General features: G+C 36.7%; 3 protein-coding genes across 4 annotated transcripts; 1 reads left to right on the forward strand and 2 right to left on the reverse strand.

Annotated features, from left to right (window-relative positions):
- Positions 1–11863: 11863 nt before the first annotated feature.
- LOC142538643 (uncharacterized) lies at positions 11864–13640 on the reverse strand. Its single transcript, XM_075643955.1, has 3 exons — positions 13553–13640; positions 13342–13472; positions 11864–13266 (listed from the first exon to the last, which is right to left on the reverse strand). Exon 3 carries the CDS (start codon positions 13133–13135, stop codon positions 11864–11866), a length of 1272 nt encoding a protein of 423 aa, XP_075500070.1. The 5' UTR covers positions 13136–13266; positions 13342–13472; positions 13553–13640.
- On the reverse strand, positions 13156–14513 carry LOC142538644 (uncharacterized). The gene is made up of 3 exons (XM_075643956.1): positions 13553–14513; positions 13342–13472; positions 13156–13266 (listed from the first exon to the last, which is right to left on the reverse strand). Exons 1-3 carry the CDS (start codon positions 14511–14513, stop codon positions 13156–13158), a joined length of 1203 nt encoding a protein of 400 aa, XP_075500071.1.
- A 38235-nt stretch (positions 14514–52748) lies between these two features.
- On the forward strand, positions 52749–58311 carry LOC142539113 (casein kinase 1-like protein HD16). 2 transcript variants are annotated; one of them, XM_075644397.1, is made up of 16 exons: positions 52749–53373; positions 54056–54187; positions 54282–54355; positions 54438–54507; positions 54631–54686; positions 54789–54860; positions 55587–55681; positions 55769–55835; positions 55957–56086; positions 56187–56405; positions 56525–56649; positions 56764–56938; positions 57341–57431; positions 57503–57660; positions 57743–57931; positions 58041–58311. In XM_075644397.1, exons 1-16 carry the CDS (start codon positions 53236–53238, stop codon positions 58098–58100), a joined length of 1851 nt encoding a protein of 616 aa, XP_075500512.1. In that variant the 5' UTR covers positions 52749–53235; the 3' UTR covers positions 58101–58311. The 2 variants fall into 2 exon arrangements, with proteins under 2 accessions (XP_075500512.1, XP_075500513.1); XM_075644398.1 differs by lacking the exon at positions 58041–58311 and having other exon boundaries at positions 57736–57926.
- The last annotated feature ends 13778 nt before the right edge of the window (positions 58312–72089 follow it).

A 72089-nucleotide genomic window follows, 5' to 3' on the forward strand; every position in this document is an offset into this window, starting at 1 on the left:
TTTTCGTGGGTCTTTGAGGGATGGAAACTGTTGTTTAGGGGCTGGAGTTGTAGGTTTAAGTTGAATTTCAAGTTGGGAAAATTTTGGTTATGTTTCGAGTCGGTTTGGGCTAAAATCGGGACCCCTGTCCAAATTTTAAAACGAATCGGTTAAGTTTGGTATTGGGCTCGAGTTTATGTCTAAGAATGATTTTAAATATGTCTTGGAATGTTTTAAGGAGTTTGGTAAGCTTCGTGTCAATTTTAGAGTTCCAGGAGTAAAACGGTATATTTTGGGTTTCTAAGGCAAAATGGTCATTTTGCACCCGATGTGATATTTTGGTCCTTGCAGTGCCCTGAGTACATTTTATCATGTTTTAAATGTTTACGCATCACGTTTATGATTTTTATGAAATTATGATAAATACGGTGCATGCTTGGTTTTAAAGAAAAAGCTATTTATATGCATGTTTTTATTAAGTGGTGAATATGATGATGTTTTTGAAGGATGAGAATTGGTTGTGACTGACGATGTATATGTATACGATGACATGAGATATGATGAGCTGAGGCCAAGGCTCAGTGGCCGGGTAATGTTGTCGCTGATGTCCCTAGCCGGGTACCGTGGTTATACGTAGATGGATCCATCGATAGAGCTGATACGATAGAGCTGACACGAAAGTCACAACTAATGAATTGAATTCAATTAAAAGAAAATGTATACATATATGATGACACGGGATGACATGATTTGACACGATATGATTTGACACGACACGTTTATGTTATGCTTTTAAGTTCATGAAAGATATGTTGAGTAGGGTATTTTTCGTTGTTGTGTGCCTTGTATATGTACTTGTTATTCCTGGTACAGCTATGTTGAGTCTTTAGACTCAGTAGGCATGTGTGATGCAGGTGAGCCTGAGGATGAGGGGACTGGAGGTGCCGAACTCTGAGTAGGCAGACCTAGTGCAGTGACACGACCCGAGAACTGCATGTTTTCCGTATTTTGATTATGAGATTTGAGAGAAGATGAATATTTTCATACGTTGAAGATTTTACGATTTTTACTCGTTTATCTTTACGTTTGATCTTTGATGATTTTGGTTATTTTAAACTGCGCTATTTTTATTGTCAAATAATTGAGCTTATTTTAAATGTTATTTTTAGAATGTGAGCTTTAAAAAATTCCGCTTTTTTAAATTAGTATACGTTACAGTTGGTATTAGAGTCAAGGTCCTGTATAGGGTTGTGCCACCGCCAGCTTCTACCGCTCAATTTTCAAACCTCAGGTCTGTAAGCTTTTGTGATTTAAATGCTTTAAATGATTTACTGTTATCACCTGCATGTTAACATGATTTACGCTTTACGATGATTTAGTGTTCATGTTTAACTGCTTTTACGATTTAAGGATTTATTGTTTTAAAAATTAGATTAAATGCATGATGGGTTATGTTTTAAATTGGATTGTATCCAGATATGTCTCCCAGACGTGCTCCCAGTACATATAGGCAGGATGAGATTCCTGGAGGAGGCAGAGGACCTCCACCACCACCGCCAGGAGACCCAGCTACCCGAGTACTTGAGGAGATAACTAAATTGATGGAGCAGGCCCAGCTGGGCCAGCAGGTACCCCATCAGCATACTGATGTTTATGAGCAGTTCCGTCGGCTTAACCCGAAGGAGTTCGGGGGTACCACCGATCCATTCGTGGCAGAGGGATGGATTAGATCTCTGGAGTTAAACTTCGAGTACCTACAGATGAGGATGGTGACCGGGCCAGGTGCGCCATCTATATGCTGAGGGATGACGCGTCCCTGTGGTGGGAGGGAGCTGGACATGCACTGGATGTGGCAACTCTCACGGGGGCGATGTTCTTCGGGAAGTATTTCTCAGCTGACGTCAGGGGCCGCCTGACGAGGGAGTTCACATGTCTCCAACAAGGGGACTTATCTGTGGCGGAGTTTATCTACAAGTTTGACAGGGGCTGCCATTTTGTGCCCATGATAGCGGGAGATGCTGCCCAGAAGCTGAAGCATTTCCTAGATGGACTGAGACCCACTCTTCGGTGGGACGTCATGTTGATGAGGCCGGAAGGTTATGATTAGTCCACTGCCTGCGCTTTTCAGGCAGAACAGGCACTGCGAGACATAGACTTTTGAGATGCATAGGAAGCGGCAGCAGACTTAGTCCAGTTCCCAGCCGCAGAAAAAGCAGTTTACTGGGCCATCGAGGAACCTGGGACAGCAGAAGCCCCAAGGGCAGTTTAGGATGCCACAGCAGCAGCAGCAGAGACCTCCTCAGGCGCCAGGGGTGCCTAAGCCAGATGACAGGCAGCCATGGCCTCAGTGCAGGAGGTTCCATTTCGACGAGTGCAGGTGGGGAACCTTTAAATGCTTTGTTTGCGGACAGGAGGGCCATAAAGCAGCGGATTTCCCTAAGAACAAGGGCTCCACTACTGGCCGAGCTTATGTGATGAATGCCGAGGGGGCTGAGGCAGATCCAGACTCGACATTGATTACTGGTAACCTTTTTGTTTAAGATTTTAATTGTCGCATCATTGCATGGATTTTATGCTTGTATGATGATTTATTTTTGGGATTGATAACTTAGAAGGAATTAGGATACATGCTCTACCTAGTTGGGACAAGAATGTAATTGTTTGATTGGAAACTAATTGTATTGTATCAACCAATGATTTTTGGGGGCAAGTTGCAATTTTAAAAATTTGAGGGGTAATTTGCAATTTCCGATCTTTCTGAGGATTAAATTCATATTTTTGCGGAATGATGTTTGGGTTAGTTCAGTGATTTTTTGAGGATTTTGGGTTAATTGCTGATAAGAAATTTCTTAAGTTCAACACTATTATAATTGATGGTATGTTTTGTCGTAGGGAGGATATATATTGCAGGTGTAGCCACGCATGCTTTGCTAGACTCAGGGGCTATGCATTCATTTATATCCGAGTCCTTCGTCAAGCCACTAGGAATCATACCAGTAGCAATGGATTCAAGGTTTAGAGTATCGATCCCATCCGCGGATCAGATGTTCACTTCCCAGATAGTGAAGAGATTGGAGCTTCGGTTACAAAAGTATGAGGTGCACGCAAATTTGATAGTGCTACCACTACCAGAGTTTGATATCATCTTGGGCATGGACTGGCTATCTTCTCATGGAGCAGTCATAGATTTTCGACAGAAGTCAGTGTCTATCAGACCGCCCAGTGGGAAGCCATTTGTTTTTGAGTCAGCTAGACATCAGCAGATGTCGCACTTCATTTCTTGCTTGTGTTCGAGGAAGCTTATGAGGAGAGGCTGCCAGGCGTTTTTGACCAGCATCGTGTCAGTGTCTGAGCCTGTCGAACAGAGGCTAGAGGACGTTGATGTGGTCAGGGAGTTCTCTGGTGTTTTTTCTAACGATGTTTCGGGCATCCCACCAGACAGAGAGGTGGATTTTTTTAATGAGCTTATGCCAGGGACAATGTCGATATCTAAAGCACCCTACTTGTTAGCACCTACAGAGATGAAGGAGCTCAAAGATCAGATTCAGGATCTGTTAGATAAGGGTTTCATTCGCCCTAGTTTTTCTCCTTGGGGCGCACCAGTTCTTTTTATTAAGAAAAAGGATGGCAGCATGTGACTGTGCATTGATTACAGGGAGCTGAACAGAGTCACAGTTAAGAATAAGTATCCGTTGCCGAGGATTGAGGACTTGTGCGATCAGCTTCAGGGAGCATCTATGTTCTCAAAGATAGACCTTTGATCCAGTTATTACCAGCTGAAATTGAGGGAGTCAGATGTGCATAAGACAGCTTTCCCGGACGCGTTACAAGCACTATGAATTCAAGGTGATTCCCTTTGGCCTGACGAACGCGCTAGCAATTTTCATGGATCTCATGAATCGCGTGTTTCAGCCATTTTTGGATAAGTTCGTCATAGTTTTCTTTGAAGATATCTTGATCTATTCGAAGAACAGGGAGTAGCACAGTCAGCATCTGAAGACAGTGTTACAGACTCTACAGGATAGGCGACTGTATGCTAAGTTCAGCAAATGTGAGTTCTGGCTTGACAGGGTGGCATTCTTGGGCCACATTGTATCTCATGACGGCATAGAGGTTGATCCCAGCAAGGTAGAGGCAGTCAGAGATTGGCCAGTTCCTAAGAGCATGACAGAGATCCGTAATTTCTTGGGATTGGCATGTTACTACAGGAAATTTATCCAGGGCTTCTCTTCTATTGAGGTGTCTATGACCGTCTTGATGAAGAAGAATGCCAAGTTTATCTGGGGATCTGAGTGCCAGGAGAGCTTTGACAGACTGATGTAGGATTTGAACACTGCACCAGTTCTAGCTGTGCCATCAGGGCAAGAAGAGTTTGTGGTTTATACAGATGCATCGAAGCTTGGTTTGGGTGCGGTTCTGATGCAGCAGGAAAGAGTGATAGCCTACGCATCCAGACAGCTGAAGGTCAATGAGAAGAATTATCTTACTCATGACCTCGAGCTAGCAGCAGTGGTATTTGCCCTGAAGATCTGAAGACATTATCTGTATGGGGAGAAGTGTAGGATATTTACCGACCATAAGAGCCTGAAGTACTTCTTCACACAAAAGGGACTGAATATGCGACAGAGGAGGTGGCTTGAGCTGGTGAATGATTATGATTACAACATTAGCTACCATCCTGGTAAGGCTAATGTGGTTGCAGACGCTCTGAGCAGGAAGCACGTAGTGATTTCTCATCTATCAGTTCAGAGACCGCTACAGGTTGAGATTCAGATATTTGAACTTGCAGTTAATGCCAGGGGCGAGGCCCTGAATCTTGCTACTCTGACAATATTGCCGACTCTGAGAGACAGAATCCGGACAGGGCAGACTTATGATGAGCAGTTACAGAAGTGGAGACAGAGGGACGAGGCTAAGGGCCAGAGACTGTATACAGTTGTGGACGGCATAGTCAGAAAGAGGGAACGCCTATAGGTTCCTGACATTGATTCCCCTAGAGTAGATATCTTGAGCGACGCCCACAGCACCCCGTACTCCATCCATCCAAGGAGTACAAAGATGTATAATGATCTACAGACTCTGTAATGGTGGCCGGGCATGAAGCGAGATATCCTGCGTTTCGTCTCTGAGTGTTTGAATTGTCAGCTGGTCAAAGTAGAGCATTAGAGATCGGCAGGGAAGCGGAGACCACTCCCTTTTCAAGAGTGGAAATTGGAGAACATTACTATTGATTTTGTGACAGGGATTCCGAGGACTACTAGAGGATTCAATGCCATATGGGTGATTGTTGATCGACTCAATAAATCAGCTCATATCTTACTGATCAGGAAGATTTTCACCATGACTCCGTACGCAGAGTTCTACATCAGAGAGATAGTCAGACTGCATAGGATTCCAATGTCCATTGTGACAAATAGGGATCCGAGGTTCACGTCTGTATTCTGGAAGAGGATTCACCAGGCGTTAGGTACTAAGTTATTGTTCAGTACTGCTTCCATCCTCAGACAGACGGGTAGTCAGAGAGGGTGATTCGGATTCGGGATGACCTGCTTCGAGCCTGCATGATCGAATTCTAGGGCAGCTAGGAGCCGAAGTTACCTCTTGTGGAGTTCACATACAACAAAATTTATCAGGCATCCATAGGTATGGCTCCATACGAGGCACTGTACGGGAGAAAGTGTAGGTCACCAGTTTATTGAGATGAGGTGGGAGAGCGAGCAAAGTTGGGTCCGGATATTGTTAGACAGACAGCATATCTAGTGGCCAGGATTCGGGACAGGATGAGGACTGCACAGAGCCGTCAGAAGAGTTATGCATATCAGAGGAAGCGAGATCTTGAGTTCGCAGTAGGGGATCATGTTTTCGTGAAGGTCGCAGTGATGAAAGGTGTGATGAGATTCGGGAAGAAGGGCAAGCTCAGCCCTAGATTCATCGGACCATTCGAGATCCTAGATAGAGTTGGGACACTTGCATACAGATTTGCATTACCGCCAAATCTAGCGGGAATTCATAACGTGTTTCACGTCTCCATGCTGCGAAAGTATATGTTGAATCCTTCGCATGTGATTAACTATGAGCCACATCATCTGACACCGCACCTGTCATTCGAGGAGAAAGCCACTCAGATATTGGACAGACAGGAGAAGAAGCTCCGGAACAAGGTGATCCAGATGGTCAAGGTCAAGTGGCTGAATCATTATGAGGAGGAGGCCACATGGGAGACCGAGACCGAGATGAGGAGTCGCTACCCGGAGTTATTCGGTACGTTTTAATTTCGAGGAAAAAATTTTATTTAAGTAGGGGAGAGTTGAAGGTCCATGAATTTAATTCACATAACCTGAATGCATGCAATCTAGGATTTTATTTAATTATTTTTATGAATTTTATGCATAATTATTGCATGGTAGAATTTATTTCATGAAATTTTAAAAGTTCATGCATTAGGATTTCTAGATGCTTTTCGTGCTCCAACGAGGAATGGATACCGGGGAAGTATCATAAAAATTATTTTTATTACATGACAAATTTTTATTAATAAATATAAGACGTTTTAAATGTATTTTTTAAGAAACATGCTTTGTTAGGTATTTTTACCCGCCAGAGTATATTTTTCAGCGGTACACAAATTTTATCGAAACGGGAGACTTTTTGAGGGTTCGGCAAATATTTTCAAGAACTTACCAAAAAAATTATTTTTTGGGAGTGTTTTTGGACTTAATGGACCTACTTTTAAGCTTATTGGGCTTAAAACTTTTGTTAAACCTTTAAATGATAATTATTGGCCCATTAGAGTTTATTCTATTATTTAATTAACACCTAAGCTTCCATTTAACCTAAACCTAAATCATTTCAGCTGACACCTCCCCCTCCCCAAACATACTCTCTCATATTCAGCAACATTTCTTCAGCAAATTTTCGGAAAACACTTGTTCTTAGAACAAAAATTCTCCGGCGCTTCCGCGTTGCTCATCTCTTCAATCTTCTCGCATAAAAGATCAGCAGTGTGGGGACCCGGACACTAACTCAATCTTTTCAATCATCTTTGGGATTAAGTGGATCAATTACATAAACTGGGTCGCAATTTTTTTTTATGTTGAACACTTTATTAACAAGGGTACAATTTTTACAACTAGTTAGGTCCCATCATATTTAAATTACAAGATCAAGTGCAATATCTACAACATGATCATATGTACAAGTCTTGTACAAAAGAAAATCTTAACAATCTAATGTTCATCCACTACATATCAAGTGTTGAAAATCAGTGCTACATCTAGGCCCGTATCTCCACTCTAATCTCGATCTATCACCTTCTTCTCGACCCTGATCCTGTCCCGCCTGTTGTCATGCACACATACAAATACAACAACAGCCGGATTAACTCCGGTGAGAAACATAATTCCCAGTATAAACAATGTATACGTGCATTTCATATAAACATATACAAAAGTATATAACATTTATAACACAATATGTATCCTAATCTACGAAAACATAAATCAATACAAAGCTGTAAATCAAACTATTTAACTCTTACTCTTTGACTCGACTCTTATCTAGGGATCCAGGTTTGGATAAGAACGTAACAAGTCTCCCACCTACTCTTCCCTGCTAGGTGGTGGTACATTCTTATTCCCATACTTTGGCCCACTATGTCGAATCTCTACAATAGGAGTCGATCTTCTGTTAAGCACAATGAAATAAACCAAATGTCCAGTGACTTGGCACCTCTGCTAAAGACTCAAATGCATGCTTTGCTATAACTCAATAGACTAAGCATATCAATCTCAAGAATTGAAAACACATCAAAGCAATAACAATATAGTATGTGGTTTTGGGAAACTCAAGCTATCTCTTACTCGAGTTATCTCTCCCGGTTTAACATTGATTTATACATTTCTTTTCGTAGTTCTTGGTTGATAATATCAATTTGGCTTTGTTCGTTCTTCGAAGCCTTCAATACTAAATCTGGAATGACATTTCGAGAGGCACAATATCAACTTTCAATTCAAAACAAGACTCGATTGATCAATACTCAATCTAGTTACGTTTCGACGGCATAACGGCGCAATCTCGAGATACCCGCAATACAAACAATAAACGGCCAATCTCAACAACTCATAATCAATCAACAAACACAATTCCAATACAAAATCTGTACAACCCCATTCGAATATAACTGAAAAATGATAACAATTACATAGGTTGTCTGTTCCTCAATCCGATTTTGGTTATACGATTACCACAATGTTAGGAACACATAATATAAATCAAAGTATGATTCCCCCAACAACAAATTTTTGAACCATGCTGAAAAGTAATAAAACTTACATCCTTTTGAAGCCTTCGACGAGAGAAGCACGGAAATAAACTCGGATCGAAAATCAGATGGTCGGATCTCGCAAAATCACAATTCTAGAATTTGCAAAGCTTGGGGATTCATGGAGGTTTCTCGGTTTCCTTCCTCTGAAATTTTGAAGGGAAATGAATTGAAATCTTTGTTTATACATTTCCCCATGCATGGCAAGACAAGTGGCAATTTTTCATACATTAGTGCTCGTGCATATACGCGCCCGGCCTTCGTGCATATGCGCGAGACCTACTGTCTCGGCACATGACAAATCCATCTGCTCGCGCATATGCGCGCCTCGTCTCTCTGTCTCGGCACTTATGAATGTCACCAGCTCGCGCATATGCGCGACTCTCTGTCTCGGCACTTATGAATGTCACCAGCTCGCGCATATGCGCGAGACTTACTGTCTCGGCATAAGCTTCTCGCGCATATGCGCGCCTCATCTTAGCGCATGTGCGCGAGGTTTGCTGTACTTCACTTTCACAATACTCATGTTTTCACAAAATCTTGTCTCGGAGTGGTCCTTCTATAATCATATTAATTCATCAATTAATAATCTCGGATTAAAAGGATAAAATTTTCGGGCATTACAATTCTCCCCATCTGAGACATGATTTCGTACCCGAAATCGCAGGCAATCAAATCACATACAACAAGAATATATATCAGAAGCTAAATAAGAAACTCACATTAATGAAATAACTCTGGAAATTTCTGTCTCATGTCTGATTCAGTTTCCCAAGTAGTTTCTTCAATACCATGACTATTCTACTGAACTTTCACAAGCGGAATAGACTTCGTCCTGAGCTGTTTTTCTTTACGATCTAGAATCTGGATCGATTTTTCTAAATAACTCAGAGTTTCATCAAGTTCTGCCTCGTCTGGCTGAAGAACATGAGAAGCATCAGGAAGATATTTTCGCAGCATAGATACATGAAAGACGTCATGTATTCCAGAGATAGAAGGAGGAATAGCGAGTCGATAGGCACGAGTACCTATTTTCTCAAGAATCTCATATGGCCCAATATAGCGTGGAGACAACTTTCCTCTTTTGCCAAATCTGACAACGCCTCTCAAAGGAAAATTCTTCAGAAATACTCTGTCTCCTTGTTCAAACTCTAACGGTCGACGTCGAATATCTGCATATTTGGCCTGTCTATCCTGAGCTGTCTTCATTCTCTGCTGAATCAGCTTTACTTTCTCCTTCATATCTCGAATCATATCAGGCCCAAGTTCAGGTACCTCATATACCTCATCCCAATAGAGAGGGGATCTACACTTCTTGCCGTACAACGCTTCAAACAGAGCCATCTCAATACTCGTCTGACAGCTATTGTTGTAAGAAAATTCACAAAGTGGCAAAGAATCTTGCCAACTAGTGCCAAAGTCTAGCACTACAGCTCTAAGCATATCCTCCAACGTCTGGATAGTCCTCTCTGATTGTCCGTCTGTCTGAGGATGATATGCAATACTCAGATGTAATTTCGTACCTAGAGCTTGTTGCAAACTGTGCCAAAAGTGCGAAGTAAATCGAGGATCACGATCTGATACAATGGACTTTGGCACGCCATGCAATCTGACCACTTCTTTGACATAAATCTCTGCCATCTGGTCGTATATGTACGTCATTCTGTAAGGAATAAAACATGCTGATTTGGTTAATCTGTCAATAACAACCCAAATTGCATCACAACCTCGGGAGGATCGTGGTAGCTTCGTAACAAAATCCATGGAAATGTGATCCCATTTCCATTCTGGAATAGATAAGCTATGCAACAGACATCCTGGTTTCTTCTTTTCTGCTTTCACCTGTTGGCAATTTAAACATCTAGACACAAAATCTGCAATGTCTGATTTCATTTGTTTCCAACAAAACTGCTTCTTCAGATCATTGTACATTTTTATGCCACCAGGATGAATACTGAAACGACTACAGTGTGCCTCTGTCAAAATTTGGTGTCTCAAGTCTGAAACATCTGGCACAACAAGACGATTATTCACATATAATACATCATCACGAACCTGATATTCTGATCGATGCCCTGCTCTGACCATCGCAATCGAATTCTGAACATTCTGATCAACTTTCTGTTTTTCTTTGATTCTTAAAATCAACTCTAGTTCAACTTGAATGGCATAAAGTTTCAGAGATTGACAATCTGTGTCAAATACTAATCCAGAAAGACAGCAATCTTCAATCAAATTCGAGACACCAATCGTCGATAAGGATAAAGAACATACCTTTCGACTCAGTACGTCAGCTGCTGCATTTGACTTCCTCGGATAATATTTGATTTTACAATCAAAATCTTTCAATAAATCGAGGCATCTTCGTTGTCTCATATTCAATTCTGACTGTGAAAATAAATATTTCAAACTCTTGTGATCAGAATAAATTTCAAACTTCTCACCATATAGATAGTGTCGCCAAATCTTCAATGCAAATACGATGGCAGTCAATTCAAGATCATGAATCGGATAGCGAGTCTCATGTGTTTACAATTGTCTCGAGGCATAAGCAATAACATGTCCTCGCTGCATCAAAACACAACCTAATCCTCTGTGAAAAGCATCACAATAAACAACAAAATCACCAGTACCTGACGGGATAGTCAACACAGAAGCGCTGGTTAATCTCTTCTTCAACTCCAGAAAACTAGATTCACACGCCTCTGACCAAACAAACGGGGCATTCTTCTGAGTCAACTGAGTAATCGGCTTAGCAATGTTGGATAAATCTTTAATTAATCGACGATAATAGCCATGGTTCGCTGTCGCGGTCACGAAGATCGGAACGGATGCTACCGTTCAAGTTACAATGAAATTTCGCGGAACGGTCGCGGAATGGGTATTTAAAAAAAATATTATAAATATATAAAAATTTAAAATTTTTGGAAAATATTTAGAAATAAAAAAATTAAAATAAATATAATTTAAATAGAATATTTGATGTAAATAAGAAATTTAAATATTTTTAAAATTTTATTAACAATTTATTGAACACAATTTATATCGACATTATATTTAAAATATTTCCAATCATATCAAAAATTAAATATACTATTAAAAATTATTTGTATTTAATTAATTAAAACATTAAAATATTTTCGATTGGATATATATAAGTTCGCACAAATTTGAATCAATTTAGAGTGATGGACTAATAATAACCATCAAATCTTATATAAAGTGATGTTACAAATTATTTAACATCAATTAAAATAGAAAAATTTTATAATTAACTTAGTTTTTTTCACACTTTGTAATGAAAATTTCTCAATAGAAATAGTTGACTTGCGGTCTCTTCTTTATTAGTCTTTCATTGATGGATGCAGCGGGAAGAAGACTCAAGATTCACCATCTCACATCAACCGAGTTGCTTTACTTTCCAATGTTCCTAGTGAAATTAATGTTAAGCTTATTAAATTACTCATATCATATGATAATAAAATAACAATGAGAAATGAAATATAAGTTGATGAAAAAAAACATTTATATAGAAAGGTACCTGTAAATGTTATATCATCGAGACTAATACCATGAGGAATGACGTGGAGGAACAAAATCATTAATGTATTCTTCTTCGGGATTCAGTTGAGAAAATTGATCTCCACCATATGGTTGCTGATATAAACCAGTGTTAAATTGTCCTTGTGGATATGCATTGAATAGTGGATTTGAAACTGAATGTATATGGTGTAATGAGGGAGAATTTAATAATGTATCATCACGACGATGGTAGTCTCCAAATTCTTGATGTCCAAAAGAATTACTGGCCTCACTTGAACATATAGAACCATGACCTTCATGTCTAATACCAGTGGCTGCTGGTGCTTGAGGATTATGATATCTATTTCGGCAACTATTAGAAAATCTCTCAAATTGATTATTCCTAGAACCATGAGAATACCCAAAGTCTGGTTCATTATATCCAATGGCACCACGACCAAAATCTTGAGAGCTCCAATGGTAATTTCTCGAATCATCTCCAAACTGAAATTGATGGTGACCCCCCAAGCCCAAATTTTTTATTTCCTCTTCCACACGCATATATGAATCTGAAGATCCACTAAAATGTTCATCATCTTCAGCACTCGAGAACCCTGTCAAACTTGCTAAAAAGCGACGTTGTTCTTCTATCCCAGGACGATACCCATGATCAGTGTCTTTTGTTGCATAATAATTCTCTTTCCCCCGTGCCCATGACATGCCAGCATCATATTGATCATCTTGACATGCTTGATCAGCGTCTCCATGTTTTTTGCCACTTTCCCGATTGTTCCCATCACCACTCTCATCATTGTCGTCACTTTTATCGTCATTGTCAGTTTCATCACTTTCATTTAATATGTTTCCTTTTCCTTTTGATAATCTTGAGGTGCCCTCATTGTTTTTGTTCTTGTTTCTCTCTTGGGCATTTGATATTTCATGACCTTGATCTAACCATTCTATTTCATCGTCTTGCAACACAGAGGGTTCATTATCTCTAGTCCATTCATTTAAAATATCATCATCTTTGAATATGTGATCAAGATCTATAGGACTATAGTAATCATCATCTCCACTTTTTTGCATCAAATTTCTTACTCTTAACCGCATATTGTAATGGACATATACCAATTTATGCAATTTTTCAATCGCCAAACGATTGTGAAGCTTAATATGTATTAAAGACCATGTGCTCCAATTTCTCTCACAACCAGAAGATGAACATGTTTGACTAAGAACTTTAATTGCAAGTTTTCTTAGGTGGGGAGCTTCTTCACCATACTCATTCCACCATTCAGCTGAGAAATGAAACATATGATATATATTGTATAACTTTAATATCTATGAAAAAACATAAAGAAATTCAAACCTGGAACACTTTTTTTAACCGCCATTTTTGCAAGTGGAGATCCAAACTCTCCAATTTGTTCAGTAAACAATTTAATCTGTGAAACATGTTTGATAAAAACTATAGTATACTGGATATAAAATATGTTAAGCAAAATTTATAAATATCATACCTCATTAATCATTGCAGCTTGTGTATTTAAATCGGGCTCTAGTCTTTTGATTACTGTCTTCAATCCTCGTCTTACTTCATCAGTGTAAACACATGTTCCAGAATATTGGAGCATTGGATTGAGAAAATATGCTAAAGACACACAAATTTAAAATTATAAAACGATAACCACAACAATGGATTTATTTTTTGTAAATATAATCTAATTTTACCTGCAGCATGTAGGTGTTGGTGTAATTGATTATACCAATGCTCATCAATCACATCCCAGTACAATTGCCAGTCTTTCACACTTTCTTTTATAGATAATTTAGCTCTATCCATTGCTTCATATATAATCGATAGCGTTGGCTTATTGTCTTGATCAACCAACTTAAAAACTTTGACGGGAGGTTCCATTGCTGTGCATATATCACGATCCGACTTCCAAAATTTTGTGTCCAAAATGATCGCTGTAATTTTTTCGACAATTTTTCTTCTCTTGCTTGTATTGTTGTATTCACGCCACTCAACTGAAGTGCACAATCTCTTCAAATCTTGACAATACCGGACGAGACTTTCTAAAGAAATAAATTCAGTAGCAAAGCGAGTGATTCCAGGTCCCAACAATTCACGATCATTTGTGTAGATTTTCATTAAGTTCACGATTTTGTCACTATTGTATATAAAACTTGTTATTTGCTTTGCTTTATCAATGCACCTCTTTACCTTTGCCATCTTACCAATATCTTCAAGCATAAGATCAATGCAGTGTGCAGCACAACGTGACCAAAACATGTGAAGTCTTTCAATCATCAATTTCTGTCCAGCAGCTTTGTTTGCACTTTCACTATCTGTAACCACATGTACAACATTTTCTTCTCCAATATCGTCAAAAACATTATTCAGAAGAGATAATATAAAATCGGCTGTCTTTCTTTTGTTTGTGCAATCCACTGAACTATGAAATATCATGTTGTGATCGCAGTATATCATAAAATTAATGATAGGATGCTTGTTGCGTGTGCTCCAACCATCACACATTATTGTACATCCATATTTTGGCCATTTGGATTTTAATGTGTTCAAATATATAGTGATATATTCGACCTCCTCTTCCAGGAAAACACCACCTATTTGACATCCCGAAGGACCTTGTACTCCAGGTCCAACATTTGCGATGGTATTAATCATTGCTTGGTAGTATGGACCACTATCTGCTGCATGAAATGGAATTGCATTGTATATAAACTATTTTGAAATAGCCTTCCCAACATCTTTGACCTTTTCAGGAGCAAACCAATTTTTTATACTTTTTCGTTTTGATGAAAACATGTAAGAATCAATCCCTTTCGATGGTAACTGAGCTCCCTCTCGTACGCTAAAGCTACGAGTCATCTGTTTTCTTAAATTGGGATTTGCACTTGGTGATGATGAACTACCACCAACATTTCCTGAAATTAAATAATATAATCTAATCAGAATTTTCATATTACTCCATTAAGATTAAGTTTTTAAAATGATACATTAATTTTGAACCATATCGGATATGCATCAACTATAAAAATAAAATATTTATTTACCTAAACCATATCGGTTTTGCATATCTTCCTCAAATGCTCTTGTTCTACGACTTTTTTCATTGCTTTTCGCAGTGCCCTATTTTCCATATCTTCTAAAGTTTCTTCATAGGTATTATCAAATTTATCATCATCTCCACTGTCACTGCAATTATTGAGTCCATGTATGCTCTGTTGAATTGCATTAATAGCAATTTCTTTCTTTTTTTGATTAAATTTCTCTCGTTCTTAGTATCTTGAAGATGTTTCCGGAACATCAATGATATTTCTTTTGGAGCTTTAGTGCATGACACAACATTTCCAGCAACATGAGCAATATGTTGCTTTAATCTTGTAATTTCACCAGTTATAATTTTTTCACAAAGTTTGCATTGTATTGTCTTTCTATCACCTCCGATGGATTTACCAAACTCCCAACCAATATCTAATTTTGGAGCCATTGTTCATAGGATTTACAAATATTTAATTTACCAAAGAATTTTAATATAATACGTAAACAAACCTGTGATAAAGATGATTAAGTAATTTTATAAATAATTAGTAATTCATAATACATAATTAAACAATATACTAGTATTAATTAAATTGTCGTTACTAAAGAATTTAAATATATATTAAATAATATTATTTAAAATTTTTAAATATATAGTATTTCTGTAAAATTAATTAAATTGTCAATATAACTCTAGGTTTAAAAACTAGCTTAAATAAAATTCAGTCAATAAATTTTAGTTCAATCAATCAACGAACAATAATAAATATTATAAACAAAAATAATAACGCTACCTTTTAAGATTCCTTCGTAAAATCAACAAAGAATATTATTACATGTCAATATTAAACATTTTTATTAAAAAAATTATAAAACAGAATTATTTTAATTACAATAAAAAAATTAATACCTGTGAAATTTGGATTACACAATATCTCCGGACCAGTAAAAATTAAAGCTGAAAATAAGCCGTGGAAAAATTGAAGCGACAAGAAACAATTCACGCAAATGAATCAAGTGTGCACTTTACTCATGCTGCATTCATTAGCGGAGAGGACGCAAAAGAAATGGTTATAATGAATCAAGAACAATATTCACTCATGCTGCGGAAATTAGCAATTTCTGAAGGAGAGACGGACGCACTTTATAAGCGGATGGGTCATGGATTAAATGAATCCGTGACCACACTGTGTGGTCACGAATTCTTGAATCCGTGAACCTTTATTTTTTTTTAATTCAAACCGTCTCTATAGTAGCGATATTAGCGACGGTTTTATATTAAATCGACGACGGTTAAATAAAACCGTCGCTACATACATAAAACCGTCGCTAGTAGCGACGGTTCAAGACAAAACCGTCGCGAATTGCGTTCCGGTTCCGTTCCACCATTACATCTCCGTTTTCCACCGTTATATCGCCGTTTTCGGTATACGAAACGCCGCTAAAAGCCATAAACCTACCCACCCCGGAACTTTGGAACACAAAGGCCGTTCCCTTTCCGGAACGGCCATTCCGATCGCAACACGGCCGTTCCGGCGAACCATGATAATAGCCAGCTAAACCCATAAAACGACGTATCTCTGGTACTGAAGTCGGTCTAGGCCAACTGATCACAGCCTCAACTTTGCTAGGATCAACAGAAATACCATATCAAGATATAATGTGTCCCAAGAATATAACTTGTTTCAGCCAAAACTCACATTTAGACAGCTTAGCATACAATTTCTCAGTTCTCAGAATTCTCAATACAGTTCGAAGATGCTCAGCATGATCAATCATATTCTTTGAATAAATCAAAATATCGTCAATAAAAATAATCACAAAGTCATCAAGATATTTCTGAAATATACGATTCATCAAACCCATAAATACAGCTGCAGCATTCTTTAAACCAAACAGCATCACTATAAATTCATAATGGCCATACCTGGTTCTGAAAGCTGTTTTCGATATATCAGAATCTCTGACTCTCAACTGATGATATCCAGATCTAAGATCGATCTTGGAATAAACAGAAAAACCCTGCAACTGATCAAATAAATCTTCAATGCGAGGCAAAGGATGATTATTCTTTATCGTAGCCTTGTTCAATTGCTGATAATCAATGCAGAGTCTCATTGAACCGTCTTTCTTTCTGACAAACAATATTGGAGCACCCCAAGGAGAAACACTCGGTCTGATGTACCCCTTGGCTAGTAAATCTTCTAGCTGCTCTTTCAATTCAATCGGTGCAATTCTGTATAGAGTTTTAGAAATAGGTACTGTACCTGGTATCAATTCAATGTTGAAGTCTATTTCTCAAACTGGAGGTAAACCCGGAATCTCATCTGGAAAAACGCCAGTAAACTCACATACCACTGGCAAATCTGCCAATGAAGGGCTCGACTTCAGTACGTCTACTGAATACACAAGGAATCCCTCTGCTCCTTTCTGTAATAATCGAGTCATAGACAAAACAAATATCAAAGAAATTCGAGCTCTGGAACCCTTACCGTAAAATTTCCATTCATCAGCCATTTTAGGTTTGAATCTTACAATTTTCTGGAAACAATCTACGGTAACTCTGTACGTGGTCAGCATATCGATACCAATAATGCAGTCAAAATCAGACAAACCGAGTACAATACAATTTAACTCAATCTCATTACCATCATACTGCAGCATACAAATAACAGACTTCACTGATATAAGACATCTCCCCAAAGGTGAAGAGACAGATACTACAGCAGATAATGACTCAACAGGCAAATCATGTATCAATGCAAATCGCTCAGAAATAAAAGTATGGGATACACCCGTATCAATCAACACATAAGCAGGGTAACCACAAAGAGAACACTTACCTGCAACCACATCATCAGGTGCTTCCTGTGCCTGTTCTTCAGTCAATGCAAACACTCTGGCCTGCTGTCTCGGAGGCTGTCTAACAGTCTGGCTTCCTCCTGACCTCGGTTGTGACTGAGTAGTAGGTGGCTGGAAGGAGTGAACAGCAGATGATCGTCTATCAGCCTGAGCCACTGATCCAGATGATTCTGCTCCTTGGGATCGTTGAGAACCTCGCTGTGGACAGACTATGGCAAAATGTCCCTGCTGTCAACAGATATTGCAACTACCAAATACTCCTTGGCATTGCTCTATTGGATGTCTTCCTCCACATGTTCTACAATAAACCCATGTATAACTCTGGTTCTGTCGTGAACCACTAGAGCTAGATGAACTACTACCAGACTTCTTAAACTGTTTTCCTCGGGCTTTCAGATTATCTTTCTTCCCACTGCTGCTACTACCACTATCAAATCTGGGAGGTGGTTGGTGGAACTGGGCTGAAGGTTGTTGCTGTTTCTGTGTAGGAGCAACATACGAAGTTCCTCGCTGTCTGATCAAACCTGCTTCAACTCCTTTTGCTCTGTTCAAAGCATCAGCAAAATTATTTGGTCGCCCTGTGTTTACCAGTGTAAAGATCTCAGGATTCAGCCCATTGATGAACTGATCAGCCATGGCTTCATCATTGTCTGCAACATGAGGAGCAAATCGTAACAGGGTAGAGAATTTGGCCACATATTCTTCAATATTCAAATGACCCTGTTTCAGATTAGCAAACTCTGCACCCTTATTTTTCTGTACGATACTGGGAAGAATCGTTGATAGAACTCAGCTTTAAAGATCTTCCAAGTAAAAACTGTGCCTCAATGCTCCAACGCTCTCTTAGTCGTGAGCCACCAGCTTTTTGCAACATCGTGTAACTGGTGCCCAATCAATCTAACTCTTCGCTCATCTGTATAATCAAGGGAATCAAAATACATTTCAATATCATCAAGCCAAATCTCAAAATCAAAAGAATTCTCAGTGCCTTTCAAAGTCGGCGGTTTGAACGACTGAAATCTCTTCAGCAATGTTTCCATGGGTGTCACTGTAACATCCATCAGATTAGTAGAAGTACTACCTTGTTCTGAGATTCTTCGAGGAGGCATATCTGATTATCAAAAAGGTTAGTAATTAAATATAACAAATCTGTCTCAGTCCTCCTCTGATCATCATACCTCTGATCAAGAATCAGTTCTGATTTATTCTCTCATAATACATGTTTCCAATCAAATCAGATAATCGGGTAAACATGTATTTTCAAAGCAGTAAAACATTCTAGCACCACAGAAGCAGGAAAGAAAACTCAATCTACCCCGCTCAATTGCTTCTATTCCAGCCTAAGGAAAGTACGGCTCTGATACAACCTACTGTGGGGACCCGGACACTAACTCAATCTTTTCAATCATCTTTGGGATTAAGTGAATCAATTAAATAAACTGGGTCACAAATAATTTTTTTTATGTTGAACACTTTATAAACAATTGTACAATTTCTACAACAAGTTAGGTCCGATCATATTTAAATTACAAGATCAAGTGCAATATCTACAACATGATCATAAGTACAAGTCATGGACAAAAGAAAGTCATAACAAACTAATGTTCATCCACTGCATATCAAGTGTTGAAAATCAGTGCTACATCTAGGCCCGGATCTCCACTCTAATCTCGATCTTTCATCCTCTTCTCGACCCTGATCCTGTCCCGCCTGTTGTCATGCACACATACAAACACAACAACAGCCGGATAATTCCGGTGAGAAACATAATTCCCAATATAAACAATGTATACATGCATTTCATATAAACATATAAAAAGACATATAACATTTATAACACAATATGTATCGTAATCTACGAAAACATAAATCAATACAAAGCTGTAAATCAAACTCTTTAACTATTACTCTTTGACTCGACTCTTATCTAGGGATCCCGGTTTGAAAAAGAACGTAAAAAGTCTCCCACCTACACTTCCCAACTAGGTGGTGGTACATTCTTATTCCCAGACTTTGGCCCACTATACTGAATCTCTACAATAGGAGTCGATTTTCTCCTAAGCACATCGATATAAACCAAACGTCTAGTGACTTGGCACCTCTGCCAAAGACTCAAATGCATGCTTTGCTATAACTCAATAGACTAAGCATATCAATCTAAAGAATTGCAAACACATAAAAGCAATAACAATATAGTATGTGGTTTTGGGAAACTCAAGCTATCTCTTACTCGAGTTATCTCTCCCGATTTAACATTGATATATACCTACCTTTTCGTAGTTCTTGGTTGATAATATCAATCTGGCTTTGTTCGTTCTTCGAAGTCTTCCATACCAAATCTGGAATGACATTTCGAGAGGCATAATATCAACTTTCAATTCAAAAGAAGACTCGATTGATCAATACTCAATTTATTACGTTTCGACGACATTACAATCTCGAGATACCGGCAATACAAACAACAAACGGCCAATCTCAACAACTCATAATCAATCAACAAAAACAATTCCAATACCAAATCTGTACAACCCCATTCGACTATAACTGAAAAATGATAACAATTACATAGGTTGTCCGTTCTTCAATCCGATTTCGGTTATACGATTACCACAATGTTAGGAACACATAATATAAATCAAATTATGATTCCCCCAACAACAAATTTTCGAACCATGCTGAAAAGTAATCAAAATTACATCCTTTTGAAGCTTTCGACGAGAGAAGCATGGAAATAAACTCGGATCGAAAATCAGACAGTCGGATCTCGCAAAAATCACAATTCTAGAATTTGCAAAGCTTGAGGATTCGTGGAGGTTTCTCGGTTTCCTTCCTCTGAAATTTTGAAGGGAAATGAATTGAAATCTTTGTTTATACATGTCCCAATGCATGGCAAGACAAGTGGCAATTTTTCATACATTAGTTCGCGCATACGCTTATTTTAAATGTTATTTTTAAAATGTGACCTTAAAAAAAAATTTCCGCATTTTTAATTTTGTAGATGTTACATCTTAAGTTCTGGCTCGATAACTGATCAAATCGAAGCCTGATCATTTCCAGCTTCCTGCGCACTTAGGTAAATCATTAGAAACAAAATAACAAGTTTTGTTAATATCAAAATCAAGATTGCGAACATGAAATATTCCAACACAGTATATACTTTCAATTTTAGTTCTCCATTCTCATACACCATGATAAATTTATAGACCTTGCTTTAGAATATCTTTCACTACTTTTAGTCTAATGGACAAGAGTTCGACTGTTATCTACTTGCAACACTCAGTGCAAAATCTATATCAAGTCATGCAGATATCATACTACACACAATACTAGCAATGGATGATTCCTAGGGCGTTTCCTGATCTCTATTTCCTCAGCACTCTTAGGACACATAGACTTGGATAAAAGTCACGCTATGACACGTTGAAAGATATATTTTTTGGACTCCTTCATAGAAAATCTCTTTAGTATGAAATTGAAATAAGTGTCTTCTTGGATCTATCTCTACATATATGTATTCCTAATATATAAGGTGCTTCACTTATATTTTTCATTGATAAATTACTTGCTAGTCATATTTTAGTTGATTGCAATAATTCTACATCATTCTTAATAGGTAGGTTGCCATCAACATAAAATAATAGGAATGTCATAACACTTCCATTAACTTTCTTGTACACACGTGGTTCCTAAATATTCTTAACAAAATCAAATTCTTTGATAGTGTTATTAACATAAGGTTCCAACCCCTCGACGCCTATTTGAGACCATAAATAAATCTATGAAGCTTGCACATCTAATGTTCACTTCCTACCTACATGAATCCTTCAGGGTGAGATATGTAAATCTCTTCGTTAAATACATCATTAAAGAACATTGTATTAACATCCATTTTCTATATTTCATAGTCATGCCATGCTACAATGGTTAGCATTGAAGTTAAAACATTGCAACTGGAAAAAAATTTTTCTCATGGTTAATTCATTGTCTTTGAATATATCGTTTACCTGGCAGTCTAGCATTGAAGCATAAAATATTCCCATATGCCCCAAAGCTTTTCTGTAAATCCATTTGCATCTGTTGAACTTATGAATTGAGACTTATTTGATGCGTTTCTCGTCTGGACAACCCAGAAATTGGGCAAATTGGGTTTACTAGACAGAGCTTTGGAATAACATATCTTATCAATCATCAGCAGGAATGACACCCTTTGAAGTGGTTTATGGTAGGAAACCTCCTATATTGACTCAATTTTTATCAGGGGAGACTAAATTAATTGAGGTGGACAAGAGTTAAGTGATAGAAATGAGATGTTGAGGCAAATTAATTATAATTTGCAAAGAGCACATCAAATAACGACGAAACATGAGAATTATCGAAAATGAGAAGTATCATTTCAGGTGGGTGATATTGTATTCTTAAAGCTACGGCCGCGTAGACAACAATCAGCATATCACAGTGTTTCAGAAATTAGTTCCTCGATATTACGTTCCATTCAAAGTGTTGGGGAAGGTGGGAAATGTGGCATACAAATTACAGTTGTTGGCAGAGTCTCGAATACATCATGTTTTCCATGCATTTTCTTTAAAAAAAGCAATGAGTGTGTCAACCATCATAGGAGTTACCAAGAGGATTAGAAACAAACTTTCTCCTTGGATTTTGACCAAGCAAGGTGTTGTCTACAAGGTACAAGAAAAGCAGTTAACTAGGAAAAGTTGAAAGTACTCATTGAATGGAAGAATCGACCTCCTGAATAGGAAACATGGGAAGATGCGTGAGGTTTCAACTCAATTTCCAGACTTTAGCCTTTGAGGACAAGGTTAATTTTGAGGGCAGGGTATTGTTAACGGTATGAAAGATCATTTAAATCCCAACATAAAGTTTGTTTACATTAGAAGGCTCGAGATATTCATTTAGAATCTTGTGGGGGAAATGGGAATATTAGTAGAGAGTGAGATGTGAATTTGTAACAACCTCTTACTTGAAATAATATTACTTTAATATTTGCAGAAGAATAAAAATTTTCTTACTATATAATTAATTATAAACAAAGTTCTTAAAATAAAATATTGATTGACATGCATTTCAAAAAAATTAATAATAAAACTCCAACACTTTAATACCATTATCATCAAAATCCAAAGTTAATAACGATTAATTTAATTTGGAAAAAATCTAACACAACATAATAAATTTCAACGTGTTTTTCACCAACACAAATGAGTAAAAATCCGAGTGAATAGTTTTAAAACGTGCATAAACAAAAAGTCATGAACTGCAAGGTCCTCGATTGTGCACTGCCACTGGTCCGAGCCTGCTCACTGGTCATCACCTCTTGTCTCCTCATCAAAGTCATTTGCATCGATCAAGTCTAGTGAGTCTAAAGAATGAACATGCATAAACCGTGAATAACAAGTAAAACGCAATAAAAATTCATGCAATTTAAACATAGTTCGTACATAGCATAATATGAGCATAAATATGTATAACCCGACTTTCTCCAGACATGCTGCCACAACATCATCAATTAAATAACCAAAATAGCCCCAAAGATGCATTCGGACTCGTACGACTCCTGAATTAAATAAAACCACTTAGGACATACTAATTGACTCGGGGTTCAAACCATACGTTAACCACATCCTAACCTACTGTCCAAGGCCCTAAACCAACCCCGAACCACGACCAAACCCTTTAAACCATGTACATCAACCTGTCGAATGAAAACTGCCTAAGGAGTGACACTATGAAACATATGCACTCCGCACGGCTCCCTACTGGTTCAAACTCAAACCAACCCCGAACCAAGCCTTAGACTCGACCCTTAGACAGCACTTAAGACCCTAGTTCACCCTTTTCCAGCCCAAGACACACGCTCAAGCCCCAAAAAAGTCCTAGCCATGGCCAGTCCTGCGCGACTCCCCCCATTCGCAACAGCCCTGATTCGTTTCCACCAACCTTGATATCCATCCATACCATAAGCGACCATGACCAGGCTTACCCCAGGACCGTAAGACCCTGCCTAGACTATAACGTACCGTATTTTGAACTACTTAAAATTTGTGAAAAAATAAAAAATTTCTTAAATAAATAATAATCTTTCAAATTGCGATAAAAATAAACTGCTCGTCTAAAATATTTGAAATAAAAACGATTACAAACAAAGTTTGCCAAAAAGTTATTCGTTTAAACATCGTGAAATATTTTCATAAAATCAGAGTAACTAAATTAACGTACTTGAAAATTCTTGAAAACATATGCGGTCCTCGGGTTTAGCCTCCGCGCAATCCAGGCCGACTCACTGGTCCCCACCTCTCGCCTCCTCAAAATCGTCCTCACCTGCATCGATCAAGTCCAGTGAGTCTAAAGACTCAACATGTATAAACTCAGAATAACAAATAATACGTAATAAAACCACATGCATTTTAAAATAGAGCATACATGAACGTACTTACATAAACATAGACGCGTCATCATATCGTAAAACATTTCATAAACATTTTTATAAACGTACTTGCATCATACATACATGAACATACATAATCATCATCATTTTGCGTAGAGATATGTTTTAAAGCAAGTGACTCATACATAAATGCCTCTGATCAGACTAAACCACAGTATTGGGCTGGCAAGGATGTCCACTACCATTTACATGAGATCCACGGTCTTGCTTTACCGGGTGGATTGGTCCCTGATCATGCTTTATCGCTTTCTAATCTTGATCTAAACCTGGTCATGCTTTATCGGGGTGGAGAGGTCCTCGGCCATGTTCACCGGCTTCCAAATCCATTCATATTTGGTCACAAAACATTTAGCATACCTCAAAAACATAAAATATTTTCTCTGCACGTTCAAACATACTAATAAATTATGCATGTTTGCCCAAGACAAAAATTTTAAATTTTTTTTTTCCGGAGTGCTTAGCGCTCAGGCGGTAAAATCTTACCGCTCGAGCGCCGCCCTGCGCGAAATTTTTTGAAAACCAACACAGTTTGAGCAGTCACACGATAATGATTATAACTCACTTGTTTTTTATCCAAAAATTTTGAATTTACTGTCAAATCAAAGGTATCAAAAAGTACTACGTTTTATATGTTGTAAGTTTTTCTAGAAAATCGATCAAAAATTCGCAGGATTCGAAATGACAACAGATTCGGTTTTTGAGATCTAAAAATCATTTAAAAATCACAGTTTGAGCTATCATATGAAAATGATCATAAATCACTCATTTTTTGTCCAAAAAATAATGAATTTACTGTCAAATCGAAGATCTCAAAAAGTACTAAGTTTTATATGTTGAAAGTTTTTCCACAAAGTCGACCGAAAATTCACAGTACTCGAAATGACAGCAGACTCGCTTTTGAGATCCAAAATCGTTTCAAAACATTTTTGCTCAAACCTTTGCACAACATACACGGATTTTGCATACAATACGCATCAAATTACTTACTACGGCAAGATCGATGCAAAAATAAAATAATATACATGTCTTTGCGTCATACAATGACCGAGAAACGCTTGCTACACAATTCTGGCTCGAAAAACCAACGTAAATCTTCAGAAATTTGCAAGGGGGAAGGGGCGGCTGCTGATGAGTATGAAGAACCATAGTTCTCTCCTCCCAAAATAACGTGTAGGTGTGTGTAAAGATTTGTGTTTGTTATTAATGTGTAAGTGTGTGTAGATTAGGGAGTTAATTAGGGGTTAATTAGTTAAATTTAAAAAATACTAATAACTAATTAACATGCTAATTAAAATATTAACCCCCACTAATTTACAAGCACCCCTTATTTTAATAAAATACACATGTGCCAAGTTTTCAAGGTTTAAAATCTCCAAATTTTCAAATTGGTATTTGAAAAGTTTAAAATCTCAAAATCACCTAATAAATTAAATTAGATTTTAAAATGCTTAAAATTCCAAAAAAATCACTTAAAATAACAATTTTCTTGACTTAAAATAAAATACCATATTTAAAGAATCGTCTAAATCGTCACCGGTCTCTTTTCCGATTCCGCATCGAATATTCGCCTGAAACATAAAACTCAAGAAAACATTTTAATGTACATCACAATAAACATGTAACACTTTAAAATAATGCAAATCGTAAATCATGCATGGTTAAAAATTATTTTAAAAATTAAATAAATAAATTTAACCATTTAATAAATGCAAGAGTTTACGTGTACTGATTTTGGGCTCTACATAGACCCTAGCCAGAAGCCTTTGTCCAGTCCCTACACTGAACCAATAGGCCGAAGCCATGACAGTCCCCATCACGCTTGCACTCGCGTAGACCACTCCCCATGGCTTCTTGTTGTACCAGCGGCCTATCGACACATCACGGACCACCTACTAGCATCTAAACACACCCTATAACAAATCCATATGCAAGAGCATGCCTTCAGATCGGTCCAGCGAAGCATGCGATCAAAACCTCAAGAAAACGTGAAGTTCATGCATATTTGGTATTGAAAACAATATTAGCAATGATCTACAATTCATATGATTAAACCAAAAAATTTTCATGCATATTTCATATCAAAATACTGTATATAATGTGATCGATGCGTCAAAGAAAGGTTTAGAACATGTCTTAACGTTTTAAACACACGAGTTATAGAGTACCGCGCGGGGGAAGATGGAGGTCGATCGGAGAACGATTGCTGCGTTTTTTCTTGCTCCAAAAGGACGTAAATCTCCAGGAAAATGTAGGGTGAAGGTTCGCTGATGTGGCTGCTGAGAGAGAAGGCCAAAACCCTAATTTATATGGTTATAAAATCAACGACTGCTAGTGTGTAAATAGTGTGTGTTTTGGGTGCGTGGCGTGAGTTTGTGTAGGTAATTAGGGTTTAATTCTCCAAATTAATAATTAAAACATTAACTATTTATTTAAATTAAATCATAACTTTTATTTAAAATTTAAATGTCATGATCAATAATTAAATCTCACATTTTCGAAAATGATAATTAAAAATACTTAAAATCCTACATTCAACTAATAAATTAAATACTAACCAAACTAATTATTAAGACATAAATTATTTATAAAAATATTATATCTCAAGTGAAAATATTTAAATCCCCTGCTTTTCAAAATTTTCTAATTAAAATACTAATATTTTTTATTTCACTCAATAAATTAAATTTTACTTTTAAATACTAAAATTCATAAACCATTTAAAATAAAAATTGGCACATCAATCGTCTTATGTCTCTTTTCCCGGCTCTGAATTATTATCAAACTGGGGAAAACAACGCTTTGCATCTTTCAAAAGAAGTATAAACTAGTACGAACAGAAGCTGGAACAGCTTAGGCATTATTCGGATCCCGACTCGGTGGACGAATAATACAATAAGGAAAAATATGATCGACCTCCTCGTACAAGAAGAAGATCATTGGCGCCAGCGAGCTAAATCCTTTTGGTTGAGTGAGTGTGATTTAAATACAAAATTCTTTCACGCAAATGCAAAGGCCAGAAGGAGGAGGAATCAAATCACACGGCTACAGGATGGAAATGGGATTTGGTATGAGAATAAAACAGATATATCTCACATTGCTATGCAATATTTTACTAATCTTTATTCGAAAAGTAATGAGAATTATGATCCAGTAATAGATGTGATAAACACTAACATTTTGGCAAAAGATAATGAGATGCTTCTCGCTCCTTATAATCTTGAAGAATTTAAAGAAACAGTGTTTCAAATGCACCCCGACAAATCCCCAGGACCGGACGGCTTCAATCCAGCGTTTTATCAAAAAATTTGGCATCTGCTGGGGCATGATGTATATAAAAATTGCGAGAAGGGGATGGAGCAGATTTCTTTCCCTTCCAGCCTAGGTGATTCAAATATTGTTTTAATTCGGAAATGTGAGACTCCATCCTCTATGAAAGATTTTCATCCAATTGCTCTACGTAATGTAATCTACAGAATTATGGCCAATGTGATTGCAAATAGACTAAAGAAAATTCTGCCAAAAGTGATATCTTCATCGCAATTCGCTTTTGTTCAGGGTAGAACCATAACGGACAATATCCTGGTTGCCTTTGAGATTCTCCACCATATGAAAAAGAAAACAAAAGGCAAGGTGGGTAGGGATGTAAACGAACCAAACTATTTGTGAGCTATTCGAAGCTCGATTCGATAAAAGCTCGTTTGAGCTCGTTTAATGAGGCTCGTTAAGATAAACAAACCAAACTCAAGCTTTACAGTATTCGGCTCGTTAGCTCGTGAACATGTTCGTTGGTAAATTCATGAGTAATCTTTTAGATGAAAAAATAATAGTTTTGATATTTGATTTATTGATTTTGCATATTATTTATGAAATATATAGAAAAATCTATTAAATTTATTTATTATATAAATTTACAAATTTTAATAAGAATAATATATTTTCCTTTAAATATATAATTTAATTTTTAATTAATTTAATGAAAATTTAAATGTATAATTCATATTTATTAAGCTTGTTTAGGCTCGATAAAGGCTTGAATAAGCTCGTGAGCCATGCATATATTCGTTAAATAAAGCTCGAGCTCAGCTCGATTATAAACAAACCAAGCTCAAATATTCAAGAGTTCGGCTCGACTCGACTCGATTACATCCCTAAAGATGGGTGATGTAGCTTTGAAACTGGATATTAGTAAGGCATATGATAGAGTCGACTGGGGATATCTTAAGTTTATCTTGCTTAAAATGGGCTTCAACACCAGATGGGTACAACTTATTATGAAATGTGTAACTTATGTCCGATACTCCATCCTACTCAATGATCAAAGTGTTGGCCCTATTCAACCTCAACGTGGCCTTCGACAATGTGACCCTTTATCACCTTATCTTTTTATCCTATGTGCCGAAGGCCTCTTTGCACTAATTCAAAGAGCAGAAGCACGTGGATTAATGCATGGATCTAAGATCTACAACTAAAGAAACTACTGTCATGAGGAATATTCTCACAATATATCAGGAGGCATCAGGGCAAGCAATAAACTTTGGAAAATCAGGTTGTGCGTTAGAAAAGAAAAAGGAGGTCTAGGATTCAGAGATCTCTACGGTTTCAATCTGGAAATGTTAGCGAGACAAGGTTGGTCCTTCATTTCCAGCCCAGATACACTCGCAAGCAGAATCTTCAAAGCTAAATTGCAAAAGGGCCTAAAACTTCTTGCTTGAAAATTTGCGGAAAATTAAAAATTTTCTTTTTAAAAGAACTTAAATGGCCTCATTGAATCAAGTTCAATGTTTAAAATATCGCAGCGGAAGAAAATAAAGTTTGCCAAAAATCACAATTTAAAAATATCCAACGACTGATAAAATGTTTGCGGAATAAAATAACAACTGCTGCTCTGAGGTCCTCGGGTGCCACTACTGCCGACCCAATCTGGCTCACTGGTCCCCGCCCTCGGCCCTGGCCTCATCAGTACCTACAACAATCAAGTCTAGTGAGCCTAAAGACTCAGCATGCATATATCGCAGGTAACGAGTAAAATCTGAAGTAAAATATGCATGGGATAAAATATCATGTCATGAGGCATGCTGAAAATAATCTGTACTGAGCAATTATAATACGTGCATAACTGAACTGATAATTACAGTAAAAATGTTTGCTCCTTGGAGCCTGTACTGAAATAACTTGTAAAATTTTCTGTTGAGATTATGTTTTACGCCTGTGGCCACTGCACTAAGCTGAACTGATCGGTAACTGGCTATCGGGGAGGCTGAAACTGAACTGAGCTGGCCGGTCACTGGCGACCGGGTGGTACCATACTGAACTGATCGGTCACTGGCGACCGTATAAAATAACACTCCCACATAGTGAATGAACCACAAGCCATATCGCATAAATCTCAAAAATAATCATTTTCTATTTAATGCACGTAAAATAATTAGCTGGCATAATGAAAATGTCCCGCAATTTTACCAACTGGATTGGATTGGATCGTCCCTAGGCTCGCTGCAACCTAACTGTGCTATGAAAAATATGTAATAGCTTAAACTTGACCAACTATGCAATTTACGTTCAAAAGATGCGACTATGACGCCTAATGATTTCGTATTTAGTCATGACTCCGAACCAATCTGAACCGACACCGAACCGACGTATATTCATGATTAAAATACGCTGAAAAATCATAAAATGATGCTCCTAAAATGATAGGGTCGAAATCTAGGTGGAATGGAGGCCAAAACACGAAACGCTCTTTCGAGAGTCAATTTGGCACATCGCACCGTAAATTCTCGTACGACCTCAAAAATGATCCAAATGACGAACGGTCAAAAACATGACCTTCCTAACTCAATGAGGCACTTTCTAGTCCAAGGCCATGGGCTAAAAGCCAACCAAGAACTCGAACGAGCCGCCGAACCGACACAGCAACTTGCTGTAATTTTCCAGCAACTGTACAATCGTGTAACTTGTGTTGTTTTCGAGACTACCGGCCATTGGGGCGTGAACCACCGACCAGAGACTCTTACCAACATCACAAGGAATGATATGAACCATGGCTAAGGGCCCTAGGCCAGCCACAATCCGCCTCACACCAAAACTCAACCGAAACTCCAACCGAGAACCAACGTGCATGCGTGTGTAGTGTTTTGCTTAGATCGATGTCTTGCATCGTTCCAATGGCCATTTGATTGACCATGGCATGATCTAGATATATAGGGGCATGGTATGAACTGTGGCTATGGGCCATAGGCCAACCAAGATCCATACCAAGCAACCAAAACCTAAACCGTATGCTGAACCAATGAAGAAGCCGAATGGGGAAAGGGGCTGTTCTTGTTGATTATTTAAAAACCGATGAGCCATGGACCAAGCCACCAAAAGGGTGACTTAGTCACGTCTTAGACATGCTAGGGGAGTGATCCAACCATGGCTAAGAGCCCTTAGGGCAGCCAAGATCAGATCCAACCCCTTGACAACCAAACTGAATTTTTCGAACTCAAAAAGGGACACAAATGGTGTTGCTGTCATTTCTTGCTTTCCAGCGAGCATGGGCTGAAACCGATGGACAAATGTGGTCCTAATGCATCCTATTACATGTATATAAGTCGCCTTGGGAGCCTGGAGTCGAACCAATCACCTGAAACTCACAAACCAAGAAAAACGTGAAGCTTGCCAAGGAATATCAAAAATTCTGCATGTGTTGTTTCAAAATGTTTTGACATGTATCTCGGTTTTTGCTTGAATAAACATGATCATGTACTGAAAAATAAATGATAATATGACTTGATTGAGGTTTGAAAGAATCTAGACATGTCTGGTTTCGTTTCGAAAGAAAACGAACAAAACGACGACGACGCGGCAAGGAGGAGGTGGAGTGCTTCTCTTGTTTTCTTTACTCTCGATTTTTCTCTCTACTCTAAGGCTATGAACTCACGACTTTTCTACACTGAAAATGGATCTGAATGATGAGGTATTTCGGTGGTGAGGGAGGGGAGATAAGTGGTTATGGGAGTGAGGGGGATAGGTGCAAGATATAAGGAAAGATCCAAGACCAAGTCTTCTCATTTTAAATTTTGAATTCTAGTTTGATATCAAATGAGTTGGTGGATGTTTCTAGAGGTAGTGGCCGATTTTTACATGCTAGACTAGGATAGGATAATTCTAATTAGATCATTAAATGGTGCTAGAAAGATCAAAGAATTATCTTCCTAATTAAATACAAGAAAGGGTCAAAGGTGATGAGTTGGCAAATAAATCTTCTAGCAACTAAGGGTGGCCGAAAATGCATAATAAAATAAAGAAGAAATGTTGTTTATTTACTAAATTAATAACTCTTAAAAGCCTCACTAATCCCTTAAATAGTTTAGTGAATAAAACCATTAATTATGCAACTTAAATGAGCTTATTTCTTAATCACCTCAAGCAACTTAAATTAATTCATCAAACCTCCTTTTTAACTTAAATGAACTTACTTGCTAGCTAAATTAACTTCTCGAAATATTTCTCGAATCTTAAATTCTATCTCAAAACTCCGACTCCAGTCCGGCCTCACTGAATAACTGAAATGCTAAAAATCAAACTACTGAACTAAAATAATAAATAATTAACTTCAAATAAATGCATTTAAAATAATCATGCAATGAAGTCAATTAAATTTAAAAATCTAGAATTATGCATGACTTAAACGTAGACTGATTTACGGATTCTACAATCCTTCCCCCCTTAAAAGAAATTTCGTCCTCGAAATTAGAACTCACCGAATAACTCAGGGTATCGACTTCTCATCTCTGGCTCAGACTCCCACGTAGCTTCCTCCTCTGAATGGTTGAGCCATTTGACTTTGACTCGCTTAACCAACTTGTTCCGAAGTTTCTTCTCCTGCCGGTCTAGGATCTGCACTGGTCTCTCCTCATAAGACAGGTTCGGAGTAAGTTGCAACGGCTCAAAGTTCAGCACATGCGAAGGGTTCGCCATGTACTTTCTCAGCATGGAGACGTGAAAGACATTGTGTACTCCCGCCAGATTCGGCGGAAGAGCCACACGATAAGCAAGCGTCCCAACTCTGTCAAGGATCTCAAACAGTCCAATGAATCTCGGACTGAGCTTCCCTTTCTTCCCAAATCTCATGACACCCTTCATAGGTGCTACTTTCACAAAGACATGATCGCCCACTGCAAACTCTAAATCTCTCCTCCACTGATCGGCATAACTCTTCTGTCGGCTCTGAGCAGTCCTCATCCTATCACGGATCTTGACTACTACCTCTGCTGCCTGCTGGACAATCTCTGGACCCAACTCTGCTCTCTCTCCTACCTCATCCCAATGAACATGAGATCTACACTTGCGGCCATACAGTGCTTCATACGGAGCCATACTTATAGACGACTGGAAACTGTTGTTATAGGTGAACTCAACCAGTGGTAAGTTCGACTCCCAACTCCCGGAGAAATCAATTACGCAAGCACGGAGAAGATCCTCTAAGATCTGAATAACTCGCTCTGACTGCCCATCTGTCTGCGGATGGAAAGCTGTGCTAAACAGCAACTTCGTACCCAAAGTCGAATGCAAGCTCTTCCAAAATGAGGAAGTGAATCTGGGATCTCTGTCGGATACGATCGAAACTGGAATACCATGGAGTCGAACTATCTCTCGGATATACAGCTCTGCATACTGAACCATGGTGAAAGTCGTCTTAATAGGCAAGAAGTGCGCTGACTTGGTAAGACGATCTACAATCACCCAGATAGCATTCGATCCTTTGGCTGACCTCGGCAATCCGGTCACAAAGTCCATGGTAACATTCTCCCACTTCCACTCGGGAATAGGAAGAGGCTTGAGCAAACCTGCTGGTCTCTGATGCTCGGCCTTCACTAACTGACAGGTCAGACACTCGGACACAAACCATCTGATGTCCTTCTTCATCCCTGGCCACCAATACAATAGCTGCAGATCTTTGTACATCTTCGTACTCCCAGGGTGAATGGAGTACGGGGACGTATGGGCCTTTGATAAGATGTCTGCTCGGATAGAATCACTGCTAGGAACCCATATCCTATCTCGGTATCTCACAATACCGTCGCTGACTGAATACAAAACACTGCCCTTGGCTTCATCTCTCTTCTTCCACTGTGCCAACTGCTCATCTGCGGCTTGACCACTGCGAATACGGTCCAAAAGGGAAGACTGAATGGTCAAGGTAGATAGACGAGGAACTCTACCTCGAGGGTAAGTCTCAAGATCAAACCTCTGCATCTCGATCTGAAGAGGTTTCTGAATCGTCAAATGAGCCATCACTGCGACTTTCCTGCTCAAAGCATCCGCAACTACATTAGCTTTACCCGGGTGGTAGCTAATGTCACAATCGTAGTCTTTCACAAGGTCCAACCAACGCCTCTGACGCATGTTTAGCTCCTTCTGCGTAAAGAAATACTTGAGGCTCTTGTGGTCGGTAAAGATCTGGCGTTTCTCTCCATACAGATAGTGCCTCCAAATCTTCAAAGCAAAAACTACGGCCGCTAACTCCAGATCATGGGTAGGGTAATTCTTCTCATGGATTTTCAGCTGTCGAGAAGCATATGCTATCACTCTCCCATGCTGCATCAGAACTGCACCTAAACCAAGCTTTGAAGCATCGGTATACAGAACAAACTCACCGGATCCTGACGGTACAGCCAAAATAGGTGCTGAGATAAGAGCTTGCTTCAAAGTATCGAAGCTCTTCTGACACTCCTCGCTCCACACAAACTTCACATTTTTCTTGGTCAGTGCTGTGAGTGGAACGGCAATGGATGAGAATCCCTGAATGAACTTCCTGTAATATCCTGCTAGCCCAAGAAAACTGCGGATCTCGGATGCATTCTGAGGCACAACCCAATCTCTGACTGCAGCGACTTTCACCGGGTCTACCTCAATGCCACTGCTAGAAACAATGTGGCCCAAGAACGCCACCTTCTCTAACCAGAATTCGCACTTACTGAACTTTGCGAATAGTTTGTGCTTCTGCAATGTCTGCAACACTGTGGTCAGATGCCTGCTGTGCTCCTCCCGACTCTTGGAGTAGACGAGAATGTCATCTATGAACACTATCACAAACTGGTCGAGGTACGGCTGAAATACGCGATTCATGAGATCCATGAAGATCGCTGGCGCATTGGTCAGACCGAACGGCATCACAAGGAACTCGTAATGACCATAACGAGTCCTGAAAGCTGTCTTCAAAACATCAGCATCTCTCACCCTCAACTGGTGATAACCGGAACGCAGATCTATCTTGGAGAAAATCGAAGCTCCCTGCAACTGGTCAAACAGATCCTCAATCCTCGGCAGTGGGTATTTATTCTTCACTGTAACCCTGTTCAACTCCCGGTAGTCAATGCAAAGCCTCATTCGAGCCATCCTTCTTTTTCACAAATAAGACTGGCGTGCCCCATGGAGAAAAGCTCGGGCGAATGAACTCCTTGTCGAGAAGTTCCTGAATCTGCTTCTTAAGCTCTGCCATCTCTGTCGGTGCTAATCGGTACGACGCTTTGGATATCGGAGCCGTACCTGGCATAAGCTCAATGGAAAACTCCACCTCTCTCTCGGGTGGCATACCAGAGACGTCTTCGGGAAAAACGTCTAAGAAATCTCTGACAATCGGAACATCTGAGGCTGACTGGCTGGGTTCCTCAGGGATAGATAAAAATGTCGCTAGAAATGCCCGACACCCTCTATGCATGAGTTTCCTAGCCTGAACATACAGAATAATGAGCGGTAAACGAAAGTACCTGTCCGGCTCAAATAAGAACTGCTCCATTCCAGGCGGTCGGACAAGAACGGATCTCCGCTGGAAGTCTATCAACACTCTGTTTCTCAATAGCCAGTCCATCCCTAGGATGATGTCAAATTCCGGCATCGGTAGCACAATCAGATCCGCATAAACAAGATTACCGTGCAGCTCAAGGTCTATATCTCGGATAACATTGGTGGCTGCCATCTCCTCGCCTGACGGCAACACTACTGAAAAGGCTGTATCTAGCCCAATGGTCTGGATCTTGAGAAAGTTTGCAAAGACCTCCGAAATAAACGAGTGAGTGGCCCCTGAATCTATCAAGGCCTTGGTAGCGGAACCAGATATGAAAATTCTCCCTGAAAGAGCGAAGCTCTAAGTTGAATCTAGTAGTTACAAGAACTAAACTTATAGACATGCAAAGGTCAAGGTTCTTCTAGCTTAATATCCCCAAAATAAATCTGAGTAGAGCATGCAATCCTATAACAGTTCTAAGTTCAAATCTAAATCCCGATTCCCAAAACACGAAAATTCAAATAATAACTTAAAGTTTAAAGGTACATGTCAACAACATAGTCTCCGGGTTGGTTTCCGCGGCATGGAGAGCAAAAACTCTGCCTTGGGTAGGCAGATTCCTCTGAGGATATTGCAGCAACATGTGGTCTGGACTGCCACACTTAAAACACTTTCCTGAGCCAGCCATGCATGCTCCAGGATGGCGACGTGAGCACCTGGGACAGACGGGGTGCTCCTGAGTCCTCGGGGCTGGGCGTCCCCGCAACTGCTGCTGCTGCTGCTGCTGCTGCTGGCCTTGGTTCCTGGGCGGTCCATGAAAAGGCCTCTCTTATTCTGCTGCTGATTCTGATGAGGAGGAGGGCGGTGCGGTGCCTGGACTGGGCGCTTTCCCTGGCGATCCCTCTCGATATCCCGCAGATCCTGCTCTGCGGCTAAGGCCTTGGAGACGGCAATCTCATAAGTAGTAGGGTCAGATACCCTAACATCCCGGCGCAAGATCGGCCGTAAACCCACCAGGAAGTGGATCAACTTGGCTCTGCATCATTCGCGATCAGGGGCACAAAGTGACAGCCCCTCTCGAACTTACGGATGAACTCCGTAACCGTCATATCCCCCTGCCTCAGACTCGTGAACTCGGTGGTCAGCCTGGTGCGAACCTCCTCAGCAAAATACTTGGAGTAGAAAACTTCCGTAAAGCGGGTCCATGAAAGTGTTGCCAAAGTCAAGGCTACCGATGCTCCTTCCCACCATAAGCGGGCGTCTACAGTGAACAGGTAGATGGCACATCGGACTCGGTCTGCGTCTCCCAGCTCCATAAACTCGAAGATAACCTCGAGGGATTTGATCCATCCCTCGGCAACCATGGGGTCATATGTCCCAGAGAATTCCTTCGGGCGCATCTTCATGAATCGCTAATAAACAGCCTCGGGCCCTGTCGGCCTGGCTGCGGCTACGGCTGCGGCATTGTCCCCCGCAAACTGTGCGAAGAACTGTGCCATCCCAGCTAACATCTGGGCACTCATGTCCGGTGGGGGCGGTGGAGGAGGTGGTAGGTCTCCCTCCGGTCTACGCTCCTCCCTGTCCTCTCGGCGAGGCTCCTCCTCTCTGTTGCGCTCTAAAATGCGTCTAGGGGGCATACTGTTCCAATATAACCCATACTAACTAACATGCATAATTCCATAATTTATTTTAAATGAACACTGAAGTACTGAAAATCTGGAAGCATGCTGACAAAATAATTCATGCTTTAACTGAAATGTTGAACAAAATGTTGAACTGAAAAACTTACAGACCGAAGACGTGGCTTCGTGAGCTTCTCGCGGTCAGTAGTAGTGAAACCCTATACAGAACCACCGCTCTGATACCAATTGCAAAAGGGCCTAAAACTTCTTGCTTGAAAATTTGCGGAAAATTAAAAATTTTCTTTTTAAAAGAACTTAAATAGCCTCATTCATAAAATCGACTGATGAATCAAGTTCAATGTTTAAAATATCGCAGCGGAAGAAAATAAAGTTTGCCAAAAATCACAATTTAAAAATATCCAACGACTGATAAAATGTTTGCGGAATAAAATAACAACTGCTGCTCTGAGGTCCTCGGGTGCCACTACTACCGACCCAATCTGGCTCACTGGTCCCTGGCCTCATCAGTACCTACAACAATCAAGTCTAGTGAGCCTAAAGACTCAGCATACATATATCGCAGGTAACGAGTAAAATCTGAAGTAAAATATGCATGGGATAAAATATCATGTCATGAGGCATGCTGAAAATAATCTGTACTGAGCAATTATAATACGTGCATAACTGAACTGATAATCACAGTAAAAATGTTTGCTCCTTGGAGCCTGTACTGAAATAACTGGTAAAATTTTCTGTTGAGATTATGTTTTACGCCTGTGGCCACTGCACTAAGCTGAACTTATCGGTAACTGGCTACCGGGGAGGCTGAAACTGAACTGAGCTGGCCGGTCACTAGCGACCGGGTGGTATCATACTGAACTGATCGGTCACTGGCGACCGTATAAAATAACACTCCCACATAGTGAATGAACCACAAGCCATATCGCATAAATCTCAAAAATAATCATTTTCTATTTAATGCACGTAAAATAATTAACTGGCATAATGAAAATGTCCCGTAATTTTACCAACTGGATTGGATTGGATCGTCCCTAGGCTCGCTGCAACCTAACTGTGCTATGAAAAATATGCAATAGCTTAAACTTGACCAACTATGCAATTTACGTTCAAAAGATGCGACTATGACGCCTAATGATTTCGTATTTAGTCATGACTCCGAACCAACCTGAACCGACACCGAACCGACGTATATTCATGATTAAAATACGCTGAAAAATCATAAAATGATGCTCCTAAAATGATAGGGTCGAAATCTAGGTGGAATGGAGGCCAAAACACGAAACGCTCTTTCGAGAGTCAAATTGGCACATCGCACCGTAAATTCTCGTACGACCTCAAAAATGATCCAAATGACAAACGGTCGAAAACATGACCTTCCTAACTCAATGAGGCACTTTCCAGTCCAAGGCTATGGGCTAAAAGCCAACCAAGAACTCGAACGAGCCGCCGAACCGACACAGCAACTTGCTGTAATTTTCCAGCAACTGTACAATCGTGTAACTTGTGTTGTTTTCGAGACTACCGGCCATTGGGGCGTGAACCACCGACCAGAGACTCTTACCAACATCACAAGGAATGATATGAACCATGGCTAAGGGCCCTAGGCCAGCCACAATCCGCGTCACACCAAAACTCAACCGAAACTCCAACCGAGAACCAACGTACATGCGTGTGTAGTGTTTTGCTTAGATCGATGTCTTGCGTCGTTCCAGTGGCCATTTGATTGACCATGGCATGATCTATGGGCCATAGGCCAACCAAGATCCATACCAAGCAACCAAAACCGAAACCGTATGCTGAACCAATGAAGAAGCCGAATGGGGAAAGGAGCTGTTTTTGTTGATTATTTAAAAACCGATGAGCCATGGACCAAGCCACCAAAAGGGCGACTTAGTCACGTCTTAGACATGCTAGGGGAGTGATCCAACCATGGCTAAGAGCCCTTAGGGCAGCCAAGATCAGATCCAACCCCTTGACAACCAAACTGAATTTTTCGAACTCAAAAAGGGACACAAATGGTGTTGCTGTCATTTCTTGCTTTCCAGCAAGCATAGGCTGAAACCGATGGACAAATGTGGTCCTAATGCATCCTATTACATGTATATAAGTCACCTTGGGAGCCTGGAGTCAAACCAATCACCTGAAACTCACAAACCAAGAAAAACGTGAAGCTTGCCAAGGAATATCAAAAATTCTGCATGTGTTGTTTCAAAATGTTTTGACATGTATCTCGGTTTTTGCTTGAATAAACATGATCATGTACTGAAAAATAAATGATAATATGACTTGATTGAGGTTTGAAAGAATCTAGACATGACTGGTTTCGTTTCGAAAGAAAACGAACGAAACGACGACGACGCGGCACGGAGGAGGTGGAGTGCTTCTCTTGTTTTCTTTACTCTCGATTTTTCTCTCTACTCTAAGGCTATGAACTCACGACTTTTCTACACTGAAAATGGATCTGAATGATGAGGTATTTTGGTTGTGAGGGAGGGGAGATAAGTGGTTATGGGAGTGAGGGGGATAGGTGCAAGATATAAGGAAAGATCCAAGACCATGTCTTCTCATTTTAAATTTTGAATTCTAGTTTGATATCAAATGAGTTGGTGGATGTTTCTAGAGGTAGTGGCCAATTTTTACATGCTAGACTAGGATAGGATAATGCTAATTAGATCATTAAATGGTGCTAGAAAGATCAAAGAATTATCTTCCTAATTAAATACAAGAAAGGGTCAAAGGTGATGAGTTGGCAAATGAATCTTCTAGCAACTAAGGGTGGCCGAAAATGCATAATAAAATAAAGAGAAAATGTTGTTTATTTACTAAATTAATAACTCTTAAAAGCCTCACTAATCCCTTAAATAATTTAGTGAATAAAACCATTAATTATGCAACTTAAATGAGCTTATTTCTTAATCACCTCAAGCAACTTAAATTAATTCCTCAAACCTCCTTTTTAACTTAAATAAACTTACTTGCTAGCTAAATTAACTTCTGGAAATATTTCTCGAATCTTAAATTCTATCTCAAAACTCCGACTCCAGTCCGGCCTCACTGAAATAACTGAAATGCTAAAAATCAAACTACTGAACTGAAATAATAAATAATTAAATTCAAATAAATGCATTTAAAATAATCATGCAATGAAGTCAATTAAATTTAAAAATCTAGAATTATGCATGGCTTAAACGTAGACTGATTTAAGGGTTCTATATAAATACTTCCCTCGAGGGGACTTCCTCACAACCCAATTGGGCCATAATCCAAGCTTCGTTTGGAAAAGTATCTGGAGCTCTCAATCATTGTTACAAATTGGATGTCAGTGGAAGATCGGAGATGGAACAAAGATAAATACTTGGAATGATCCGTGGCTACGAGAGACAAACAATTTTCGGGTTCAAACCTCGATGATCTCTGGAATGGAATCGCTAAGGGTGGCTGAATTGATGATTCCAGGGAGCAAGCAATGGAATGTTGAGCTAATCAATGAATTGTTTAATGCAAGAGATAAATGTGAAATCTTGAAAATACCTTTACAGGAGGCTTCAGTGGAAGATATCAGAATATGGCATTACAGTAAAAATGGGAGATATACCATAAAATCGGGGTATTGGGTGGTTTCTGAGATTATGTCGTCCAATATGGAATTTAGGACTTCGGGGGAATGGAAAAATGTCTGGAAATTACAGATCCCACCAAAAGTCAAAACCTTCTTATGGCGAGCAATTAGAGACTGCCTACAAGTTATAGCAACTCTTCAACGGAAAGGTATTCCAGTCCCCCTCACATGTGTGCACTGTGATGGTCATATTGAAAACACATGGCATGCTTTATGCCCTCTTGCTCAAGAATGCTGGAATGAGTCTCATCTTTCCCACATTATATACTCATGTGCAGCCAAGGTGGACAGTTTTGCAGAAATGATATTCGTGATGATGAGCACATTAACAAATATGGAAGTTGATAAACATAAAAATTGTACATTAATTAAATATTTTATAATAAAAATATATAGTTTTTGTTTTATTAAATGTTTAAATATTATATGTTATATAATAAATTGTATAAAATATAAGTTGTTGTGTAATTACAATTTTTTACTATTTTTTACAGGTTCGATAAAACAAGAATAAACTTGGCGTTGCAAATGGGATTACGATGATTCTTGGACCTGTAGAAAGTTGATGTTAATATCTACAAAATTTGTGGCAAGCATGAGATAAAAATCCTCTCACAATTGGGATTAAATTAAGCAACAAATAAAGTTACCAAAGGAGTGATAGTTTTACCATGCTCTAGTATTTTGACCATATCTCTCAAATTACTTTGTCAAATGGTTTGAAAAAAATATCACAACTAGACAACTCAATTATCCACATTTTCTTTTTAAGTGAAGAAGCAAATTCGGAGAAGAAGATTTTCAAAAGTGATGTGTAATATTATATAATATCTTGGAACACCAATGAAGACTTATGTGTAAAAAATAATATTTTATTTGTGGTTGTCTCCCCAAATTTGGCTATAAATAGGGGTGCATTGTAATGTATTGAGATATCCCTCATTCTATGAACAAACCTTTGAGTTCATAATATTTCTCTCTATAATTTTCTTTTATTTCTTCATTTAAATATAATTAGCATGTTAATTTCATATTCAAAGTTTTACACTTTGAATAATGAATAGCTAACTTCCTAAAGTTGAGATGAAAAGGTGAAACTCTTGGCATGATAATAAGGTTACTAAAAGGTAAGAATCTATGTTTTATATTATTTAATCATTATTTATTGTTTATGTTATATTTATTTCTTTAAGCATTTTTATACCCTACTTATAAGTGGGAGTTTTGATTTATTAATGCTATATGTTACACTAAATTCTTGGAACCATTTAAATGTTAGTTTGGTATTACCAACCATTTAAAGTTGATGCCTTGATTTATTATATATGAATATATTATAATATTAAATTACTTGGAACTATTTAAATGTTTGTTTGGTTTTACCAACCATTTAAAGTGGGAATCTTGATTTATTATATATAAATATATCATAATATTAATTTATTGGCACAATTTAAATGTTTGTTTGGTTTTACCAACCATTTAAAGTGGGAACCTTGATTTACTGTTTACAAATATATATAGCACAATAAATACTTGACCACATTTATAAGTTTTGGTATATATTGTATACTTATAAGATAATAATATATAACATAATATAAATATGATTATTTAATATATTGGAACCATTTTATTAAGTGGATTTCAATATTGTTTGTTAATGTTAACTTTATTAAAATACCAAGAGTGGATCCTTTAATCTCAACTACTTAAATTAAAATTTCAACAATTAAAAATTACCAATTAAAGATTCAAACAACTAAAAGAAAAAATAAATAAAAAGACATTGTAGTGGACTTGTAATTACCTTAGCTTCCTCGTGGATACGATATTCGAACTCATCGAATTATACTACTTGTGGACAACCTGCTCTTGGGAGTGCAACAATCAAAGTCGCAACAAGTTTTTGGCGCCGTTGCCGGGGAAGTATAATTTAATTTCAAGTCTATTTAATTTTGTGTATAGTTTATTTTTTTTATTTGAATTTTTATTGCTTTTGTTTGTTTTAATTCTTTTGCATTTGCATTTGCATGAGCATTTGGTCACGTATACTTAGTGGTCGACTCATTCGAAATAACCCTTTATTTTTACAAAACATGGCGGAAGAACCCATCCAAGAAAATGAAGATGAAATTCAATCTCAACATGATCATGATAGACGAAGAACACTTAGAGATCACATGAATCCTACACGTACTAGTGCACCTTCATGTCTAGTTTTTCCCCTTGATGCATCTCATTTCAATTTTAAGCCTGGTATTATCCAACTTTTACCCAATTTTCATGGCTTAGATTTTGAAAATCCATACATGCATTTACGAGAATTTGAAGAAGTGTGCAACACATATAATGATCTAAATTGTAGCATGACCACCATTCGACTTAAGCTTTTTCCTTTTTCTTTAAAAGATAAAGCTAAAACTTGGCTACAAAATCTTAGATCGGGATCCATTCAAACTTGGGATGAATTGCAACAATAATTTTTGAAAAAAAAATTTCCATCTCGTAGAACAAATTCTTTCAAAAGGCAAATCATCACTTTCACTCAAAAACAAGGAGAAACTTTTTATCAGTGTTGGGATAGATACAAAGAATTGCTTAATCTTTGTCCACATCATGGTTTTGAAATTTGGAGAGTTGTTTCTCAATTTTATGAAGGCTTAACACCTAAGGATAGGCAAATGGTTGAATTTGTGTGTAATGGAACATTTGAAGATAAAGATCCAAACGAGGCGATTGAGTATCTCGATTCATTAGCTGAAAATGCTCAAAATTGGGACACTATAGGTACAATCGAACCATCAAACAAGATTCAATCTCCTACATCTGGTGGAGGTATGTACACTCTCAAAGATGAACATGATCTTCAAGCTAGATTTGCCTCTTTGGCAAGAAAAGTTGAGGCACTTGAATTGAAAAAGAATGGCCAATTAAAATCTGTCAAGAAATTGCGTGTCACATCTGTGATACAAGTGATCATTTTACAAAATATTGTCCCACTTTGCCCTCTTTTAAAGAATGTCTCCATGAACAAGCCAATGTTTTGAACAATTTCAAAAGGCCAAATTTTGAACGATTTTCTCAAAATTACAATCCATGTTGGCGAAATCATCCAAATTTTAGTTGGACGAATGATAATGCTGCACAATTTTCACAACCACGTTTCCAAAATCAACAAAATTTTCAAAATTATGCACCTTATGTTCCTCCACCTAAAAGAAATTTGGAAGATACATTGAATTCTTTCATTGCAAAGCAAGAGTCTATCAATACTCAAACTGCTCAAACCATGACAGATTTGAAAGATACTCTTGCTAAATTTGCATCTGCACTTAATGTTCATGAAAAAGGAAAATTTCCTTCACAACCTCTGCCTAATCCCAAGGATCATCATTCACAAACTGGAACTTCTGGAACTCAACCGATGGATCAGGTAAAATCTGTTATTACCCTTTGAAGTGGTAAGGTTGTGGAAAAATCCATTCTTGAACCTTGTGAAGATGATGATAAATCAACTCCAAAGGGTAAGGAAGTGGAACCCATAATTTGCGAAGAGGAGGTTCAACAGACAGTGTCACCACCATTCCCTCATGCATTAAAAAATACAAAAAAAATCAAATTTGAATTCTGATATATATGATATTTTTAAACAAGTAAAAGTTAATATTCCTTTATTAGATGCAATAAAACAGGTACCATCATATGCCAAAATTTTGAAAGACTTGTGCACTGTGAAAAGAAAATTGAATGTGAAAAAGAAAGCATTTTTAGCCGAACAAGTAAGTGCAATCATTCAAAATAATAATACTTTGAAATACAAAGACCCTGGTTGTCCTACTATTTCATGTATTATTGGAGAACGAAAGATTAAAAAAGCCTCGCTTGATCTTGGAGCTAGTTTGAATTTACTTCCGTATTCAGTTTATCAAAAACTCAATCTAGGCGAGTTAAAATCTACTTCGGTAACACTTTTACTTGCAGATAGATCTGTTAAAGTGCCAAGAGGTATGGTAGAAGACGTATTGGTCCAAGTTGATAACTTTGTATATCCTGTCGATTTCATAGTTTTAGATACACAACCTATCGAAGCTTGTAATGCAATTCCTGTAATTCTGGGTCGTCCATTTTTAGCAACTTCTAATGCTCTTATAAATTGCAGGAATGGAATAATGAAGTTTTCATTTGGTAACATGACCTTGGAGCTCAATGTTTTTAATCTTTGTAAGCAACCACATGACAAAGGAGATCAAAGTGAAGATGAAAATCTTATTGGAACTCTTGTGGAAGAAAACATTCAAGAAAGGAGTACTCGTGATCAATTAGATATTTGTTCAATTGAAAGTGTTAAAGAAAATATTGAAATTGATCTTGATGATTTTATCAAGTATCACTCGTTACCAGGATCAGAGAAAGAATTTGATGCAAAATATGAAAACAAAGACGACCCACCCATATTGGAGTTAAAACCCTTGCCAGAAGAATTGAAGTATGCATTTCTTGGAGAAGATGAAACATATCCGGTGGTAATTTCTTCCAAACTAGAAAGTGATCAAGAAGGTAAATTAGTTGATATGCTTAAAAGACATAAAAATGCAATTAGTTGGACACTAAAAGATCTCAAGGGCATTAATCCACTAATTTGCACACACAAAATTCATTTAGAAAAAAATGCTAAAACATCTCAACAACCACAAAGGAGATTAAATCCACACATGAAAGATGTTGTAAAAATTGAAGTTCTCAAACTACTTAATGTTGGAATTATCTATCCTATTTCTGATAGTAAGTGGGTAAGTCCAACACAAGTAGTTCCAAAAAAATCTGGCATCACAGTGATAAAAAATGAAAAAGGTGAATTGGTAACAAGTCGAGTCCCATCTAGTTGGCGGATGTGTATGGATTATAGAAAATTAAATGACGCCACTAGAAAAGATCATTTTCCATTACCATTTTTGGATCAAATTTTAGAAAGAGTAGCAGGTCATACATACTACTGTTTTCTTGATGGATATTCAGGTTATATCAAATTCTCATTGCACTCGAAGATCAAGATAAAACTACATTCACATGTCCTTTTGGAACTTTTGCATTTAGAAGGATGTCATTTGGATTATGCAATGCCCCAGCAACATTTCAAAGATGTATGCTAAGCATTTTTTGCGACATGGTTGAAAATTGTTTGGAAATTTTCATGGATGATTTAACTGTCTTTGGGAATACATTTGATAATTGTCTTGAAAATTTGGAAAAAGTTTTAAAAAGATGCGAGGAAAAAGGCCTTATTTTAAATTGGGAAAAATGTCATTACATGATTACTTCTAGAATTTTTTTGGGACATGTCGTGTCATCTCATGGAATTGAAGTTGATAAAGCAAAAGTTGATGTCATTGCCAATTTGCCCCCTCCAAAAACCATTAAAGAAATTCGCTCATTTTTGGGACATAACGGATTTTATAGGAGGTTTATAAAGGACTTTAGTTTAATCTCTAAACCTATTTGTAACCTCTTAACAAAAGACACTGTATTTGAGTGGACTCAAGAATGTCAAAATGCTTTTGATAAAATCATTCGACATTTAACATCAGCTCCTATCATGCAACCTCCTGATTGGTCTTTACCATTTGAAATCATGTGCGATGCGAGTGATTATGCAGTCGGTGCAGTATTGGGTCAAAGAAAAAACGGTAAGCCTTATGTGATATATTATGCAAGTAGAACTTTAAACAATGCTCAAATGAATTACTCCACAACTGAAAAAGAACTACTTGCTGTAATATTTGCATTAGATAAATTTCGTTCTTATTTGATTGGATCAACGACTATTGTGTTTACTGATTATTCTGCTATTAGATATTTGTTGACCAAACAGGATGCAAAGCCACGACTGATACGATGGATTTTGTTGCTCCAAGAATTTGACATTGTGATCAAAGATAAAAAAGGAACCGAGAATGTCATAGCCGATCATTTATCGAGACTAGTAACAAGATCATCTTGTGAAATGACACCAATTAACGATAATTTTCCTGATGAACATCTATTTTCAGTTACTACTACACCTTGGTTTGCTAACATAGTAAATTTTCTTGTGACAGGAAAAATGCCACCGCAATGGAGTTCTCAAGATAAAAGAAAATTTTTGAATGAGATAAGTAATGTCATTAAATTTTGTCATTCAGAAGCATGCAGAGGACATTTTTCTTCAAAGAAAACAGCTACAAAAATCTTGCAGTGTGGATTTTATTGGCCCACTTTGTTTAAAGACATCCACGAAATCTGCAAGATCTGTGAAAATTGTCAAAAATTGGGTGCGATTTCAAAAAGAAACATGATGTCTTTGAATCCTATTATTGAAATTGAAATCTTTGATTGTTGGGGAACAGATTTTATGGGACCTTTTCCACCGTCGTTTGGATACTTGTATATTTTAGTTGCAGTTGATTATGTTTCCAAATGGATAGAGGCAATTCCATGTCGAACAAATGATCATAAAATCGTCATCAAATTTTTAAAAGAAAATATTTTTAGTAGATTTGGAATTCCTCGAGCCATGATAAGTGATGGGGGAACTCACTTTGTTAATAAACCATTTGCTTCATTAATGAAAAAATATGGTATTACTCATAAAGTAACTACTTCTTATCATCCTCAAACAAATAGACAAGTTGAATTAGCTAATAGGGAGATAAAGCAAATTTTGGAAAAAATTGTTAACTCAAATAGAAAAGATTGGTCTCTGCGACTTAATGATGCACTTTGGGCATATCGAACAGCTTTTAAAACATCATTGAATATGTCTCCCTATAGGTTGGTTTATGGAAAACATTGTCATTTGCCTGTGGAATTGGAACATAAAGCTTATTGGGCGATCAAAACTTTAAATTCAAGCATGAATGATGCCAACAAATTGCGTAAATTGCAACTTAATGAACTTGATGAACTCAGAAATGACACGTATGAGAATTCAAGGATTTATAAAGCAAAAATCAAATCATTTCATGATAAAACAATTCTTAGAAAATCTTTTGAAATTGGTAAAAAAGTTTTGCTTTATAATTCTCGACTTCACATATTCCTAGGAAAATTACGATCAAGATGGACATGCCCATATGTTGTAAAGCATGTGTATACTTATGGAGCTGTGGATATTGAAAATCCTAAAAATTGTGATATTTTTAAAGTAAATGGACAAAGGCTTAAACCATTTTTAGAAAATGAAATCTTTCAAGAAGAGTTTATTTCCCTTTCTGATCCTTGATTTTTTTATTTTTTTTGGTGTTGCATTTAAGTTTGTTTGTTTTTATTTCAGGTTTTCTTAATCTTTTTATTTTCCCGGTTAAATGGCGGATAACGGTACTCCGTGACTCTCATAGTCGGTTAAATCAGTTTCCCACAATTGCTGATACAAAAATAAAAAAATAAAAAAAATCATTTCTTTTCTTTTTAAAATGGATGAAATTCTCTCAAAAATTTGTAAATATTTTTCCTCTGTTTCTGAAAATGTTCTAAGAAAAATTTATGCAGGAAGGTGTGAAAGATTGAGATTGCTAATGCAAAAAGGAATTCCAAAAGATATTCGTCTTGTAATAGAAGCTAAGGTCTGATTAGGAGGAGAAGTTCCACAATCATTGCTCATTCGGTATTTGCCAGGATTAGGAAAAAGCACTTATGCGAAAAAACGAAGGGCCAAAAGTTTAGGGGTTTGTCATAAGTGTGCAAGATGAACTTGTGACAAATGATGCAGATCTTTGGGATGTATTTCCAATAACAGAGAAGATAAAATTGGTTTCATTAAGAATGGGCTGAGTAAGGAGTCTTTAGATAACATCTTATTGACTCTTGAGACGCATTTTAGTGGACATGTGCATATTGAACTTCTCCGTTTATGGAAACAATTCCAAGATGAGCGTCATAATCTTGGGAATCCGACTAAAAAAGACCATGTTTGCCAATTTATAAGAAAATTGGATGGGAAGCATATCCTCGACTAAAAAAGACCATGTTTGCCAGAGGAAAATTGTGAGCCACAATCACACTACTGTTTATATGCATGTGTGTCATTATTGTTTTTACTATTTATTCTGTTTACAGCTTTGACCCATAGTTTTGTCATGATAACATATTACCCCGATAAAATCTCTCATCTTTCTCTCTATTTTCGCAGACAAAAAAAGAAAATAAAAACATGGCTGGATCCTCTGCACAAATAGTGAAAAATATTTGTGTATTTTGTGGGTCAAGTCGTGGAAAAAATGAAGTGTTTGTAGAAGCAGCGAATAATCTTGGAAAGATATTGGCTGAGAGAAAAATTCACTTGGTATATGGGGGGGGGGGGGGGGTAATATTGGGTTAATGGGATCTGTTTCAACATCTGCTCCTCTTGGAGGTAGTCAGGTTTTGGGTATTATTCCTACAGCTTTAGCTGAAGGAAATATTACAGGTGTTACGATTGGGGAGAAATTAAAAGTTTTTTCTATGTATGAAAGAATCAATCAAATGATTGAAAATTCTGATGCTTTTATCGCACTACCAGGTGGTTTTGGTACATTAGAAGAAATTTTTCACACTGTTTCTTGGGCACAACTTAATATCCATAATAAACCTGTGGGCTTGTTGAATATCAATAATTATTATGACAGTTTGTTGACATTTCTTGATAAAGCTGTGGAACAAAATTTCATTTCAGAAAATTCACGACGGATGCTCATCTGTGCTTCGACTGCCGACCAATTAATTGATGATTTGGAAGCTTTTGTTCATAAGCCTGATCCGATGATAACAAAGATCAATTGGTCGCAATCAAGCAGTAAGAAAAGGAAATTGGATCATTGATTCAAAAGTCGTGGATTGGTTTGCGTTTGTTTCAGTTTGTTATCTTCAATAAAATTCCAGGTGATATCTCTTTCATTATGTACTCTTTATTAATAGTTATTTTGACATTAGGGACAATGTCATATTCTGATTGGGGGGAGAACAAACTTATAAAAAATATTTAAAAAATAAAAATAAAAATATATATATATTATTTTAAAATAAAATCATGTTTATTGTTTGTATCTTAGTAATTTTTGCAAAAAAGTCATACATTACATGTTTGAAAGATTTAAATTAGAACATGCATTAATCTATTTAAGAATGTTTAAATTTTTATTTGAAAAAAAAGTCAATTTTAATATTCTGATCAATATAAAAATATGATTTATGAAATCTTTTTGAATGATTAACCATTGTGATAAAATCAGGTATTAAAGTATATGGCCCAAGATATACCTTATAAGAGTGCCTAAAATTTTAAACTCACACATATTTTGTGAGTGAGTGGAGAGGACTGAGAAAACAGCCTATGAGCCTTTATTGATCATGAGAGAGACTATCTATTGTTTAGATCTTGAGTTCTTATTTTGAAAAAAAAATGATATTTCCTGAAAAAAAAGGAGAAAAATACAAAAAGAAAGATATTGAAGATCTATGTAATTTTTAAGTTATATGCTACGACCCATATATCTCTCATAAAAAAAAAAAAGAAAGAGAGAAATTTATTGTACAAATTAAATAAATATGTGGTCAAGAAGCATAAACTTAGTCTGATTTCATGATGTTATGAATATATATATATATATATATATATATATATATATGTATATCAGGAAAAAATATATAATAAGAACAACTAGATTTTGAATCAATGGATTTTTTATCTTTGATTAGTTTGGCTCGTTTGTCTGTCTGCATTCTGTAAACCATTTTTCTGAGCATTTATCTGTATTCCAATTCCATGAGAGAAATCGTTGCCATAAATTGAAACATTTATTAACTGTGAGGATATGGAGTTGAGACTCTTACTAGGAATTTCTGAAGACCGTGTACATTTAACTACCCGAAATAAGCTTTGAATTGATCATCTCAAATTATTTCATAAATTATAATTATGATGATCTTGATATAACTTTGACATTTTTCAAATTTAATTTAAACACTTAGATAGTTTTGATTACATTTCTATTTAAATTAATCAATATGTTTTGTATTGCTATTAATGCTTAAATTGCTAGGGACTAGCAATAAGCTGGTTGGGAGGTGTGATAAACATAAAAATTGTACATTAATTAAATGTTTTATAATATAAATATATAGTTTTTGTTTTATTAAATGTTTAAATATTATATGTTTTAATAAATTGTATAAAATATAAGTTGTTGTGTAATTACAAGTTTTTAATATTTTTTACAGGTTCGATAAAACAATAATAAACTTGGCGTTGCAAATGGGATTAAGATGATTCTTGGACCTGTAGAAAGTTGATATTAATATCTACAATATTGGTGGCAAGCATGAGATAAAAATCCTCTCACAATTGGGATTAAATTAAGCAACAAATAAAGTTACCAAAGGAGTGACAGTTTTACCATGCTCTAGTATTTTGACCATATCTCTCAAATTACTTGGTCAAATGGTTTGAAAAAAATACCACAACTAGACAACTCAATTATCCACATGTTTCTTTTTAAGTGAAGAAGCAAATTCGGAGAAGAAGATTTTCAAAAGTGATGTGTAATATAATATAATATCTTGGAACACCAATGAAGACTTATGTGTAAAAAAATAATATTTTATTTGTGGTTGTCTCCCCAAATTTGGCTATAAATAGGGGTGCATTGTAATGTATTGAGATATCCCTCATTCTATTAACAAACCTTTGAGTTCATAATATTTCTCTCTATATTTTTCTTTTATTTCTTCATTTAAATATAATTAGCATGTTAATTTCATATTCAAAGTTTTACACTTTGAATAATGAATAGCTAACTTCCTAAAGTTGAGATGAAAAGGTGAAACTCTTGGCATGATAATAAGGTTACTAAAAGGTAAGAATCTATGTTTTATATTATTTAATCATTATTTATTGTTTATGTTATATTTATTTCTTTAAGCATTTTTATACCCTACTTATAAGTGGGAGTTTTGATTTATTGTTGATATATGTTACACTAAATTCTTGGAACCATTTAAATGTTAGTTTGGTATTACCAACCATTTAAAGTGGATGCCATGATTTATTATATATGAATATATTATAATATTAAATTACTTGGAACCATTTCAATGTTTGTTTGGTTTTACCAACCATTTAAAGTGGTTACCTTGATTTACTATATATAAATATATCATAATATTAATTTATTGGTACCATTTAAATCTTTGTTTGGTTTTACCAACCATTTAAAGTGGGAACCTTGATTTTGTGTTTACAAATATATATAGCACAATAAATACTTGACCACATTTATAAGTTTTGGTATATATTATATATTTATAAGATAATAATATATAACATAATATAAATATGATTATTTAATATATTGGAACCATTTTATTAAGTGGATTTCAATATTGTTTGTTAATGTTAACTTTATTAAAATACCAAGAGTGGATCCTTTAATCTCAACTACTTAAATTAAAATTTCAACAATTAAAAATTACCAATTAAAGATTCAAACAACTAAAAGAAAAAATAAATAAAAAAACATTGTAGTGGACTTGTAATTACCTTAGCTTCCTCGTAGATACGATATTCGTACATATCGAATTATACTACTTGTGGACAACCTGCTCTTGGAGTGCAACAATCAAAGTCGCAACAGAAGTCGGGAAGGCTGTTATGATCATGTGGGGATTATGGAAACAAAAAAATGATAAACTATGGAACAATAAGCATTGCACATCATCACAGTTGGTCCGTGAAGCTCTCAGACACTTTATGATTGGCTACAAGCAAAAGAAAGAGGACCTATTTTCAACACAAACATGCAAAGGGTTGACCCAATCTGTAAAAATGACACAAACCTCCCCCTCAATTCCTGAAATCCAACACGGATGCAGCCATCTTCACGAACAATAATACATTCGGCCTTAGCTGTGTCTTGCGAGATGAAAATGGAGAATTTATGGCTTGTCGAGTGCAACACGGCCCTGGAAATCCAATGGTGAAAGAATGTGAACTGTGAAGTTCTTGCTCTACTCAATGCTATAACCTGGACAAAAGAGATGAACCTGACAAATGTGATCTTTGAACTGGATGCAAAGAATGTTATGGATGCTATCAAATCTTCCAGCGACGACACTACCGAGTTTGGATCTCTTGTGCACCAATGCAAGCTACTACTGAATCAAAGAACCGCACTCTCGGTTCAATTCGCATATATACAAGCAAATGGTGTAGCCGATGTTTTGGCAAAAGCTACTCATTTTTATGTTAGTCTTTTGATTTTCTTTGCCACTCCGCCTTGTTTGATTGAACATTTAGATGATTATTGTAATTTCTTCCATGATTAATGAAATTACCTTTAAAAAAAAAACATGAAAAATTTTGACATCAAATTTACAAAAATCTCCATCAAACCGTTGCTTCCATCGAATCGACGATCAAACAATTATTTATTATAAATATGCTGACACCAAACAAGCAAAATCGCGCCTCCTTCAGTATAAGCGAAAAATATATTCTCTGTCAATCTACAGCTACAAATTCTTTGTGCATTTCTTCAATTATCTGTGAAGCCTAACGACCAAGCGGATATCTACGTATCGCCACTCTTCAAAATCATCTCTTGTATCGTTTTCACTTCAATTCAACCGACTACAATCCAATTCCCGTTCTGGGTACATGATTTTACTCGTTCTTGATACATCGTTCAATTGATCAATATGGCCGTCTTTATTTCTTGGAAAATGAGCGATGTTTACGTACATGCAGTCAGCGGCGAGCCGAGAAAATATAGATGTATTAATGTTTGAAGGGATTGGATCTTGAAAGGTTATATAGTATTGAAATATTGCTTTTTAAAATGATTACGTATTAAATTTGAGTTCTTTATGACGTGCTGTGGTGTATAAACAGTTCTTGAAGATATGTTAATGGAATTTATTTCGTTTTTACTTTTCTTGAATGAGGGAAAAGGGGTGTGAGTCTTTGATGATTAAAGATGGTGGTGACGCGAGGGGGGCAAGGGGGCCGAGTGACTAGAGGGCGGAGAGGCTGGCAGCAACAGCTTTTGGATAGCAGCGACAGTGACAAAGATTGTGATTATGGAGCAGCCAAGGCTGCAGGTCTTCCTGAGAAAGTGAGATCATAATATCAGATCATGTTCCAAGATTTTTATGAGTTTGTTCTCTTTTGGGTTGCGATGTAATCGGTTTTGGTGATGTCACATGCTTGTTGGGGTGAACACGAGTAAGGAGAAATTATACGCACGTTTACTTTATTGATGTGATCATGATTCGGAGTTGAAAATCTATAGCTTTTTAATTACGACTGCATAGTGCTTTAGATTTTTAGATTGTGAAACGTTTAATTCTGAAGAGTATTATTCGGAACTATGCCAGTATTTTCAGATTCATGTTTGCAGAGGAGATGCTTATTTATGTACATTTGAGTTCTATATGGGACAGCTATATGGTGTATGGACCATCTTTGTTTGCTGGTTATCTTTTATTTTTGTGATTTTTAAGATTTTTTAAAATTAAAGCTCTGTTAGAACCAAAGCATTTGAAGGAAGAGCTAGAATTTAGCTTAGTTTAATCCAGAAATGTGAAAATCTTTTTTTTGTTTACTTTTCAGTTTTCTAGTCTTTTGTTTTTGGGTGTGATATACCATAACACAAGGTGTTGAAGAGTTATTCGCATAAATTCCTGTCAGTGATTGCAGAATAGGTGGCAAGAAAAACACGCTGTTGTGTTCCTTTTAGAGCCTACTGGAATTTGAGACGTCCTTCTTTAACCTATTTCATGACTTGGTCATTACAGATTCAGATTGATAATTCACTGACGTATAAAATTGGAAAGAGGCTAGGTAAAGGAGGTTTTGGACAGGTGTATGTTGGTCGTGCGATAAGTGGTGGTAGCATTTCTAGAAGAACTGGTCGTGGAGCTGCAGAAGTATGCATTCTAGGTTCATTTAATCGTGCTGGCGGCTCTCAATCTACACTTATATTCTCCATCAGATTGATATATCTTTGCTTGAACTTAACAGGTGGCTATAAAATTTGAACATCATGAGAGCAAAGGATGTAAAATTGGCCCGCCTTATGAATGGGAGGTTTACATGTAAGCATCTTCAACTTGTTCTGTTGTGCTTTCGTCTCATTGATTTTACAAATTAATATGTTATGAATTGTCACATGCACAGTACGATAATGGGAAGTCCTGGTATACCACAATTGCACTATATAGATCGGCAAGGTGACTATTATCTGATGGTATGTTGATTACATCATTTATCTGTTCATCTTTTGTAATGTAATTTAGCTTTAGGTATTCCCCCTATATTCTTCTTTATGATTTCTAAATTTGAAATTTGAAGTTAGAGAATTAATTTGCAGATCATGGACAAGCTTGGACCAAGCTTGTGGAAGTTTTCGGAAAATAACTCCCGTGAGTAAGTGTAACAATCATGTGGTTTCTTTACCGTTTCCAACAATGAATGTTCTTGGCTGTTTTTTTTAGTTTCTCAACTAAACTTTTATCTTGCAAAATCCAGCTTGTCTATTACAATGGTGGCTTGCATAGCTGTTGAAGCTATTTCTATATTGGAGGGGATGCATTCCAGAGGGTGAGTTTTCTTTACCATTTGTGCAAGTCCAGGTAAAATTTTGGGGGTTCTATGTTTCCTTCAGAGTTTATTTTATTATTCTTTAGTTATGTATATTCAAATTGCCAAGTTTTGTTTTTTGTTATTTTATGCTAGGTTGTCAGTTTACACTTAGATGTTCCAGAATTTTAGTATGTCATCTTTTCTATGTCATGCAATGATTATGATTTGTTTTATTTTTGACTCTCTCCCCAGATCCACCAACAAACCAAATAAAAAAATGAAATGTCTAAGTGAAAACACAATGAGTTTATTGTTCAATGTCTAAAATTTGAGTTCTGTCCAGATATCACCACTTCAGAAGCAATAAATACTGAGCCATAGTTTCAGATTTGTTTTATTATTGCATTGCACCTTCTCAATCACTGACAAAGACTGGTGGATGCTTATTGTCAAATTGCAGACTTTTAAGACTGTAGGTAATGTGATTGATATGTTTAAATAAAGGGTGGGTACTTTTTAAAATGCATCGTTTAACTTGATGTGTTCCACTTTGAGGAATGAAGGGAAGTTTGAATTGCATTTGATCCATCTTTTATTCTCTTTGAACCTCTTAGGTGTGGTGACTGGTAAATTATTCAAGCTTTCTTCTTCTTTTCATGGGTCTTTCTCATGGATGATGATGTGTAGATACTTGCATGCAAAAACATATTTGATCTTTTTATTAATTACTTAAAAAACTGTCAGGTTTGTCCATGGGGATGTGAAGCCTGAGAATTTATTGTTTGGTCCTCCAGGGACCCCTGATGAGAAAAAACTATACCTTGTAGATCTTGGTTTAGGTACTTTCTAGATTTTGTTTCTTGTTGATTCATTTGTATCTCTTTCAATATTTAAGAATTTATTACAAGTACTTGTTGCATCACCAGCCTCTAGATGGAAGGATGCCAAATCTCATTTGCATGTGCAATATGACCAACAACCATATTCTTTCAGGTACAGGTATCCAAGTAACTTGAAACTTGTATGGAAACTTTGCTTCATTGCTTCTATCCATGGTTTTAATCTCTTTTGTTTGGGATACTGTTGTTGAAATGTGATTTCCATTGGCTGTTAGGGGAACTTCCTGCTATGCTAGTGTTCATGCTCATTTAGGTCGAACTGCTAGCAGGAGAGATGATTTAGAATCTCTTGCTTATACACTCATATACGTTTTGCGGGGGCAATTACCTTGGGAAGGATTCCAGGTCAGTGTCCTGAACTACCCGTGCTATTACTTTTTTGTCTCTATCTTCTCACTGTTCTAATCACATCTTCTATTTGAAATATTTTTCTGTTGTAAAGTAGGGTGACAATAAACGGTTCCTTATTTGCAAGAAGAAGATGGAAACTTCACCCAAGGAACTTTGTTCTCACTGTCCACGACCTTTTATGTTGTTTATGGAATATGTGGTAAATTTGAAATTTGATGAGGACCCTGATTACGTTAAATGTATCTCCTTGTTTGATGGAATTGTTGGGGCAAGTCCAAATATCAGACCAATCAACACCGAGGGTGCACAAAAGGTGCTTACTGCTTAATAATGGACAGAGAGGTTCCTTTCGTGTTTTTTAGATCATACAATGTGCGAGTGACACATAGTTTGTCTTAACTGTTAGTTCCATGGATAAAACTTATATATCAGGTCGGTCACAAGAGAGATTGGCTTGAAGATGAAGATGATGAAAGACCGAAAAAGAAAGTTCGCTCAGGAATGCCTGGAACACAGTGGATAAGCATTTATAGTGGTTGTAAACCCAACAATCAAAGGTATTTGTGACTTTCTATAGGTTATTTGATTCAACATTGTTTTACCTATCAGTTTTTATTTATTTTCTTTTACTTTTGTAACATTGAGTTCAAGTTTGGTTGGCTACATTGAAGATACCATTATAATGTTGAGGATTCAAGGCTTTTTCAGCAAATTGTAGAGGGGAGAAAAGATGGCTTACTCATCAGTGCCGTAGCATCCTGCGAAAATCTGTGGGCACTTGTAATGGATTCCAGTACTGGCTTCACCGAACAAGTTTATGAACGATCTCCTCTCTTTTTCCACAAGGTACGCACCGACTCCTAGCAGTTTTCCCAACCCTTCACATGTGAATTACGGTGCTTACAATACCAAGATGTAGAAAACTATACTGCTTTTTCACTCTCTTCTATTTGACATTTTAGGTTATACGAAATTATACTTAGTCCTAAGTGAAAACATCTATGATCAAATTTGATCTCGTCAAGATTATGATATATATTTGATATGGTTGTATCATTCAAATATATTTCCTTGTGACTATTCAAATATGTTTTTAGCCTATGTAGAAGGTAACAATTGCATTATAAATAAGATAAGTTAATAAAGTTTTAGCCCTCCAAAGTTGATGTAAATTCTGTGTTCTGTTCTTTATTCAGTATACATCTCACAATCCTGAATTCAACACTGCTAACTTTTGAGTGACGATAGGCATGGATATACAGGCAATGGGACCAGAATTTTTACATCAGTGCAGTTGCTGGAGCCAAGAACGGTAGTTCGTTGGTTGTAATGTCAAAAGGTAACTTAGTATTCATCTCTGAAAGTATTTTCTCCCAAATGGATCTTCTAAAGTTTTCGAATTTGACTCAGGTGCTGCGTACACGAAGCAGATTTACACAATATGTGATTCATTTCCATATAAGTGGATAAAAAAAAAGTGGGACGAGGGTTTCCAAGTTACATCCATGGCCACTTCAGACACTAGATGGGCAATTGTCATGTCCTGTGGTGCCGGATTTTTAAACCAGGTTTCCCCATGAGCAATGCTTTAACATCCTGATTATTAATTTCGTGCAACCTAGAAGACATATTGATCCTTTCAGTCTGTAGGTTGTGGAGCTAGATTTCACGTTTCCAAGCGAAGAAATTCATTACCGCTGGGATAATGGCTACCGCATAACTGCCGCCGCAGCAACCCCTGACCAGGCGGCTTTCATTTTAAGCAGAGCAAGTATAAAACCGATGTATGAAATACAAGAAACAAGATGCACATCTACCTTTCCATGTTCACATATCAAGGTCAGTGAGCCTTGATCTAGAAATTCCATTTTTTAGTCAAATGATATTTTTATCTGTTTTAACTCTCATGACATTAACGATTGAATTGTTTTTTTGGGGCTTGTTAAAGGATAAATGGTCGAGAAACCAGTATGTTGCATTGATTTGTTATGGCCGTACAGTTTGTTAGTGCCGCCGCGCTTAAGATGCTTACTTGATTTGATGAAAGAACGAAGCTTTAAAGTCAAATATATGGGAAGAAAAAGATGCAAAAAGTTGTTTATCTTGGACTACAAATCCAGGTGATACAGGTTTTGGTAGACACTGAGTAGCGAAAGGTGATATAAGATCTTGTAAGTTCTTTTTGTGCGTCTTGCTCATCAAATGTGTACATAGTTCTTTTGGTAGTAACTTTGTTTCTTCTAAAAATCCGTGCTTGAACTTCGATAACTTGCATTTTTTTCTAAAAAATTTCTTGATTTTTTAATTCTTTTGGTTTGATTTAATGCCCTGTTTGGTTGACTAATTTTAAACTAGATATTGAAATTAAAAATTTTGGATTTTTACTAAATTTTGAATCATGTAATTTAAATTTAGCATTTTAAAATTTAATTACAAGAAATAAAATTAAATTATAATTATTCATTATTTTTTTACCTTTATTTATTTTGATAAAATATTTATGTATGAATAATTACAAAATAGAAATATTTTATTTTCTTATATAGTTGGTTTCTATATTTTATTTGGCTCAATTAAAATAAATTAAATTTTCTTGTGAAAATGTTTGAGTTAAATTAATATCTTGTATCTCAAATTTTGTTAAATTTTAAATTATATATTATTAAAGTGATTTTTTTGTGATATGTGGATATTGTTATAGTTAAAAATAAGTTGTGCTTCAATTTATGCTAAAAATAACAGGCCCAAAGGAAGACTATTTCACAATAGATGTTTTAACATGCATCTAGACCAATATGAAAAATAATCGATCCAAAAGAGATTATTTTCTGGCCAGATCTTATGTACAATATATCTTCTTCAAATGCATTTATATATATGCGAAAAATATTCGACCAAAAGGAATTATATTTTTTGGCCGGATTGCAGGCATAATAAGTGATTAAAAGTGTGTTTATGTCTATGCGTAAAATATTTGACCCGGCTAGATTATAAGCACACAATTATATGGTATTAAAGTGTGTTAAAATATACAGAAAACAATTGGTCGAAGATTATTTTATTGCCAGATTGTAAACACATTATATGATATTAAATTGTGTTAAATTTATGCGAAAAAGAAAGGCCATTTTTGGACCAAATTTTAACACAATATCTGGTATTAGATATGTCATAATTTTTTATTTATCGATGCATGCTATTGTCGATCCAAAGAAATGCAATATATTGACCGAATTTATTATCAATATTTAATAATCATGATATTTAAGTATACCATTTAAAAATTACTATTTATGTTCAAAGACTAAAAATTAATATTGTGTTATATACTTTTTCATGGCCCCACTACTTGGATGTGTATTATTTTCATTATCTATTTAATATAAAGATATGCATGAATTATAACTTATTGTGAGTCTTTTTTGTTTTATTTTATAATAGTATCTTTTATATCTTCCAATCTGAACAAAATGCCTATAATTAATGGTTCAAAATTCAAGAAATAGAAATAGCATGTTATGAGAGTGCTCGGCTGCATGGATTTAGACTATGCGCTAAGGGAAGATTTCCTCGCATCTTTGACTAGTGAAAGCACTCCTGATAAAAAGGTGAAGGATCGTGTGCTGGGCATCTTGAGGTACTTCAAACACAATATTTTTCAAGAGCTGCAATAGCTCGTGTTCTAAGAATGTTTACACCGATGAATTAGATCGAGTTTGATATTAAATCAAGCGGAAAACACTTGAAGTAATCCTTTGTTAAGAAACGCTGATATATTTTATGTCATGTGTAACTGAATAACTGAAAATAAAGGGAATCGGTTGTGACATATATCAGTTTAGTTATGGTGAAAACTGAACTGACGGATGCTCTAACTGATCAAATCAGTTTGAAAATAGTAGTTAAATAATTAAATACACAATATATGTTTATGGATGTTCAGAGATTTCAACTGCTTCTACGTCACCCCTTCTACCTCCTCGGATATGATACACTAGAAAACTTTGATTTATACAACACCTTGTACAAAACCACCCAGCTTAGGACTTATCCACTGCCTAACTGAACTCCTAGACTAGACTGAAGGCAGCACCTTCCAGTCAACACTTGTTTAACTTCTGTGTGTCAAAGACTACATACACAAGTTTATTGTCTTTGTGCAAGACTATATTTGAGTGGTGGTGTGTGTGTGTGAGAGAGAACTGATTCTTTTATTACAACACGAAAGTGTTCTGTTTCTAGTCTAAGCAGATAACACGATGATGTGTTCCCTTTGGACTGATTGCTTCTTGTAAGTTGATATGAAATAAGCGTGCCTTTTCTATTGTTTTTCCACACTCTTTTTTTTCTTTGCTTTCTTGGTCTTTACTGATCTTCTATTTATAGACGAGAAACTGATCGTACAGTAAGACACAATAATTTTATCCGTTGCAGCTTGAATATGTTCCTTGAGATTCCTGTCTCGACTTTCCGATATCTATGATGGAACATTTTGTCTTTAAGCTTTGCTGCAACGTCCATTATTGTACTTTTGACCGTACAATAACTTTTCCTCAGTGCACACAACTGGATTCCATGGAATAAGCTTGTCGTGTTCTGCAAACTGATTGATTTCTAACTGATGATCTGAACTGGTCAGTTGAACTGATCTTGAACTGGTTCGGTGAAATCAGTTGGCTTGTCAGCTGAACTGATTTGGTTGCTTCAGTTGAACTGGTTAGCTGGACTCTTCATCAGCTGACCGGACTTCTGAAAGTCTTCTGCTGAACTACCTTTGAAACGTCTGCCTTTTTTTATTGCTTTAAATGTACTAGAAATTTTTTATAAACACTCAATTTTCGGCCATGAACATTTACCACATGAAAATATTTTTATAAAATATTTTACCCTTTAAAATAGAACATCAACCAACTAGCATTTAAAAAATCAAGTGAAATAGTCATAAAAATGAAATCGTCGCATGTTTTACCAAACCTAAAAAGCAATTAGGTGTAAAAACACCGTTTTACCTCTGGACGTAAAATTCCTCGATTATGACTTTTTCCTGAATTCATTGACTCTAACATGTTCTAAATAAATATTTAAGCCTACATGAATTTTTTCATATTTTTATTTAGCATAAATCGAGGATTTTTAAATTAATCTTTAAATAAGACGTATTACTGCGTTTTAATCCCGAATTAAACCAAAGCTTAATATAATTTCCCAAATTAAAAACTTAGACTTTTAATAATTATTTAAGCTTAAATATAATTTTCCATAATTTTATTAAGCATAAAACTAGGCGTTTCAATTAACTCGTTAATTAGCATTTCGTGCGGCGATTAAATCCCGAATAAATCCAAAACTCTTTATTTTGATCCCAAATTTTGAACATAACATTTTTAAGATTTATTCTACCCTTCCAAGTCATGAAACACCCCCGTGGACCCATGGATTCAAGTTTACTTCTTTAATTTTTGTTTTAGACGCCTTATCGAACCACCCGAGCCATCTCCCAATTTGCTCGAGCTACGCCAGAGCCACCTTGAGCTAAATCCTAGCCAACCCATCTAGGAACCCTACTGTGCAAGCCCAGCCCAAAAAACCAGCTTTGGCCCGCTCAAAAACTCCCTGGAACTCGACCCAATATTCTGCTGTGTTGTGTGTGCTTCCTTGTATGTCTAGGAATCCTAACCCAACTAGAACTCTCCCAGCCGAGCCACCACCAAGCCCACACGACTCTAACCTTCCCTGGACTATGCCCAAACCCAGCCCAGACCAGCCCAGACCAGCCCAGCCACTAGAACCCAAGCTGCGAACCTCTGAACTCATGACAGCTTCTCCTCACGGTTCCAGCTTCTTTTTCTTCGAGCCAGCTGCGGCCCAGCCGCCCCATCCCCTAGCATGACCCTTAATCTACTTCCTTAGACCCTATAGGTCTTACCTAACTCAACCAAGCCCCAGCAACGAGCCACCCCTTGGCTGCTGTCACCCTTACTGCCGCGCGAGGAGTCCCTGCTGCATGGGACTCCTCCAAGGCTGCGCTCCAGGGGTCGTACCATGCTATGAACCTTCCTGACCCTGACCCACGCCTAGCACGAGCCCTCCTCGAGACCTGGTCGAACCCCTAAGCCCAATGCACAACAAACCGAATTCATGAAAACCTACAGCACATCGGCCCTTCTTAATTACCCCACGACTTCAGTTTTGGTTCTTCCTGATTGCAACGTTTTTGGTGTGTTTTAGGACTCTTTAAAACATGTAAAAACATCCCCTAACAATTCCTAATCATGGCAGCCCCTTTGACAACATAACGAACATGTTTTTGGATGAAAAATCAAGAGTTTAGATCACACATATGCATAATTACGAAAATTTCAAGTTGTGTGCCTTGTTTTCTTTCAAAACATGTTCCAATAAATATTATGATGCGATAGATGTTTGAAGGAAAGAAAAAAGTCGTGCCTTTGCGTTTTATACGCACGAAAAACCGTTGACGTCGAAGAACGGAGTGAAACCTTTGGCTTGTTTTCCTTCGACCCTTCGAACTTCTCTTCCAAAAAGCCAAGAGTATAGTGCCGTGTGTGTTGTGAGTTGGGAGAGAGTTTTTCAGGATTTAAAAAGTGGGTGGCCGTGAGTTTCAATTGCAAAAGTGAAGGGTTTTTGGTGATTAACACTTTTAAATAGCTAATTAATTTGCTAACTAGGCTTAGGCCTATTAAGCCATTAAATTAAGCCCATTAGCCTTAATTAGAATTTAATAAAATATTAACAAGGTTTTTGTTTAAATAAATTTATGAATTTATTAGCCGGTTTGGCAAAAAGCTCGTATTTTAGTTGAAAAACCAACACCGATAAAATATATGTCACGGCGTATAAAATCACCTCAAAACCCCTTATTTTCAAAAATAATAAAAAGCATCACCCATATTTTAAATAATTAAAAATAATTATTTAATAAAAACATTTTCTATTTTCCAGCCATCGGTCTCGGTTCCTCGATCGCAACTCGAATAACCTTTTAAAAATATATTTTAATGCAACCATGTAGAAAAATATATTTTAACCATGCAAATATGTATAACATAATTAATTAATGCAATTAAAATATTTAATTAAAATACACAAAGAATTTAATAATTGCATGCATGTGGTTCGCGTGGACCTTTAAATTTTCGGGGCATTACAATCTTTCTCCCTTAAATTGAATTTCGTCCTCGAAATTTGCTTATCCTTAATAACCCAAAGTTTAGACTTAGTTCTACTATCCCAAAAATTCACGATTCCGCTGCGCTACTCTGATCAAACTTAAGTTCTCGAATGTCCTTACGTCTCCTTGATCCCAATTAATTTTACCTTCTAAATCTTTATTTTCAAATCGCAACTTAAAAAGACCCAAATGACTTAGTGCTATTACTATTATAACCTCGAATTTCAATTTTTCTCACAATTCCCAATATTAAAAGATGAATAACCATACTTATCGTATATTACTTTCCTTATTTTATACCAAAAATATTCATCAACTTATCAAATTTCAATCTTAAAATCCCAAACGCGTCCGCTAACGCTTAGATGTTCAAGCCTAATATTGTTTCATTCTTAAAAACCCTTGATTAGCATTCCTTACAACCTGATAACCAAATTATCCCAAGGTTCCAAATATTCTTAAAACTCTAAATCCTCAAAATTCTTATCATTTAAATCATTTAATTATCGCTTATTGCTAAACTAGTCCCCAAATTCCTTAATAATTGCAAAATAAATTCTTAATTTCCTCAAAAATTATCTTAATTGGCCCATAATTTCAAAATTCCTACAGTTAACCCATAAGTTCTTAACATTCTTAATTCTCCTCTACGGGTTTTCCATAACATAAATTTCGATAATTTAAACTTATTTACCCAAAATCAATTGCTATAACCAATTTTACCTTTCATCAAAACCTAAAATCTCAAGTTATACATTTTCTTACTCCCAAGTCGTTGCAAATCCTTAAATCATTATTCCTCATGTCTAATTCCCAAAAATTAATTCGACTAGTAACCATGGATTATAATATTTTCTTAGAAAGTCTACGTGTCCCAAAGCATTCATAATATTCATGATTAACTTATAGCCCAAAAAGTAAAACGTCCATACTAAAACACAAAAAGTAAACATAGTCCAATTCTACCACAAAACCAACATGCGTTGAAATCAAATAATTTCTTATCATATCACGTATAAAAATTCTAGAGCATATAAAACATTTATCATCATAATGCTATTAAACATGTGACGTTAACATATAAGCCATGTACTTATGCAGGTAACATCATAAAATCATATAAAGCATGTAAACTTACAAATTGAGGCTTGACGACTGATCTTTCTGGCGCTGATGATAGCACAACCCTTTACAGGACCTTTCCTCTGATACCAACTGAAACGTCTGCCCTTTTTTATTGCTTTAAATGTACTAGAATTTTTTTTAAAACACTCAATTTTCGGCCATGAACATTTATCACATGAAAATATTTTTATAAAATATTTTATTCTTTAAAATAAAATATCAACCAACTAGCATTTTAAAAATCAAGTGAAATAGTCATAAAAATGAAATCGTCGCATGTTTTACCAAACCTAAAAAGTAATAAGTTTGCAAAGTATAGCCCATACTAAACCTCTCAAAAATATCTCAAAAACATAAATAAATAGTCTTAAAATCTTTAACATAAATCATGATTCATCAATCATAAATGCGGAAAAGTAGAGGCGCTGGTCCTCGGGTTGTGTGCGTGTCACGCCCCGTGTCCGAAGCGTCTGTGACATCCGGCATTGTTTAACAATTACTTGAAAACAATTAAGCCTCGTATCGAAATGCCAAAAACCAGTCTTTTTCATAAATAAAACATTTTCTTTACATTGACAATAAATAAAAATACATCAGAGTTGCTAATGCGAAAACTGAACAAAAGAAAAATAAAGTCTTGATTTCTTGTATCTTGCTCATCGGCTACCATCCCCAGAAGGCTTCTTGTTCCTCCTCATTCAGTTGCTTTTCATTTTAATCTAAAATTTGTAAGGGGTGAGTGCTTTGGGAAACACTCAGTAAGTGGGGGTCGATCGATTTTTCAATGATACATATAGAACTTAATCTTTAAAAAATTTCTTTAACAAACTTTCAAATCTTATTACTTTTAACTCATCATAACAGAAACTAAACAAATATGAGACAGATGTTATCAGACGATTCAGAGCAATTCAGAAACAGATCAGAACAATTCAGAACTGAACAGATCGGAACAGACAGAAAACTGTTACTCATCTCATTTTCATGGTCAAATTGTCCTCAATATGTTAGTCCTCTAAGGGGTGAGGCCAGAACACGGTTTTATACCCACCGATGGGGGCCAGATAGAACATGGTTTTATACCCACCAATGAGGGCCAGACAGAATTACAATTCTCGTCCCATTTCAAATTTGAATCGTAACAGTGAAACCCAGAATTCAGAGTATTTCAGACAGAACGTATCAGAACTTTCAGATATCAGAGTTTCAAATGAATTCAGCGGAATCAACGAATTTCGAAGCATAGAAGAAACACATAATCGATCGAAATTTTAAACACGACATATAGCAATTTTCAAAAATATGAACATACATATAAGCATGTCATATTATGTATATCAAAGTTTAAAATACAAAAGATTACGTAACAAAAACTCACTTACCGTATTTTGATGATAGGTTCGAACGTTGCAGATTTTGGCACAATGGTTCCTTCTGAAATTTTGGCAGCACTTCGACTTGACTTTAACGAAAGCGATCTTCAATCGAGCAGCACGTCGACACAGAGTTTTAGCACTTGAATGCACGAAAATTCTTTCCTCTTCCTTGCTTAGCTTGGCCGAAATTTTGGAGAGGTTTGAGGAGGGCCGAAACTTGGAGGCTTTTTGGAATGGTTTTCTATCACCTTGATGTCCTATTTATAGATGCCACAATGGCCTTTCCCTACCCCATTTGGTCGACCACTTGGAGCCCAAGAAAAGGAGTAATTGTGCTCATAACGATGGTCAAGGTATATCAAGCATCAAAGGTCATTTCCTGCACCTTAAATGTGTCCTAGCCTCTTAGCTCCTCCCTTAGCTCTTTCATTGGTTTTCTCAATAGTCATTTCTTGCATAATAAGTTTGTCCAAACTTTTAGCTCATTTAGCTCCTTCCTTGGTTAACTCAATAGTCATCTCTTGCACAATAAGTTTGTCCAAACCTTTAGCTCCTCTTCTTGGTTAACTCAAAGGTCATTTCTTGCACATTAAATTTGTCCAATCCTTTAGCTCTTCTCCTAGCTCCATTTTGGTTCTTTTAGGACAAGAAAGGATGAGCTTCTTTGAGCTAGGATATTGAATTCATGAGCTAGGGATTTCCTCCCCGACAATCAATGAGCTTCCTTGAGCTGAGGGTTTCTTTTCCAAGTGACGTACCCTAAATTCTCAAGGTTTTGCATTGCCTTGGTTTCTTTTTGAGCTACTTTCCGAGCTTTTTGAGGTGCTTTGCTTCATAAATTCCGGGTTCTCACATCCCACCCTCCTTATTGAAAGTTTCGTCCTCGAAACTTGAGTTAGATAAATCTCTAAAGAGGTGAGGGTGCCGAGTGCGCATATGTTCTTCAAATTCCCAAGTTGCTTCTCGTTCCATATGATTTAACCATTGTATCTTGTCATATAGAATTGTTCGGCATCTCAGAACTTGGTATTTGGTGTCCATTACTCAAATAGGGACTTCTTCATATTTCATTTCCTCGTTCACGTTTCCCTTGATAAGTAGCGGTTCAAATTCAAGAATGCTACTTGGATATGAGACATACTTCCTTAGCTGTGAGACGTGGAAGACGTTGTCAATCCTTGACATGCCTGGTGGTAAAGCCCGCTGATAAGCTTGGTTTCCCATTTTTCTCAGTATTTCAAAAGGTCCGACATACGTTGGAGTTATCTTTCTAGATTTGCTGAATCGAACCGCTCCTTTCATAGGGGAAACTTTAACATAAGCTTTCACACCATTTTCAAACTCCAACGGTTTTCACTTTAAATCAGCCCAGCTCTTTTGTCGATCATGAGCTGCCTTGCGTTTTTTCCTTGATAATAGCTACTTTATAAACAATTCAAGTACCATGATAGCTTTCTCTCTGATTTCAATACTTCCATGATAATTATTGTTATCGGCAAATTCAATCAAGGGGGTGTTTATTTAATTCCTCCGAGGTCCATGACATACGCCTTAAAATATCTTCAATAGTTCGATTCACCGTCTTTGCCTCATGTTTAATTCTTTTTGTGTGAACAGTATTTGAGGCTTTGATGATCGATAAGTTTTACACATTTGACACCAAAGAAATTGATTCCCTGGATCTTGGGCTCAAATATAATTGTGGCTAATTCACTATCATGTGTTGGATATTTTTGCTCACATGATTTTAATTTCATCGATGCATAGGCAATTACTTGCCCTCTTGAATGAGAACACATCACAATCCTATTTTGATGCATCATTGTAAATTGTGAAATTCTTGCCTTCTTCGGGAATTACTAATACTAGCGTAGAAACGAGTTTCTTTTTCAAGATCTAAAAACTCTTCTCACATTCTTCACTCTAATTGAATTTAGAGTTCTTCTGAGTGAGCTTGGTGAGCGGAAGAAAATCCTTCAACATATTTTCTTAATAGCCAACTAATCCCAAAAACTTCAAATTTCTATTCCAGTATTCGATCAAGGCCATTCTATGATTGCCTCCACCTTATTGGTGATCCACTGATATGCCCATTTCAAAGATTATATGACCGAAGAATGTGACATTTCAGAATTCACATTTCTTAAATTTAGTATTTAGTTATTTTCCTCTGAGCATCGGTAGAGCAAGACGAAGATCTTCCTTGCGGTCTTACTCAATTGTTGAATATGCAAGAATGTCATCAATAAATGCTACCACAAACTTGTCGAGGAATTTTCTTGAACACTCTGTTCATGAGTTCTATGAATGTTGCTGGAGCATTGGTCAGGTCAAAAGATATTATCGTGAACTCATAGTGTCCATACCCTTTTCTTTTTAAGGCTATTTTAGGAATATTCTCTGCCTTGGCCTTCAATTGTGGTAGTCTGACCTTAGATAGAGCTTCGAAAAGATCTTAGCTCCTTTTAACTTATAGAAAAGGTCAACTATTCTTGAAAGATGACATTTGTTCTTGATCCTATTGATTTCTTTGTAGATCGACCCACTATCTTGTGCTTTCACCATTCTTTTGTTTCAATAAGACTGAAGCTCCCCAAAGAGAGGCACTTAGTCTGATTTGTTTTTGACTAACAAATTTTGGAATTGATCTTTTAGCTTCTTGAGTTCAACTGAAGCCATTTGCTAGGGTTCCTTAGATTTTAGTGTAGCACGAGCTATCAAGTTACTTTCGAATTCTACTTCACAATCTGAGATAATTCAAAGTAAACTTTCCGAAGCTCCCGTACCACAAGAATATTTTATATCCTGAGCTCAATTCCTTCTTTTGCTTCTCTCATTATTGTTAGTTAGACTTCTTAACCATACTCCATGGCTTTTCTAGATCTGAGAAGCAGAAAGGAAGGATTTCTATTCCTTATCCTTGCCATAAACTATGATTTATTCTTGGATTGGAGTTTGGCATTCTTACCTCGACCATCTATCACTGTATGATTCTTGTCCAACCAACCAATTCTCAGAATGATGTTGAAATTTACCATAGTACACTAAATAAAATTGGCACTGAATATATGCGTATCCATACTTATTTTATTCTATCTTAAAATTATCATGATTAATATCTCAAAACATAAAACCAATATAGAATCTTAGAACATAACTCCTTATCAGCCTATTGACTTAAGTCCCAATAACCTAGTTAAAATTTCTTTCAACCTTGTACGGAAGAAAATAATTCCTCAAACAATTCTTCTTTTACTAAATCTATCTTTAATCAAAACTATGAGCCTAACATGCTTTAATACAAACAAGTTTCGTTGGATGTCTTTCTACACAAATATTTCCCCTATTTTTCTTTTTATTATAAGAAGAGTCGGAACCTATTATGCATGCTACATTTCCCTCGATGTCCATCAATATCTCATAACTCTTTTTATTTACCTAAGGTAATGACCTTAATTTCTTGACTTAAGTTATTGTTTCTTACCTTTATTAAATATTCCAAAATCTTACATATTTAAATTTATCGCTTAATATCCCAAATTTAAATGTCCATACCATTAATTATTGACATAAAAATCAACTTTTATATCTGAATATCAAAACTTATATAATTCTTATCTCATATTTTCATAAATAATTTATTATCCCCAAATCAAACATTTCATCTTAAGTCGGAAGCTTATCTTCGATAAGTAAATTCTCAAATGTAAGTCAACTTATATCAGAGTACTTGTATTCCCAAAAATATAAGTCAAATTATCTCTGATAGGTATGTTCCAAAAAATATAATTCAACTTATTTCTGTACATTCTCAATGAAATTTTACATTTTTTTCTTTCATATCATTTAACCATAATATCAGTCTAGCCTACCTTATCATCTCTTCATCATCATTGTTCTTTTTCCACTACTTCCATAGGTGCTTCTTCTTCTTCTTCTTCTTCTTCTTCCATGCTTTCCATGACAAGGTGCATATAGTTATGTTGTTCTTGCATTCTATCCATATCACCATGAAGCTTGGAGATGTAACGTTCTTGCTTGCTAGAAAGGTCTCCATGTTGATAAAGAGAGCGGTTAACAAGATCCTTCTAAGTTTCAATCTTTACTATCAACTTTCGATTAGGGGTCGTATCACGTGAGATGGGTTACGTAGTGTTAGGGCGAGCTGGCTCTTTGATCTATCAAGGCGATAGGTGAGACATTGTATATCAGTTTGAAGTAGGTTCTTAATCTTTACGAGTTCTTGTTCTCTTGTTTTTCTATAGCGAGTTGATCCTTTAGGGTTGCAATCTCTCGTGTTTGGTTTTCAATGGTATGTTGACGCTTGCGAAGGACGGATTGAGCGTTGAGGTAAAATTTCAGAATCGAATAAAGGATAGAAAGGCACAAACAATGTTGTCGTGGGATTTTCGATTCTAAGAGTTTGCAGAACGATTGAAGGAAATAGATTTCGAATTTCTCAAAGAATTTTGGAAAGAATGAGAGTTTGTTTCAGAATGTACTAGGCTTTTGCCAAAATTTGACTTCTACAAATTTTGTCTGTCTAAATCCCAGCGGGATTATGAACCTGGCGGCTCTGATACCACTTAAATGTCACGCCCCGTGTCCGAAGCGTCTGTGACATCCGGCATTGTTTAACAATTACATGAAAACAATTAAGTCTCGTATCGAAATGCCAAAAACCAGTCTTTTCATAAATAAAACATTGTCTTTACATTGACAATAGAATAAAAATACATCAGAGTTGCAAATGCGTAAACTGAAAGGAAAATAAAGTCTTGATTTCTTGTATATTGCTCATCGGCTACCATCCCCAGAAGGCTTCTTGTTCCTCCTCATTCAGTTGCTTTTCATTTTAATCTGAAATTTGTAAGGTGTGAGTGCTTTGGGAAACATTCAGCGAGTGGGGGTCGATCGATTTTCTAATGATACATATAGAACTTAATCTTTAAAACATTTCTTTAACAAACTTTCAAATCTTATTACTTTTAACTCATTATAAGAGAAACTAAAAAAATATGAGACAGAGGTTATCGGACGATTCAGAGCAATTCAGAAACAGATCAGAACAATTCAGAACTGAACAGATCGGAACAGACAGAACACTGTTACTCATCTCATTTCCATGGTCAAATTGTCCCCAATATGTTAGTCCTCTAAGGGGTGAGGCCAGAACACGATTTTATACCAACCGATGGGGGCCAGACAGAACATGGTTTTATACCCACCAATGGGGGCCAGACAGGATTACAATTCTCGCCCCATTTCAAATTCGAATCGTAACAGTGCAACCCAGAATTCAGAGTATTTTAAACAGAACGTATCAGAGCTTTCAGATATCAGAGTTTCAAACGAATTCAGCGGAATCAACAAATTTCGAAGCAGAGAAGAAACACATAATCGATCGAAATTTTAAACACGACATATAGCAATTTTCGAAAATATGAACATACATATAAGCATGTCATAGTATGTATATCAAAGTTTAAAATACAAAAGATTACGTAACAAAAACCTACTTACCGTATTTTGATGATAGGTTCGAACGTTGCAGATCTTGACACAACAGTTCCTTCTGAAATTTTTGCAGCACTTCGACTTGACTTTAACGAAAGCGATCTTCAATCGAGCAGCACGTCGACACAGAGTTTTAGCACTTGAATGCACGAAAATTCTTTCCTCTTCCTTGCTTAGCTTGGCCGAAATTTTGGAGAGGTTTGAGGAGGGCCGAAACTTGGAGGCTTTTTGGAATGATTTTTCTATCACCTTGATGTCCTATTTATAGATGCCACAATGGCCTTTCCCTACCCCATTTGGTCGACCACTTGGAGCCCAAGAAAAGGAGTAATTGTGCTAATAATGATGGTCAAGGTATATCAAGCATCAAAGGTCATTTCCTGCACCTTAAATGTGTCCTAGCCTCTTAGCTCCTCCCTTAGCTCTTTCATTGGTTTTCTCAATAGTCGTTTCTTGCATAATAAGTTTGTCCAAACTTTTAGCTCATTTAGCTCATTCCTTGGTTAATTCAATAGTCATCTCTTGCACAATAAGTTTGTCCAAACCTTTAGCTCCTCTTCTTGGTTAACTCAAAGGTCATTTCTTGCACATTAAATTTGTCCAATCCTTTAGCTCTTCTCCTAGCTCCATTTTGGTTCTTTTAGGACAAGAAAGGATGAGCTTCTTTGAGCTAGGATATTGAATTCATGAGCTAGGGATTTCCTCCCCAACAATCAATGAGCTTCCTTGAGCTGAGGGTTTCTTTTCCAAGTGACGTACCCTAAATTCTCAAGGTTTTGCATTGCCT

The sequence above is a fragment of the Primulina tabacum genome, chromosome 3 (genome assembly GCF_025594145.1).
Source record: "Primulina tabacum isolate GXHZ01 chromosome 3, ASM2559414v2, whole genome shotgun sequence".
Taxonomy (NCBI): domain Eukaryota; kingdom Viridiplantae; phylum Streptophyta; class Magnoliopsida; order Lamiales; family Gesneriaceae; genus Primulina; species Primulina tabacum.

Excerpts from the sequence above, each read along its gene's own strand:
- LOC142538643 (XM_075643955.1), bottom strand. The coding sequence starts at position 13,135 with ATGTTTCATTTCTCAGCTGAATGGTGGAATGAGTATGGTGAAGAAGCT.
- LOC142538644 (XM_075643956.1), bottom strand. The coding sequence starts at position 14,513 with ATGATTAATACCATCGCAAATGTTGGACCTGGAGTACAAGGTCCTTCG. Across the intron at positions 13,473-13,552 it reads CCAACACCTACATGCTGCAG|CATATTTTCTCAATCCAATG; the intron begins GTAAAATTAGAT and ends GTGTGTCTTTAG. Across the intron at positions 13,267-13,341 it reads AAGCTGCAATGATTAATGAG|ATTAAATTGTTTACTGAACA; the intron begins GTATGATATTTA and ends CATGTTTCACAG.
- LOC142539113 (XM_075644397.1), top strand. The coding sequence starts at position 53,236 with ATGGTGGTGACGCGAGGGGGGCAAGGGGGCCGAGTGACTAGAGGGCGG. Across the intron at positions 54,508-54,630 it reads AAGGTGACTATTATCTGATG|ATCATGGACAAGCTTGGACC; the intron begins GTATGTTGATTA and ends ATTAATTTGCAG. Across the intron at positions 57,432-57,502 it reads GTTGGTTGTAATGTCAAAAG|GTGCTGCGTACACGAAGCAG; the intron begins GTAACTTAGTAT and ends AATTTGACTCAG.